At 43.2% G+C, this 72,089-nt stretch overlaps 1 protein-coding gene across 2 annotated transcripts; it reads left to right on the top strand.

Moving 5' to 3' along the window:
* The first annotated feature begins 10,763 nt into the window (after positions 1 to 10,763).
* LOC106578342 (neurogenic differentiation factor 2) lies at positions 10,764 to 20,661 on the top strand. Of its 2 annotated transcripts, none has more exons than XM_014157037.2 (2): positions 10,764 to 10,837; positions 18,899 to 20,661. In XM_014157037.2, exon 2 carries the CDS (start codon positions 18,906 to 18,908, stop codon positions 19,980 to 19,982), a length of 1,077 nt encoding a protein of 358 aa, XP_014012512.1. In that variant the 5' UTR covers positions 10,764 to 10,837; positions 18,899 to 18,905; the 3' UTR covers positions 19,983 to 20,661. The 2 variants fall into 2 exon arrangements, with proteins under 2 accessions (XP_014012512.1, XP_014012511.1); XM_014157036.2 differs by lacking the exon at positions 10,764 to 10,837 and adding an exon at positions 16,289 to 16,556.
* The last annotated feature ends 51,428 nt before the right edge of the window (positions 20,662 to 72,089 follow it).

A 72,089-nucleotide genomic window follows, 5' to 3' on the forward strand; every position in this document is an offset into this window, starting at 1 on the left:
GACCCTATCTGCTCAAATCAAATCATTTTGTATTGCTCACATACACATATAAAATCCAACTGAATTGGTCACATACATATTTAGCAGATGTGGGTGAAGCGAAATGCTTGTGTGAGCTATCTCCAACAGTGTAGTAGTATATAACAATTCACAACAATACACACGAATCTCGAAATAAAATATTGGAATTAAGAAATAAATATTAGGATGAACATTGTCGGATTGGCATTGACTAGAATACAGTAGAATACAGTATATACATACAGTACCAGTCAAAAGTTTGGACACGCCTACTCATTCCAGAGTTGTTATATTTACTATTTTGTACACTGTAGAATAATAGTAAAGACATCAAAACTATGAAATAACACATATGGAATCATGTAGTCTCCCAAAAAGTGTTAAATAAACATATATTTGAAATTCTTCAAAGTAGCCACCCTTTTCCTTGATGACAGCTTTGGACATTCTTGGCATTCTCTCAACCAGCTTCATGAAATAGTCACCTGGAATGCATTTCAAATAACAGGTGTGCCATATTGCCATATTACATTTCTTTCATTCATAATGTGTTTGAGCCAATCAGTTGTGTTGTGACAATGTATGGGGTAGTATACAGAAGATAGCCCTATTTGGTAAAAGACTAAAGAAGAAACTTTAAAAGTTATTGAAATATTCCGTATTGACTGACCTTCGTGTCATAAAGTAATGATGGACTGTCATTTATCTTTGCTTATTTGAGCTGTTCTTACCATAATATGGACTTGGTCTTTTACCTAAAGGGCTATCTTCTGTATACTACCTGTCACGACTTCCGCCGAGGTCGGTCCCTCTCCTCGTTCTGTCGGCGTTCAGCGGTCGACGTCACCAGTCTTCTAGCCAACGCCGATCCACCTTTTATTTTCCATTTGTTTTGTCTTGTATTTCCGCACACCTGGTTTGCATTCCCTCATTACTCGTCTTGCATATAACCCCTGTTTCCCCCCATGTCTGTGTATGGAATTGTTATGTGTAAATGTATGTGTACTCCAGGCTGGTTTGCGCTGAGTTATTTTAACCCATGTGTGGTTAGTTTTCTGAGTGCCGTGTTTTGTTCGCCTCAATAAAGGGCTTCATTTGCTACGCATTTCTGCTCTCCTGCACCTGACTTCCCTGCAGCCAGTTACGCACTCCATTACACTACCCCTACATTGTCACAACACAACTGATTGGCTCAAATGCATCAAGAAGGAAAGAAATGTAATATGGCAATATTCCAGGTGAAGCTGGTTGAGAGAATGCAAAGATTGTGCAAAGCTGTCATCAAGGCAAAGGGTGGCTACTTTGAAGAAACTCCCCAAAATATATATATGTTGATTTGTTTAACTCTTTTTTTGGTTATTTCAATAGTTTAGGTGTCTTCACTATTATTCTACAATGTAGAAAATAGTAAAAATAAAGAAAAACCCTTGAATGGGTCGGTTATGTCCAATTTTTGACTGGTACTGTACATATCTACCTCAATTTCCTCGTACCGCTGCACATCGACCCAGTACTGGTATCACATGTACAGTTGAAGTCGGAAGTTTACATACACTTAGGTTGGAGTCATTAAAACTCGTTTTTCAACCACTCCATACATTTCTTGTTAACAAGCGATAGTTTTGCATGACACAAGTAATTTTTCCAACAATTGTTTACAGACAGATTACTTCACTTATAATTCCAGTGGGTCAGAAGTTTACATACACTAAGTTGACTGTGCCTTTAAACAGCATGGAAAATTCCAGAAAACTATGTCGTGGCTTTAGAATCTTCTGATAGGCTAATTGACATCATTTGAGTCAATTGGAGGTGTACCTGAGAATGTACTTCAAGGCCTACCTTCAAACTCAGTGCCTCTTTGCTTGACATCATGGGAAAATCAAAAGAAATCAGCCAAGACCTCAGAAGAAAAATTGTAGACCTCCACTAGTCTGGTTCATCCTTGGGAGCAATTTCCAAACCCCTGAAGGTACCACGTTCATCTGTATAAACAATAGTACGCAAGTTTAAACACCATGGGACCACGCAGCCGTCATACCGCTCAGGAAGGAGACGCGTTCTGTCTCCTAGAGATGAACGTACTTTGGTGTGAAAAGTGCAAATCAATCCCAGAACAACAGCAAATGACCTTGTGAAGATAATGGAGGAAACCGGTACAAAAGTATCAATACCCACAGTTAAACGAGTCCTATATCGACGAAAACTAAAAGGCCGCTCAGCAAGAAAGAAGCCACTGCTCCAAAACCGCCATAAAAAAGCCAGACTATGGTTTGCAACTGCACATGGGGACAAAGATCGTACTTTTTGGAGAAATGTCCTCTGGTCTGATTAAAATAGAACTGTTTGACCATAATGACCATCGTTATGTTTGGAGGAAAAAAAGGGGCGGCTTGCAAGCCGAAGAACAACATCCCAACCGTGAAGCCCGGGGGTGGCAGCATCATGTTGTGGGGGTGCTTTGCTGCAGGAGGGACTGGTGCACTTCACAAAATAGATGGCTTCATGAGGGAGGAAAATGATGTGGATATATTGAAGCAACATCTCAAGACATCAGTCAGGGAGTTAAAGCTTGGCTGGTCTTCCAAATGGACAATGACCCCAAGCATACTTCCAAAGTTGTGGCAAAATGGCTAAAGGACAACAAAGTCAAGGTATTGGAGTGGCAATCACAAAGCCCTGACCTCAATCCCATAGAAAATGTGTGGGCAGAACTGAAAAATTGTGTGTGAGCAAGGAGGCCTACAAACCTGACTAAGTTACACCAGCTCTGTCAGGAGGAATGGGCCAAAATTCACCCAACTTATTGTGGGAAGCTTGTGGAAGGCTACCTGAAATGTTTGACCCAAGTTAAACAATTTAAAGGCAATGCTACCAAATACTAATTGAGTGTATGTAAACTTCTGACCCACTGGGAATGTGATGAAAGAAATAAAAGCTGAAATGAATCATTCTCTCTACTATTATTCTGACATTTCACATTCTTAAAATAAAGTGGTGATCCTAACTGACCTAATACAGGGAATTTTTACTAGGATTAAATGTCAGGAAAACTGAGTTTAAATGTATTTGGCTAAGGTGTATTTAATCTTCCGACTTCAAACCTGCCATAATTAAAAATAAATAAATTCACATATAAATAGATAAATAAATACATCCACACAAATAAATAAATGAACAAGGAAATACAAAAATACTGACCAAAATGTATTTATTTTTCTCTTCATATCTGTACAGTCGTGACCAAAAGTTTTGAGAATGACACAAATATTAATTTTCACAAAGTCTGCTTCCTCAGTTTGTATGATGGCAATTTGCATATACTCCAGAATGTTATGAAGAGTGATCAGATGAATTGCAATTAATTGCAATGTCCCTCTTTGCCATGCAAATGAACTGAATCCCCAAAAACATCTCCACTGCATTTCAGCCCTGCCACAACAAAAACAAACTGACATCATGTCAGTGATTCTTTCGTTAACACAGGTGTGAGTGTTGACGAGGACAAGGCTGGAGATCACTCTGTCATGCTGATTGAGTTCGAATAACAGACTGGAAGCTTCAAAAGGAGGGTGGTGCTTGGAATCATTGTTCTTCCTCTGTCAACCATGGTTACCTGCAAGGAAACATGTGTCGTCATCTTTGCTTTGCACAAAAAGGGCTTCACATGCAAGGATATTGCTGCCAGTAAGATTGCACCTAAATCAACCATTTATCTGATCATCAAGAACTTCAAGGAGAGAGGTTCAGTTGTTGTGAAGAAGGCTTCAGGGCGCCCAAGAAAGTCCAGGAAGCGCCAGGACCGTCTCCTAAAGTTGATTCAGCTGCCGGATCGGGGCACCACCAGCACAGAGCTTACTGCAGCAGGCAGGTGTGAGTGCATCTGCACGCACAGTGAGGTGAAGACTTTTGGAGGATGGCCTGGTGTCAAGAAGGGCAGCAAAGAAGCCACTTCTCTCCAGGAAAAACATCAGGGACAGACTGATATTCTGCAAAAGGTACAGGGATTGGACTGCTGAGGACCTGGGTAAAGTCATTTTCTCTGATGAATCCCCTTTCTGATTGTTTGGGGCATCCGGAAAAAGCTTGTCCGGAGAAGACAAGGTGAGCGCTACCATCAGTCTTGTGTCATGCCAACAGTAAAGCATCCTGAGACCATTCATGTGTGGGGTTGCTTCTCAGCCAAGGGAGTGGGCTCACTCACAATTTTGCCTAAGAACACAGCCATGAATAAAGAATGGTACCAACACATCCTCCGAGAGCAACTTCTCCCAACCATCCAGGAACAGTTTGGTGACCAACAATGCCTTTTCCAGCATGATGGAGCACCTTGCCATAAGGCAAAAGTGATAACTAAGTGTCTCGGGGAACAAAACATCGATATTTTCGGTCCATGGCCAGGAAACTCCCCAGACCTTAATCCCATTGAGAACTCCAAGCATTGATTTTGCAAGAATGGCCTGCCATCAGTCAGGATGTGGCCCAGAAGTTAATTGACAGCATGCCAGGGCAGATTGCAGAGGTCTTGAAAAAGAAGGGTCAACACTGCAAATATTGACTCTTTGCATCAACTTCATGTAATTGTCAATAGAAGCCTTTGACACTTATGAAATGCTTGTAATTATACTTCAGTATTCCATAGTAACATCTGACAAAAATATCTAAAGACACTGAGGCAGCAGACTTTGTGAAAAAATTAATATTTGTGTCATTCTCAAAACTTTTGGCCACGACTGTATGTATTCAATTATTTATCTAATTATTCACACTTTCGTCCATTTTATTCATTTATATACACTGAACAAAAATATAAATGCAACATACAACAATTTCAGAGATTTTACTGAGTAGCAGTTCATATAAGGAAATCAGTCAATTGAAATAAATTCATTAGGCCATAATCTATGGATTTCACATGACTGGGAATACAGAAATGCGTATGTTGGTCAAAAAAAAAGTTATGGGCGTGGATCAGAAAACCAGTCAGTATCTGGTGTGACCACCATTTGCCTCATGCTGCACAACACATCTCCTTCATACAGAGTTGATTTGGCTGATGATTGTGGCCTCTGAAATGTTTTCCCACTCCTCTTCAATGGCTGTGCGAACTTCCTGGATATTGGCGGGAACTGGAACACGGTGTCGTACACGTTGTAAACGTGCTCAATGGGTGACATGTCTGGTGAGTATGCAGGCCATGGAAGAACTGGGCTATTTTCAGCTTCCAAAATGGTGTACAGATCCTTGCGACATGGGGCTATGAATTATCATGCTGAAACGAGGTGATGCCGGCAGATTAATGGCACAACAATGGGCCTCGGGATCTTGTCATGGTAGCTCTGTGCATTTAAACTGTCTTTGATAAAATGCATTGTGTTCGTTGTCCATTGCTTATGCCTGCCCATACCATAACCCTACCGCTACCCTAGGGCACTCTGTTAACAGTGTTGACACCAGTATCTGCTCACCCACACAACGCCATACACACTATCTGCCATCTGCCCGGTACAGTTAAAACTGGGATTCATTTGTGAAGAGCACACTTCTCCAGCGAGCCAGTGGCCATAGAAGGTGAGCATTTGCCCACTGAAGTCGGTTACGACGTCGAACTGCAGTCAGGTCAAGACCCTGGTTAGGATCACAAGCACGCAGATGAGCTTCCCTGAGACAGTTTCTGACAGTTTGTGCAGAACTTCTTCGGTTGTGTAAACCCACAGTTTCATCAGCTGTCCAGGTGGCTGGTCTCAGACGATCCCACAGGTGAAGAAAGCGGATGTGGAGGTCCTGGGCTGGCGTGGTTACATGTGGTCTGCAGTTGTGAGGCCGGTAGAACGTACCGCCAAATTCTCTAAAATGATGTTGGAGGCGGCTTATGGTAGAGAAATTAACATTCAATTCTCTCACAACAGCTCTGGTGGACATTCCTGCAGTCAGCATGCTAACTGCACGCTCCTTCAAAACTTGAGACATCTGTGGTATTGTGTTGTGTGACAAAACTGCACATTTTAGAGTGGCCTTTTATTGTCCCCAGTTTAATGATCATGCTGTTTAATCAGCTTCTTGATATGCCACACCTGTCAGGTGGATGGATTATCTTGGCAAAGGAGAAATACTAACTAACAGGGACGTAATCAAATTTGTGCACAACATGTTTGAGAAGTCAGCTTTTTGTGGCAGCCTAGTTGTTAAAAGCGTTGGGCAGGTAACCAAAAGGTCGCTGTTTCGAATCCTCAAGCCGACTAGCCTGTTAGGGCTAGGGGGCAGTATTGACACGGCTGGATAAAAAACGTACCCGATTTAAGCTGGTTACTACTCCTGCCCAGTAACTAGAATATGCATCTAATTATTGGCTTTGGATAGAAAACACCCTAAAGTTTCTAAAACTGTTTGAATGGTGTCTTTGAGTATAACAGAACTCATATGGCAGGCCAAAACCTGAGAAGATTCCATGCAGGAAGTGGCCTGTCTGACAATTTCTTGCCCTTCTTGATTATCTCTATCCATTACAGAGGATCTATGCTGTTACGTGACACTTCCTACGGCTCCCATGGGCTCTCAGAAGGCGGCAAAAAGCTGAATTGTGGCTTTGCAGGCTCTGGCTGAAAAAAAGTAGCGCGTTTGGGTAGTGGCTGATTACAGTACTGTGAGACTCAGGCTCGTGCCCGCGTCGACAGAATGCTTTGTTTTCTTTCGTCTGTTTACCTAAACGCAGATTCCCGGTCGGAATATTATCGCTTTTTTACGAGAAAAATGGCATAAAAATGGATTTTAAACAGCGGTTGACATGCTTCGAAGTACGGTAATGGAATATTTAGACATTTTTTGTCACGAATTGCGCCATGCTCGTGACCCTTATTTACACTTCGGATAGTGTCTTGAACGCACGAACAAAACGCCTCTATTTGGATATAACAATGGATTATTTTGGACCAAAGCAACATTTGTTATTGAAGTAGCAGTCCTGGGAGTGCATTCTGACGAAGAACACCAAAGGTAATCAAACTTTTGTAATAGTAAATCGGAGTTTGGTCAGGGCTAAACTTGGTGGGTGTCTAAATAGCTAGCCGTGATGGCTGGGCTATGTACTCAGAATATTGCAAAATGTGCTTTCACCGAAAAGCTATTTTAAAATCGGACACCTCGATTGCACAAAGGAGTTCTGTATCTATAATTCTTAAAATAATTCTTATGTTTTTTGTGAACGTTTATCGTGAGTAATTTAGTAAATTCACCGGAGGTTTGCGGGGGGTATGCTAGTTCTGAACGTCACATGCTAATGTAAAAAGCTGGTTTTTGATATAAATATGAACTTGATAGAACAAAACATGCATGTATTGTATAACATAATGTCCTAGGTGTGTCATCTGATGAAAATCATCAAAGGTTAGTGCTGCATTTAGCTGTCTTCAGGGTTTTTGTGACATTATATGCTAGCTTGAAAAATGGGTGTCTATTTCTGGCTGGGTACTCTGCTGACATAATCTAATGTTTTGCTTTCGTTTTAAAGCCTTTTTGAAATCGGGCAGTGTGGTTAGATTAACGAGAGTCTTGTCTTTAAAATGGTGTAAAATAGTCATATGTTTGAGAAATTGAAGTAATAGCATTTCTAAGGTATTTGAAAATCGCGCCACGGGATTACACTGGCTGTTGCGTAGGTGGGACGATTTCGTCCCACCTAGCCCAGAGAGTTTAACTGTACAGCACAAGCAGAGAAGAAGTCTAAGAAAATTTGAATCATTGTGAATGCAGCTGAAAGTTATTTGGGGTCTTTGTGATTTCACAGCTTAGGACGTGCAAGAAATCCTGTCTGTGAATGTCCCGCCATCACAGCCCCCTGAGCCTGTGTAGGGATATATTTTGGAGTGGACTGTGATTGAAGAATTGGGATGGGTTTTGTTAGTTGACGTGTCTTATTTTGTATCATGTTTTTTATTTTCTCATTCAATACCTTGTCCAGCTGGCGGCGGTAATGCACCATAAACATTGGATGCCAACCTCTGTAAAACCCCATCAAAAAAGAAGAATGCTGTTTTGAGAAAATGCAAGTTATGCAGTGACGGACTCTCACATGCTGTTTTTCTATCTTGAAGTGTTGTGCATCCATCGAACATGTAAGTGTTGTGAAATGTGCATATTGGTGTGGGCAACATCTAGCAGGATTAGGCCGAGTTTACAAGCATTTCGCTACACCCGCAATAACATCGGCTAAACACGTGTATGTGACAAATAAAATTAGATTTGATTTGATGTGAGTTGTTAGGTTTAAAGGGGAACCGCACCCGCTTATTTGGCCTTGTTTTTTGGCTTGCTCCTCAACAAATGCTGGATGCCATGACAGAAGCAAAACATGAGTTGGCTTGGGGGTGTGGTTTGACGTGGGAGTTTTTTGGGTGTGTCCTTGCCACCACCAAGACACACCCATTTGTCAGAACCTTTCCCTCAGCTGTTTCCCACCACTCAATAAAAATAAACTAACCACTTGCAGGTTTTCAATAACTACAGGCAGATGTATAGTGAGATGATGGAGGAAGCTTTTAATAGGTCAGTAGCCTACAGAGTATTATAAGTAGAATGCAATTGCTGAATTTATGTCAATATTCTAAACAAGGGTTTTGATAACTTTCAAATGTAGTAACAGGTCCACGTAGAATAAACAGCCTTTTACATACAGTGGCTTGCGAAAGTATTCACCCCCTTGGCATTTTTCCTATATTGTTGCCTTACAACCTGGAATTAAAATTGATTTTTGGGGGTTTGTATCATTTGATTTACACAACATGCCTACCACTTTGAAGATGCAAAATATTTTGGGGGGTGAAACAAACAAGAAACAAGACCAAAAAAATTAACTTCAGCGTGCGTAACTATTCACCCCCCCAAATTCAATACTTTGTAGAGCCACCTTTTGCAGCAATTACAGATGCAAGTCTCTTGGGGTATGTCTCTATAAACTTGGCACATCTAGCCACTGGGACATTTTTGCCCATTCTTCAAGGCAAAACTTCTCCAGCTCCTTCAAGTTGGATTGGTTCCGCTGGTGTACAGCAATCTTTAAGTAATACCACAGATTCTCAATTGGATTGAGGTCTGGGCTTTGACTAGGCCATTCGAAGACATTTAAATGTTTCCCCTTAAACCACTCAAGTGTTGCTTTAGCAGTATGGTTAGGGTCACTGTCCTGCTGGAAGGTGAACCTCCATCCCAGTCTCAAATCTCTGGAAGACTGAAACAGGATTCCCTCAAGAATTTCCCTGTATTTAGCACCATCCATCATTTCTTCAAATCTGATCAGTTTCCCAGTTCCTGCCGATGAAAAACATCCCCACAGCATGATGCTGCCACCACAAAGTCTGATGTTCTCAGGGTGATGAGAGGTGTTGGGTTTGTGCCAGACATAGCCTTTTCCTTGATGGCCAAAAGCTCAATTTTAGTCTCATCTGACCAGAGTACCTTCTTCCATATGTTTGGGGAGACTCCCACATGCCTTTTGGCGAAAACCGAACGCGTTTGCTTATTTTCTTCTTTAAGCGATGGCTTTTTTTCTGGCCACTCTTCCGTAAAGCCCAGCTCTGTGGAGTTTGCGGCTTAAAGTGGTCCTATGGACAGATACTCCAATCTCCGTTGTGGAGCTTTGCAGCTCCTTCAGGGTTATCTTTGGTCTCTTTGTTGCCTCTCTGATTAATGCCCTCCTTGCCTGGTTCGTGAGTTTTGGTGGGCAGCCCTTTGTTGGCAGGTTTGTTGTGGTGCCATATTCTTTCCATTTTTTATAATGGATTTAATGGTGCTCCGTGGGATGTTCAAGGTATCAGATATTTTTTTAGAACCCAACCCTGATCTGTACTTCTCCACAACTTTGTCCCTGATCTGTTTGGAGAGCTCCTTGGTCTTCATGGTGCCACTTGCTTAGTGGTGTTGCAGACTCTGGGGCCTTTCAGAACAGGTGTATATATACTGACAGATCATGTGACACTTAGATTGCACGCAGGTGGACTCTATTTAACTAATTGTGTGACTTCTGAAGGTAATTGGCTGCACCAGATCTTATTTAGGGGCTTCATAGCAAAGGGGGTGAATACATATGCATGCACCACTTTTCCGTTTTTGCATTTCACCTCACCAATTTGGACTATTTTGTGTATGTCCATTACATGAAATCCAAATAAAAGTCAATTTAAATTACAGGTTGTAATGCAACAAAATAGGAAAAACGCCAAGGGGATGAATACTTTTGCAAGGCACTGTAATACCATAGAAGCACTGTTCTGCTAATATGTAGCCCACCATCTCTTTTCAGTCTTATTATCAAGGCACAAGGCAAGACCCAAATGCAGACACAGGAGGCAGATAATTGAAGTCTTACAATGTTTATTAATCCAAAGGGTTAGGGAAGAGAATGGTCGTGGACAGGCAAAAAGGTCAAAACCAGATCAGAGTCCAGGAAGTACAGAGTGGCAGACAGGCTCGTGGTCAAGGCAGCCAGAATGGTCAGTCAGGCAGGAACAGGGTCCAGAAACATGCAAGGGTCAAAATCAGGATGACTAGAAAAAGGAGAATGCAAAAATCAGGAGAACGGGAAAACCACTGGTTGACTTGGACACATACAAGACGAACTGGCACAGAGAGACAGGAAACACAGGGATAAATACACTGGGGAAAATAAGCGACACCTGGAGGGGGTGGAGACAATCACAAGGACAGGTGTAAAAGATCAGGGCGTGACCCAGACATATCAGCAATGTTTTTTAAAAAGGCAGTAAGGCTGAATGATCTGTTTCACTGCCAGAGGAGGCTCCGCCGATAGCCAGGTGTAGCAGTGGTAAGTATTCACTCCATGGTGCTGAAAGGAAAATGCCGCTGTCGGGAGAGCTTTATGGAGGCCCTAACTGTTTGTGGACACCGTTTGTCGCCGTTATATTGCATTTAATGTATTGTTTAGATGCATGCATTTAAAAAAACATTGGTTGAATTTGCCCCACCAAGATTTATAAGTTAAAATTGCCAATGGTGGTCATATCAACCAGTCTTATTGCCATTGAAAAAGAGACTTGGAATGATTTAGGTGTAGGCATACTACTACAGTACCTGTTCACGACCACTAGAGGTCAGCCATGCATCATATACAGAGTTGTGCTCAAAGGTGCTGATTGGTAGACTCACTGGTACATTCCACTTTGTAAAACACACTTTAATGCATTTAACCAACTTCAACCCCTTATGAGGGAACAGAAACAGGGTCATACGCTATAAGGGCACATAGGCCAACATATCTTAATTTAGGGTTGCTGATAATGGGGTAGCAGGTAAGGTTCTCAACCAGGGGAGCTAGGACCCCAGGAGGGCCTCAGAGAGCTTTTAGGGGGGAGAAAACATACAAATAGAAAATAGCTGCAGTAAGGACAAAATATCTTACATTTAATAGGAGAGTACTGTTTATATGGAATTGTTTTAAATATTTAAATGTTCATTTTCATATTTTGAGTGTTGACAATGAATATCAATCACAATTTGCATATACATTTTATCTCTGACGTAGGAGGTCCCCAGATTTTCTGAAAGCATTTTAGAAGGGCCTTGGAAAAGAAAAGGTTGAGAACCAGTTGCCAAGAGGTTCAGAAGGCAGACTAGTAGATGGAATGTTGCTGTTTCAAGCCCGAGCAGGGCATAAAAACTGAAATGTGGGAACTGTGGGAACCTGATGGCTGCTGGTCTCTGATCCCAGGTACCTCCTGTCATGGCCTAGAGCAAGACACTTAAGCCCTAAAACTGCTCTCCGTCCTGTGGCACTGTGCTCCATGGCTGACCCTTTGCCATTCCATGTGTGTATATGAGTTAGGCAGAAAACACATTTCTGTTCCTCAAATGGACAATGAAGTATCTATTCGATTCTATGAAAAAGTATCCTATAGCCAGCAGCCGCAGAGTAATCCGCTTTTGGGCAGCCACTTTTCCCCCGCAACAACAACCAGCAGAAATGGCCTGGATGGGAATTGAACCCACAACTTTGTTAATGCTAGTACCTTAGCCACTAATTTATCTGAAATGCTTCCATCTTGCCTGTAACGTATAACAAATATAATTTCATAATAATGCCAAAACCAGCAACTGGATCTAGACACACTGCTGTGCACAGGTTTTTCTCTTCCTTTTTTGCGTGCAAGCCTTGTGGTCTGCGATACTGCTGGTTTTCTTTATTGATTGAATGTCATTCATTGGCCAGGAGAGCACACTCACCTGAGGTGCGTTCAGTTCGCTTGAACATTTGCTAAGTTGCAGCACGGTTTGTACTGAACAACACGTTTCCCCAAAAAGTTATTGAACAGACTTTGAGGTACGTTTGCCACCGTTTGGTGGGTGTGCGAGGTGTTTCTTGAAGCAATGAGTGACATATTTAAAGGGCAGTGGCCATGCTGACAGCGTTCCACAACCCAACCCCTCCCTGTTTTTCAACTGGTCGTTCAGTAACGCACCGTTTCCATTCAATTAAAGGTTCCAGAACGTAAAAATGTACTGAACGCAGCCCAGGATTCCCCATTCAGCCCTGTATTAGTCCCAGAATAGAGAAGATTGAAAACCAGCAGTGTTGTGGACCTCAAGCCCTGTATCTGAGACTCTGTCAATAGCTTTAGGCCAGATAGTTTTGGCATTCTTATTATTTCCTTTGAAAAGGTTTAATGTCAATCAATATAAGCATACCTGAGTGTCCTGCATTGACGCTTCTTCTGTTTCATGCTCTGTATCATGCTATCATCAAAAGTATATAGGCCATGGCTATTACCAGATGGTATAGCCAATATTATAGAATTTAAAGGAATATGGCTATTGTTGCATTCAGTTCAGGGGCAGAGCTTAGCTTTCACCCCCATGGGTGCGAAGCATAGTCTGGGGACCCCTCCTGTGCGTAAAATCTTACTCAGTAAGGGCAATTGCTAACAGATTTCCCAAGTCGAACATGTACAAAGTATATTGCTTTTTAATATAATTTACTAATGATTTAAGCAAGTTGTATCTACCATGATGAACACAAGCTTATATTAGGCTACAGAAATGTGTACCCGCAGTTACAAGGTCCCAGATCTCTTTTTAGCTAGCTAGTTGGCGAGATCTGACGCTAACGCCTAGACAGTCACAGATTGGTTGGATCCAAAAATGCATTATGCAAATCCATGGCAACGGACTAATGCGCCAATGATATGGGTCTTAATATCTTAAACAAATGCATATATAAATCACTTATCAATTTCAAAATACTTATTTTCTAAACTAATATAGGGCGATAGGTAGCCCTAGTTGGCTGAAAGGTTGCTAGATCGAATCCCCGAGCTGACAAGGTAAAAATCTGTCGTTCTGCCCCTGAACAAGGCAGTAAACCCACTGTTCCTAGGCCGCCATTGAAAATAAGAATTTGTTCTTAATTGACTTGCCTAATTAAATAAAGGTTAAATAAAAAAATAAAATTAACAACATTCAAAACATAATTTTATTCATCTTGTGACAATTATATTCAATGACATGACAAACTCATGAGCCATATGCATGCTGGAACATATTGGGCACCTGGGTCCATAGGCCCCTCTCACCATTCCCAGATGGATATCCTGCTGAAATTCAGGGTTTGGACAATTATTAAGAATGTGGCTATTGAAGCTTATTCTCAATACATATCCCTTAACATGTGCCTCTCTATCTCTTCGTTTGCCCCTCTTTGATTCCACATTGTCCCACCACCCATCAGTATCCTGCCCACTAGCACTGCCAGGAATGTGGGCATCTCTAAGCTAGGAGGCTCTCTCAGAGCACAGCCCTGATTATCTCTGTTCAAATGACTCATTTAGCCAAATGTACCTTGGTGGTCTTTGTGGTTAGCTTTGTGGTTTGGTGTGGAATTCACTGGTTTGGTGTGGAATTCACATTGATGATATATTTTCTCTAATTGCAAGAAACAGTGATATACACTATATATACAAAAGTATGTGGACACCCCTTCAAATTAGTGGATTCAGCTATTTCAGCCACACCCGTTGCTGACAACTGTATAAAATCGAGCACACAGCCATGTAATCTCCATAGATAGACATTGGCAGTAGAATGGCCTTACTGAAGAGCTTAGTGACTTTCAACGTGGCACAATCATACGATGCCACCTTTCCAACAAGTCAGTTCGTCAGATTCGGTCAACTCTAAGTGCTATTATTTTGAAATGGAAACGTCTAGGAGCAACAACGGCTCAGCCGCAAAGTGGTAGGCCACACAAGCTCACAGAACGGGACTGTTGAGTGCTGAAGCTCGTAGTGCGTAAAAATAATCTGTCTTCGAATGCAACACTCACTTCCGAGTTCCAAACTGCTTCTGGAAGCAATGTCAGCACAATAACTGTTCGTCAGGAGCTTCGTGAAATGGGTTTCCATGGCAGAGCAGCCACACACAAGCCTAAGATCAACTTGTGCAATGTCAAGCATCGGCTGGAGTGATGTAAAGCTCGCCTCCATTGGACTCTGGAGCAGTGGAAACGCGTTCTCTGGAGTGAAGAATCATGCTTCACCTTCTGGCATTCTGAAGAACTAATCTGGGTTTGGCGGATGCCAGGAGAAAGCTACCTGCCCCAATGCATAGTGCCAACTGTAAAGTTTGGTGTAGGAGGAATAATGTTCTGGGGCTGTTTTTCATGGTTTGGGCTAGGCCTCTCCAGTGAAGGGAAATCTTAACACAACAGAGTACAATGACATTCTAGACGATTCTGTGCTTCCAACTTTGTGGCAACAGTTTGGGGAAGGCCTTTCCTGTTTCAGCATGACAATGCCCCCGTGCACAAAGCGAAGTCCATACAGAAATGGTTTGTCGAGATCGGTGTGGAAGAACTTGACTGGCCTGCACAGAGCCCTGACCCCAACCCCATCGAACACCTTTTGGATGAATTGGAATGCCGACTGTGAGCCAGGCCTAATCGCCCAACATCAGTGCCCGACCTCACTAATGCTCTTGTGCCTGAACGGAAGCAAGTGCCCGCAGCAATGTTCCAACATCTAGTGTATAGCCTTCCCAGAAGAGTGGAGGTTGTTATAGCAGTAAAGGGGGACCAACCCATATTAATTTTAATGATTTTGGAATGAGATGTTCGACGATGTCCACATACTTTGGGTCATGTAGTGTATAACATCCCTGTTAATATAGCCTAAATGCATAGCTGGGCCATTCTTATAATGATGTGAATTTTCTGTCCCCAGGAAACATCACTTCTTATTTAGTGTTAAATAGCAAATTAGGCTTTCATTATAAGGTCAGGTGTCCTTAAAACCACCAAAATATGGATATTAAAAGGGAATTCAATGCATTTTCAAAAAAGATTCACTGGATGTAGGTGTTTTTGCCATGTCCCCAGATGTTATTCATCAACTTCCATGAGAAATATAAGCCATAATACAATATTTAAAATCTGTCTTCATTATTTTATAGTCCTAGTTGAATTCTCTCTCATCAGTGACGTGTTTTTCACGATTATTGTATTTATTATTATTTTATTTTACATGTTCTGTGTGCCCCTGATATAACTTTCCACCAATGTCTTTTGTTGTAATTCTCCTTTAAGAAAACAACACGTCCTGCAATGACACCACATTCAGGAAGTGTCATTATTTCTTTGGTGGGAAAACAACGGTACAAAGCAACATAAATATATGCACTCAGTTGTATCTATTTTACAATGTTTCATGATAGTCTGTGTGCTCCTCTCATACATGTCCACCCTGTTAGGCTAAATTATGAAGAAAATTAACCCAATTACTAAATGGTAACATATGTTTGCTAGAGAAGTTAAAATCCTGTTCAATTGTTCCCCATTATTATAGCTCATCTGGCTCACTCACAGAGCTATGGCTAATTTAGGCTCCAAATGTCCACCCTGTTAGAAGTATACACTAACAGGTTGGAAAATGCACTTGAGCTTGACTAATATGTTTTGGGGGAAATCAAACGTTCTTTTTCTGATAGAATACAAAAACAAAAAACATACTTTCTTTTTCAAAAGTTATGAGGTCCAAAAGGCACCAGACAGTAGGAATGACCTTGCTAGGCCTAAGTAGATTCATAAATGGGTGTCCATTGTTAGGCCTATGCTCTGATAGGAGTGAAATCTGTCTTAAAAACGACATCAAACGAGAACATTTCCTTCTCTCTCCGTTTTTGTTACATTCTTTCTCTCTCTTACTGGCTGTGACAGATGGCGAGTCCCTCTTCCCTCCGGAAGGCGCTCTCTGTGAATGCGGGAGCATGTCAATCACCCGCGCTCATGTCATGACTCTTGCCAATGATGTGTCAGCCATATGGCCTTGCATCATAGCTTGTATGTAACCCACCCAGCCCTGGTAGAGTATACCACACTACTGTATTTGGGGTAGGGATAGCACAGCGAAAAAGCAGCGAGCTTGGCTTCAGCCGCACCTATTGAAGTGTCCATGCAGGAGCGGTGTGGACTTGGACTGGCCACCCGGAGATGGTGAAAACAAACGCGCTTTCGCCTCTCACCCAGCTCCAAGACCGCGGTAGGTTTAAAAATTTTTGGATGGCCCTCAACGAATTATGGAACTAACACCAACGAGAGAATTTATACAAAGGTTGAATGGAACATTTGTTATTTCATAAGATTTCTCTTTAGAGAAACTAGGCTACTGCGTATCTTGCGCATGAATGAAATGATATTATTCAACCCTCGTTGTTTTATCTCAAAGCAAGTGTGACAGAGTCAAAGACATAATTTAATCCTGCTCCACGCTCTTTATCCGAGCTATCATGTAACGCGAACACGGGAAGGGATTGATTCCATGCACAGCGCGGACAACTACATTTAATAACAAAGCCTTTGCCGATCAATTTGACATGCATATAGGCCCACTAAAGATCTACATGCATTATTCTATTCATATCGGAGGCTTATCGATGGCGCTTTGTCCTTTCGATTGAGAGGGGGTTGGGACTTTATTTTAAAAGTCCCTGAAATCGTATCTCCGTTTGAAATGGGGCCATTTCGGGACAAACTTGATTTGACAGAACCTAAAATCAAATGAAAAGGAAATCATGCTAAGCAGCAAATGGGATATGGTAAATGTGTGTCTGTGTGTCAGAGCATTATGGCCTGTTCTTACTACAAGATATGAAGGAGAGTGTGAGGAGCATGGTAGCGGAAAGAATTCTACTTTTCAATTCACATTACATCCTTGCCTTACCTTCGTTGTGGCTGGCAACGCGACATTCTTGGTCCTCAGCTCAAATTGACCATGAATATGACAGTAAAAACCACTAGCCAGTAAGCACAAACTATTCAACAATGACAGAAACGTTTCTTATAAACATATTTAACTCTTGTATAATGCAACCGAACCATATTACACTCTTGAATAATGCAACAATTCCCAAGCAGACAATTATAGGTTTTATATTCTTGTTTGTAGGCTACACGCATTACATTTTAGCTTCAAGACCAAATACAGACTTGCTTTATCAGCATGTCATTAAGTAACGTTAGCCTATCAAAAATGAAAGATTAACCCTGTCATACAGTATAAACGGAAGCTACAGTAGGCCTACCTTACAACACTACAGCAAACCAGGTTTAATTTTGAACAATATCATGCAAATCATTACATGTTGTAATTGCGACTGAAAACGTGGGTAGGCTGTAACACCGGGAGTAACTGTTTATATGGAAGTAAATCAAATGCCTCAACTAGGGTCCAGAGTTGGTTAGGTAAGCTACCAGATCAGGAAAGACTCTGGGCCCCAGGAAAACAACACCGCCATATAAAGTCCAAAGAAGAAGCCTGAAGGAGGAGAGATTACTAGAAACAAACTCTGTTTACCCTTTTATCTGTGGATTAATTGTCGGAGTAGAGGACCTTGTGTATTTCAGAACAAATAAAAACCCAATGTTTCTATCCCAGGACAAATTAGCTAACTAAATTTCCATAAATGTATGCTTATTGACCTGTCCCCAAATGAATATAGTTGGTTCAGAGTTCGTTTTGATATTTAAACCTGTGTGTCCTGGTCGTGTCTGGTGTAGGGGGACAAAATCAACATGCGCACGCGGACGCACGCGCGAGAGCGGTCTGGTCAGCATGTTACTGTAAGCATAGCTGTCCAGAGCTGATTTGATCCTCTTTTTCCAAATCCAGATAACCTACAAAACTATAGACTGAAGACTTAGTTCTGCTGTGGCAGCCTGCTAAGTTTTGAAGGGGAAAGGGAAGAAAAGAAAGCTAAGGCTATTTTACAGCAAATCTGTCATGTCAGATTGGCATAACCATTTAGGCCATTCACACATGCGTAGAATCGGTTCTTATTCGATGTAAATAACAATTAAGTAAATTGTGAATATTATCAGAAATTTGTTTTAATTTGTGGGTAGGGTATATTCTAAAATTAGTCCACAATGTATTATGCCTGTGCTGGAATGTGGCCAGAAATAGTGTGAGTGTGGGGGGGGTGTCTACTCGCTGCACAATGTGACCCATGGGACCTGATGAGCACCGAAAAACCTGCTGTGAGACTGCACGCCAAGGCACGTGCACGGAGAATTGGGGAAGAGCTTAGTTGGTCTCGTGTGTCGCCCCTCTGTAGCAACCCCCTACTAAGATAAAAAATATTTAATAATAGCCTGTTATTTTTGACGAATAGCCTAATCAATGTCATTTTAGACTCATGAATTAACACGATGTCTAAAGTTCTTATAAGAACATTAGCCTATTCTATTAGAGGCCTATGGAACTTGGCTCAAGTGCACACATAAGCTATGTCTTATCCGAATATAGATGTATACCTATCACCAAGACCATGCACTGTCTGAAACTGCTTATAGTTCTCATCTGTCTTGTGATGTGTTTTCCAGTGCCACCATGATGACAAGGCTATTCAGCGAGGTTCTGCCGGATGTCCAGAAGCTCTCGGGTTGGGTGGAGAACAGCGAGGTCGAGGATTCCAAAGCCATTGAGGAAGACCTGGGTCCCTTGCAAGATGACGACTTGGATGATGGCGATGCCAGAGAGGGACGCAGCCGGGATCAGTCCGAGATGGCTGGGGATGACGACGATGACGTCGACGATGAGGACTGTGGGGATGAGAACGAGGGGGGAGACACAGCCGAAAAGCGCGGGCCAAAGAAACGCAAGATGACGCCAGCACGAATTGAGCGCTCCAAGGTGCGGCGTCAAAAAGCCAACGCACGAGAGAGAACGCGTATGCACGATTTGAACTCTGCGCTGGACAATTTGCGCAAAGTAGTCCCCTGTTATTCCAAAACGCAAAAACTCTCAAAGATAGAGACGCTGAGACTGGCCAAGAATTACATTTGGGCGCTCGGGGAGATCTTGCGCAATGGGAAAAGGCCAGATGTAGTATCCTACGTGCAGACACTATGCAAGGGCCTGTCCCAGCCCACCACAAATCTAGTAGCTGGTTGTCTGCAGCTCAACTCTCGGAAATTCTTGACAGAGCAGTGTCCTGACGGGGCCCGGTTTCATGTCCCCAACTCCTCTTTCTCCGTGCACCCTTACTCCTACCAGTGTTCCCGTCTGTCTAGCCCTCAGTGCCAACCCGGCTCCAGTCGGCATATGAGGGCCCATAACTACGGCTACGGCGATGCAGTCTACCCAGGAGCAATCTCCCCGGAGTACAACAGCCCAGACTATGGGGGCCATCACAGCTCGCCTGTGTGCGTCAACGGCAACTTTTCCGTGAGTCAACAGGAGTGTGGGTCGTCGGACACAGACAGGAACTATCACTATGCTATGCACTACTCCGGACTGTCTGCCTCGCGCGCCACTGCTGTCCACGGACTAGCGTTCGGCACATCGGGAGCGCGCAGCGGTTCCGCGCACTCTGAAAACGTGCCGCCGCCATTTCATGACGTGCACTTATTACACCATGACAGGACCCCGGTCTACGAGGAACTGAACGCCCTTTTCCACAACTGAATTCACCAAAACCCTAACAAACCCGCCGGACCCCTAAATACCCAACTAACAATCGTAATGTTAGGCTATAGTAGCCTACCCATTTTGACACTGGATGAGGTTTTTAGAAGACGGAAGGTGGGGTGGCAGGAATTGAGAGAGAAATACCAATTTTCTCAATGTTGGTTCTCTGTTTTATTGATGTCATTCCTGAATTGTCATTATGTACATTTTAAGGTATGTCAGAAATCAATATTTCCAATCAAATGTCGCCGTGTATGCGTAATGCGAGTGCACTCAAAATAAATTGTTACATGAAAGAAACATGTTATAAAACAAAAAAGAAAACAATATTTTATAATTATCTGACATGAGGTGATTGACCAAATATTAGTTATTTCTGACTTGAGAAATTGGGTCAAAATCTCACTGTATGCTGAAGGGCAAGAGTTCCACTATGGAATCACAAATGCATTATTTGAGTACATAACTGAGTTAATTAAACTATTATTTAAGTGACAACAACCACTTTCTGCATTAGGTTCGTTTCCAAATCCAGTATTGAAACGAAAGACAATTCATCATTCAACTGACCAAACGATTAATCCGCGTTTTAGGAATAGGCCTATAGCCTAGTATACTGTCCACTGTAAAAAAAAAAAAAAAACGTTTCCAGGAGGATCCTTCGGGGTAATTTAAAGTAATGAACCTTTAGATTCCTGTAGGATCCTTTAGGATAATTAAGGTTAAAAAGGTGAACCTTACATTTAATTTAAGAACCCATACTCTGCTATCAGTTCGTTTTTTAACCGTTGTAGACATAAGGGATGCCTTGAATAACCCTTTTCAAAAGAGGGGTTCGTTTTGGAACCAGCAGTACGCTCCTGAGTAAATGGCGCTAGTGCGTATCATTTGAATGATGGAACTGGTTGTTTGGATCCTGGATGCTGATTGGTTGATATGCGGGAGTTGACGTGTTATTGTCATATTTCCACAGGCAGGGAATTCATAAACTTAATCTCCCTCGGAAAAAGCGTCTACACATAATTTTCCATTGCTACCATTTGGTTTGCAACAGTTGGGGGTTGTATAAACATACCTGTCTGCCTCTACAACCTGAGCAACAATTTATCATTTTACAAATGTGATCTCTCCAATGCCAGCAAAGAAGACGCGAGCACAACCAGAGCCAGGACCATGGACAGTTCTTCCACTCATGTGCCATCAACGGAAACGTCACTATTAACATTTTTTTTAATGTACTTATCCTTTATATAACTACGCATCACCAACTACCTTGGTTAGCTCGGACTCGCCAACCATAATAGTTTATGTCTATGTAGGCCTATTGGATATTTATTCAATCATTATTTATTGAAGTTATTGTCTCATCATTGCATCTCTGCTAGCTAGCTACCTGCCACTTTTTTGTTTAGCATAGTAACGTTGAATGATATGTTTAGAAGGAAAGACTGGGTCAATCCTGCCCCTGTCCAGTTAAGTTGTAGATAGTTTGGGTGCTGTGAGAAACTCAGCCTCCACAAACAAGGTAAGACACACACACACACACACAGAGAGAGATATGACGCAATCTAAGTTATGTTAAACTTGCAAAAATGAAAACATTCAGATGTTACGTCTGATATCAACTACTCATGTTGAATGCGTCTAATTTATGTATTTCAGGCTGATGTGTTGGGGCGGACTGCTTTGATAGAGAAAATTAACCTCAGCTAAAACACACACAGAAGACTTAATCTAGGTTATGTTAAAACCCAGGAAACTGGGTTGTAAACTTGACAAAAATATTTCAACCCATGATACTCTTTCAACATCTCTTTCCATCTTCCTCCCTTTAGTCCCTGTCTTATCCTGCCCTGTCCAGTTAAGTGGTGGAGAGTTCGGGTACTGTGAGCTGTGATAGAGAAATGTAGCAACCTCCACAAACAGGTAAACAGCGAGAGAGAGAGATGACCAAATGTCAGTTATGTTAAACTTGACCAAAAAATTTACAGATCAGATTTGTAAGATGCATTTGATATCTTATACACATGTTATACACGTTTATGTTGTGTTTATGTATTTAAGGCTGGTATATTGGGGCAGCCTGTTCTGTCCTCTGTATTTCAGACAATGTTTAAGGCTCTCTATGGATCTACAGAAAGGTTAGCCTCTAAAGTCTTTGGATGTATTTGCAGTGTGATTATAGTGTTCTGTCCCATTTCTTTGTCTTTCCAATACTAACTGAATAGTGAGTGAATTTACAGTGGGATTATTGTGTGTTCTGTTATCCTGTCTTTGTCCTCCATACTTTCCCTCTCCATACTGTCTTGTAATGTAACGATCGTCGTGCAGGAAGGAAGAAGTGGACCAAGGCGCAGCTGGGAGCGAACACGTTATTTATTACAGATTGAAATAACACGGTCAAAACAGAGATTACACGTATCGCTACTGCTCCAACAAAAGAGACAACCCACAAACATCGTGGGGGGAAAAGGAACTTAAATATGATTCCCCAATCAGAGGCAACTAGCGACAGCTGTCTCTGATTGGGAATCTACAGAACCCAACATAGAAATACGCCCCAAAGCAAGGCTATACCAAAACATAGAAAATAAACTATAGAAATGCCACACCCTGACCAAAATAGAAGAGTTGAATATGAATATTTCTAAGTAACAACCAACAACTTAAAAATATATTCAAATTATCATTATTATGTTGGACTGACATGCAAGTGTAACCAGTGGGAAATGGCTAGCTAGTTAGCAGGGTGCACACTAATAGCCTTTCTCTGAGCCCTTGAAGTAGTTGCCTTGCTAATAGCCTTGCCCTGAGCCCTTGAAGTAGTTGTTTCCCTTGCTCTGCAAGGACGGTGGCTTTTGTTGAGCGATGGGTAACGATGCTTCGAGGGTGTCAGTTGTTGACGTGTGCAGAGGGTCCCTTGTTCGAGCCCAGGTAGGGGCAAGGAGAGGGACAGAAGCAAAACTGTTACATTGATGCTGTTGACACTGATCACTGATTGCTGCGGAAAAGGAGGACTCAAACAAGGTTCAGAATGTACAGTCACTGGGCCGACACATTGCACACCCTTTAGTTTGTCCATTTTCATCTCACATGATTTTACATGAATTTTTCAAAATTTTGAAATGACTTCAAACAAGGTGCAGAATGTCCATGGACTAGCCTTATGTATTGCACAGCCTTGTTTGTGTACTGTAAAATCACGCAGTGTAACGTACATTTTTCATAGTTTTACATTTCAACAGCTCCTTGGTCATGTCAATTACACACCTAAGAAGCATGCAGTGGATATACACCCATATTGCATAACCTCTAGTCATGTGTCTTCTATATTGTTGTACATTAATATTAGTTTGACAATTTAGGGGGTTCAGTCCAGTGTTGTGTTTACCCTTTTCTTTAATATTCATCGATAGTAATTGGTAGTTCTAAGTACTTATTTTCCCTGTTTTTTATTTTGCCACGTTATTTAACAGCGGTACACAATAGGAGAGAGACAGATGATATCTCCTTTCGTCGTTAATATCAACCATAAAGGAAAAGGGTAAAGTACGAGAGTCATGCTGTTAATTGTCCAAAGCAGGGATGGAGAGTGAGCTAGTGAGGTAGGCTGCAGTGGGTTTGCTGGTCAATACATATACTGAACATGAAACCACAATAATGGTGACCAGATAATCAATGAATAAAAATTGAATATTGACAAATTAAACAGAAATTGTAGACCTTTAATTTTTTCCAACATCTTAACAGACACTTAACTTCAATTAAGTATGAAACATTTCAGTGTTAACTTCCTCTTTATCCCTGGTTGATGTACATTTCAGAGCCTCTTCAGTGTGGATGGGGTATAGCATACATTTTCAACAACAAAGACTGCACTTCCAGTTTGTGTTCTTTACTCTGAACTCTTTTGTCTTCATTCCTAGGCACAGCACATAGAACCACCGTTGACATGCAAAACATTCAATCTAAAGCAAAACAAAGCTTAGCACGTTATTAAATAATATCAAATATCAATTCAGTATGACGAATTAGCCATCCATTGTCTTACATGCCGTCACTGGTGTCAAAAGATTATAAACATGTTAAATAAAGTTACTAACCCAGTCAGTCTTTGGGCCACATCCAGGTTCTTTATCAGTGACACAAATTAAGCAGTTGTTGGCTTTGTTGAACTCTGAAATCATAGGCATGAACTGAACATATGGCTGTCCCACACAACTACATAAAAATAACGAATTTACATTTACTTTGAATTAAATGTCATTATATACCAGACATTTTTAGTATATCTTCAGACATTTCTTTTGGCAGTTGCTCCATGTGTTTTTGAAGGTTCCATATCAATTTGGGAGGGGATGTTGGTGAAGTTCTGTGCAACTTCCTTGGCCATCTACACCAAAAGATAAAATTGAGTTTTTGACCTAATTGTCACATAACAGCTAACCATTCATTATTGAAAATATAACTATCAAACCTGCATTACAAAGACCCAACAGCTGAAGGTGTCCTGCTGCATGGTGTGAGTTATTTCCCCTCCTTTCCACTTTATGTCCACCCAGTCGTATTTTCCATGGCAGGATCTTCTCATTTTGAAGTATTCTCTTTTTTATGTAAACATAATGGAATTCTGATTAGTTATAGGCAAATTAATACACAGGCCAAAACTGTATTCTGATTTCCTTATCACTATAATCTAGTAGAGGTAATTTCCTTTATGCCCCATTCTACACACAGCCTAAATTATAGGCACAGAACCATTTACAGGACAATAATAAAAGTAGCATATAGGATCCAACCCTATCACAGAGTGAATAAATGTAGAGCGTTTGTAGACTTTAAGAAAATAATATTAAGTGACAGTTTCATCAGTACGTGCTTAAAGAAAGTCATATCACAAAGATCACAGATGACAGTGCCCATCAAACCTATGACAATAGAGAATGAATTGTAAGCACAAAAGTGTGTTAAAGTGTGTTTGTCAAAATAATATCTGAAAATGTCAGTTGTTGAACATAATACTTCTATTTGCAATAGCAATTTATGATATATGCAGCTGAGGAATATTCCATGTACCACCACTACATGTAGGAAGGACATAAGACATTCCCACATACAGTAGCCACATACATAGAGGCATTTTTCAGCTGTGATTTTACCACTCAGAATCCATAATGGATATGACAATGGGGCCAGCACAGGACGTAATACACCCTTACAACAATCTACTTTTTGATCTTCTTGACTTCTTATCTGGTCAACTGCTACTATGTGTCAAGAAAAGTGCCCCAATTAGGGGTTAGTGTACTCCAGTAAAAAAGGGCTGGTTTAGATTAAAAACTATTGCCCTGTGTCCCCGTTCATAGGGGCATGAGAGACTAGTCAGTGGTAGAATTGAGTTGAGGTTGAGATTACTCATAGACAGTAATTCATACTTTTTTTTTGTTGCATTGACGCATTGTGTCTTCTAACTGTCCAAGAATAGGCTCCAAAGTGTTAGGAAATATTTGTTCCCATAAATACAAAGGAGGATGTCTCTCCTCATACCTCTGGCACGTTAGTCAGACTGTAAAAACTTTATGATGGGGCCGGGAACGGAGTTCCCATTGACTAAGCACCACGGAGACCAATCAAGAGAGAATACCAATACCAGGGTGCCAATTGAAAGTCAAGGGGTGTGTCTGTGCCTTTTGGATTACTCTCTCTTTACAGAGAACCCCTGTAGTTCAAGTCAAGAGCTACCCTTCCCCTTTCAGTCTGCTCTGTGCATGTCTGAAAGTGACAGAGCCAGCAGCCAAGAGAGTTTTTCACACTATGTCATAAGAAATTATTACACTTATGAATGTATGTGAAATGCTAATATGTATTACATCCAGTACAATGGAATAACTATAGTCCACTGACTATATAAGGGTAGTCAGTGGACATTCTGAATCTTGTTTGTAGTCAGTAGGTCATATGACCAAAGAGCTACGGAAAAATTCAAAAATGTAAATAAATAATTTAAAATAGTGCCAGATGTAAATCACCCCAAAAAAGTGTGTGCAATGTGTGTCTATGCCATCGGGTTAGCTACAACCAGTTTTGAACGTTTTAGGAGTAATAGTTAAAGAGCTATTGAAATTAGAAACATTTGATTTGTCACTATGTTGACGGTCCCTAACTGCTGTTGGTGGACGTATGGAAAACTACAGGCGAATATTCGTTGAATATCCAACCTGAAACTGACTTTACCTCGGTCTACAGTAGCTAGTAAGTTAGCAGTGCATTTTCTCGTCTCTGCACTGTTTCTAACCTTTGTCATTTTTGTGTAAGTTTTATTTTAACCGAAATATCTATGTAACATATTAGCTACCTAGGTTATCAAAAAATGCATTGTCAGCGAACATTACAGTAGAACTGAACATGTGCCCCTGCAATTTAATACTTGCCTGCTAGGCAAGCCAGCCAGGCAGAGACAGGAACGAGCAATACTTACGTTACCTAGCTATCTAGCAGCTACACCTAGCAGCTACACCTAGCAGGTACACCTGTCCTTGCAGAAACCTTTGTGTTATTCACAACGTCACAACAAGGCAACACTGCAAACGTTGACCTTGTGCAGTAGTTACAGTATCTAGTCAATAATCTAACAGCCAAGCTAGCTAAATGAAATAACTGGGCTGCTAGTAAGATAGATAACAAGCAGCTCTTCAAAGTCAGCTAGGATTGCGATGTTTCCATTTTTACTCAAAGCTGAAATCATTTGAGTTTTATTTTCTTGACATTGTCATAGATTTTAATATAACTCCTCTTCTTTAGGTATTCACGTATCCAGACATTTCTGAGTACTGATACAGAGCTTATTCTTGAGGCAGCCAATGAAGCACACATAAAGGGATGGAACACTAAGCAATCTGTGTATGAAATCAGACATCCTGGAAAAACTTTCTGAAAGGATCTTCCAGTTTACAGCCTATATGTCAACTCTACAAATTTGGCAAGTTGCTGAAGCTTTGGTAAAAAAAAGTACCCATGCCTTAAAAGAGCCTGGTCCTACCCAGGCCTGTACGGATGGCAAACCAGCCTGATGTACAAGATGGCAATTACAGATCGAAACTGAGAGGAATTGGTTGCCCAGAACTGGAAGTGAACTCTGTCAAGAGAAAATCACCAGAGGACAGGCCTGTTGTCAATAACATAAAAAACCAAAGGCGGACGTAAATTACCTCCCACCCCACCCTGCTGGAGAAACAGATGAGACCCTGGAGAGGGAGCGAGTGGAGCTAGTGGGAGAAGTACAAATACGCGACAACCACAACATTGTGAGTGTCAAAATGGCAAAGACTTTCTCATATCAAAGACGAGATGTTGTTCAGGCCCTTCCTGTGAAGGACTTCAAAGAAAGATGGCCAGCCCTGTTTGAGCCCACTCAGGTACAAAATACAGCTGAATGAAAATAGTCAATGTAGGTAAAACATGTATATTGATTTAAATATTTTGTGTTATCTTGACCTAATATTCTAATCTACAAGTATATATGTATTAAAGATTAGTCTGAACATTCTCACTCTGCTTTGTGAGGGGTTTCCCTATAGCATTATGGCTCTCAGATCATCTTTTGTCCTTATCTGTTCAGAAGATGTTTCCTTCTCCTCGCTCTCTCAGATTAAGGAAGAGTTTTAAAGAATTACAACTGTTGCTCGTGAGTCCACCTTTATGCAGAAGCTGGATGAATATACACCAAAACTATTGGACTTGTTTAAGTCAAAAGGAGGTGCTGTAAAGGCGGACATGCAGAAAATCCTTGAAGTTCTGTACAGGGTATGCACAGTAACACCTTCACAATAGTATATAGATTATACTATATGTATTTAGTTGCCGGTATTAAATGCAATTATTTGTATAACATCATATTACAGTGCAACACCATCTAGGAGAGAAGAGACAGAGTGATCCGTGGCCTGATCATATACCTCGGCGAGAGGGTTGAAGACCTGATCACTGAATACAAGGTAAAGGTTTTCATTTTTGTATCCTTATTTATCTCTAAATGAGGTATCTTCCTTTCTTTCCCTCTCCCTCCTCTCAAATTGTACAGTTAATGTAATAGCTTAGTCTGTTATTTCTTCATTTTTTCACTCAGGATGCTGACAACACCATGATCCGAGAGGACCTCGTTCAGCATGTGATGAAAGTGTTCACTGTGAAGGATCTGCACCAGAATATAGAGCATGGGATCTGCATCGAAGGAGCAGAGGTCCTGGCTGGTATTCGCAGTGTTACACAGTCATGTACCTTGCTTATGGGCCTCATCTATGGTTTAAATCTAAGGTACCTCAAAGAACTGAAATATACCTTTTAGGTGTTCCAACTTGATGATCTCAGGACCTCTCCACGGGTCCAAGCTCTGAAGATGAAGTTACTTGTTACAAAGGGCCACTCAAACTGTGGTCTAAACCCTACTCAGTAAGCTGAAAAGCTAGTTGCTAGGTGGTATAGGAGCTACAGTTTACATTATGCTCTTTGTCAGGTGAAGTCATAAGAGACATTGTCAATTCCTGTTTAAAAAACAGCTTTGTTTTAAAACTTACTCCATATGCACTAGTGGATATCTGAGATTATTTGTCAGGTGCAAGCTATCTGGATGTAACTTTACCTAAGGAGGCAAGGTAGAGTTATACCAAGAATGCTTAGACCTGTCAAAATAATATACGAGTCAAGTTTAAGGGACAATTAGGCATATACACTACCGTTCAAAAGTTTGGGGCCACTTATAAATGTCCTTGTTTTTGAAAGAAAAGCAATTTTTTTTGTCCATTAAAATAACATCAAATTGATCAGAAATACAGTGTATACATTGTTAATGTTGTAAATTAATATTGTAGCTGGAAACGGCAGATTTTTTATGGAATATCTACATAGGTGTACAGAGGCCCATTATCAGCAACCATCACTCCTGTGTTCCAATGGCACGTTGTGTTAGCTAATCCAAGTTTATCATTTTAAAAGACCAATTGATCATTAGAAAACCCTTTTGCAATTATGTTAGCACAGCTGAAAACTGTCGTTCTGATTAAAGAATCAAAACTGGCCTTCTTTTGACTATTTGAGTATCTGGAGCATCTTAATTTGTGGGTTTGATTACAGGCTCAAAATGTCCAGAAACAAAGACCTTTCTTCTGAAACTCGTCAGTCTATTCATGTTCTGAGAAATGAAGGCTATTCCATGTGAGAAATTGCCAAGAAACTGAAGATCTCGTACTACGCTGTATACTACTCCCTTCACAGAACAGCTCAAACTGTCTCTAACCAGAATAGAAAGAGGAGTGGGAGGCCCCGGTGCACAACTGAGCAAGAGGACAAGTACATTAGAGTGTCTAGTTTGAGAAACAGAAGCCTCACAAGTCCTCAACTGACAACTCCATTAAATGGTACCCACAAAAGACCAGTCTCAACGTCAACAGTGAAGAGGCCACTCCGGGATGCTGGCCTTCTAGGCAGAGTTCCTCTGTCCAGTGTCTGTGTTATTTTTCCTATCTTAATCTTTTCTTTTTATTGGCCAGTCTGAGATATGGCTTTTCGTTGCAACTCTGCCTAGAAGGCCAGCATCCCGGAGCCGCCTCTTCACTGGGAAAGTCTCCTGGAGGCACCTTAAGGGGTTCCGCCAGGGTTGCGCTCTGAGGAACATCTAAAGGTGTCTCCAGAAATGTTTTATTTTTAGAGCTATAGCCCTGTTTTCATCTTGTTTTGTTGTTTTTCATCTGCGTTTCCCCCCTCAAGTTTAATGAACGAGAGATTCGACCCAACCCTTCAAATTAAATCAAATTGTATTTGTCACATGCTTCGTAAACAACAGAAGCAGACTATCAGTGAAATGCCTACTTACAGGCCCTTCCCAACAATGCAGAGAAAAAAAGAGATATAATAGAAAAATAATAACACAAGAAATCAATACACAATGAGTAATGATTACTTGACTATATACACGGGGTACCAGTACCGGGTCGATGTGCAGTGGTACGAGGTAATTGAGGTAGATGTGTACATATACTGTAGGTAGGGATAAAGTGACTAGCCAATGGGATAGACAATAAACAGTAACATAAAGGGGTCAATGCAGATAGTCAGGGTAGCTATTGGGTAACTATTGAACTAACTATTTAGCAATCACATGGCTTGGGGTTGAAGTTGTTCAGGGTCCTGCCGGTTCCAGACTTGGTGCATCAGTACCTCTTGTCATGTGGTAGAAGAGAGAACAGTCTATGACTTGGGTGGCTGGAGTGTATAGAGGTCCATCCAGGAACTATATACATCGCCTGGTATAGAGGTCTTGGATGGCAGGGAGCTTGGCCACAGTGATGTACTGGGCCATACGCATTACCCTCTGTAGCACCTTTCAGGAACACAGAGGAACTTGAAGCTCTCGAACCTGCTTCACTACAGCCCCGTTGATATGGATGGGGGTGTGCTCGGCTCTCCGTTTGTTGTAGTCTACGATCAGCTCCTTTGTCTTGCTGACGTTGAGGGAGAGGCTATTTTCCTGACCTCCTCCCTGTAGACTGTCTCATCATCATCGGTGGTCAGGCCTACCACCGTTGTGTCGTGCGCGGTCACTCAGTCGTGGGTGAACAGGGAGTACAAGAGGGGATTAAGTACGCACACCTGAGGGGCCCCCGTGTTAAGGGTCACCGTGGGGGATATGTTTACATTTACATTTAAGTCATTTAGCAGACGCTCTTATCCAGAGCGACTTACAAATTGGTGCATTCACCTTATGATATCTAGTGGAACAACCACTTTACAATAGTGCATCAAATCTTTTAAGGGGGGGGGTTAGAAGGATTACTTTATCCTATCCTAGGTATTCCTTAAAGAGGTGGGGTTTCAGGTGTCTCCGGAAGGTGGTGACTGACTCCGCTGTCCTGGCGTCGTGTTGTTGTTGCCTACCCTCACCACCTGGGGAGGCCCAGTCCAGGATCCAGTTGCAGAGGGAGGTGTAGTAGTCCGATGAAGTAGATGCTAACCTACAGGACTGTTTCGCTAGCTCAGACTGGAATATACCCCAGGATTAATCCGATGGCATTGAGGAGTTTATCATATCAGTCACCGGCTTCATGAATAAGTGCATTGACAACGTTGTCCCTACAATGACCTATCACTGGTACTTCCTGTTTGAGTTTTTGCTTGTAAGAAGGAATCAGGAGGATAGAGTTATTGTCAGAGTTGCCAAATGGACGGTGAGGGAGAGCTTTATATGCATCTCTGTGTGTGGAGTAAAGGTGATCTAGAGTTTTTTTCGCCTCTAGTTGCACCGATGACATGCTGGTAGAAATTAGGTAAAATGGATTTCAGTTTTCCTGCATTAAAGTCACTGGCCACTATTCAGTTACTACATTTTTTTTGTGTCTGTGACTTAATCTTTTGGACATTAATTTGATCACTTCCAAGTAATTAAGATTAACATAACTTTATTTGTCAATTGTACACAAGGTCCAACCGAATTTTGACTTCCGCTTTGTCCCAACTCCCGAAAGACACACAGACAGTTTGGATAGGGACAGGGTGCTCAGGCTGCCACACTGGGCGCCCATGGAGCAGTTGTTGTGGGGGATTAAGTGCCTTGCTCAAGGGCACAACGGCAGGCAACGGCATCTAGGATTTGAAACTAGCAACCCTTCAAACATTCAACCTCCAGCTGCGTACCCCCTCTAGCACCAGGGTCAGCGCAATCTCAAATGTTTTTTTGCAATCATTGTAAGCCTGCCACACACATACGATACATTTATTAAACATAAGAATGAGTGTGAGTTTTTGTCACAACCCGGCTCGTGGGAAGTGACAAAGTGCTCTTATAGGACATGGGGCACAAATAATAATATAATAATAATCAATCGTTTTGCTCTTTATTTATCCATCTTACATATAAAACCTAATTTGTTCATTTAAAATGGTGAATAACTCACCACAGGTTAATGAGAAGGGTGTGCTTGAAAGGACGCACATAACTCTGCAATGTTGGGTTGTATTGGAGAGAGTCTCAGTCTTAAATAATTTTCCACACACAGTCTGTGCCTGTATTTAGTTTTCATGCTAGTGTGGGCCGAGAATCCACTCTCACATAGGTACGTGGTTGCAAAGGGCATCAGTGTCTTAACAGCGAGATTTGCCAAGGCAGGATACTCTGTGCGCAGCCCAATCCAGAAATCTGGCAGTGGCTTCTGATTTAAATTCAATTTTAACAGAACCGCATGTTGCAATTTCGATGAGGCTCTCTTGTTCAGATATGGGTAAGTGGACTGGAGGCAGGGCATGAAAGGGTTATATAATGAATCCAGTTGTTTGTGTCATCTGTTTCGGGAAAGTACCTGCGTAACTGCACACCCCACTCACTCAGGTGCTTCGCTATATCACATTTGACATTGTCCGTAAGCTTGAGTTCATTTGCACACAAAAAATCATACAATGATGGAAAGACCTGTGTGTTGTCCTTGTTAATGCAGACAGAGAAGAGCTCCAACTTCTTAATTGCAGCCTCAATTTTGTCCCACACATTGAATATAGTTGCGGAGTGTCCCTGTAATCATAGATTCAGATCATTCAGGCGAGAAAAAACATCACCCAGATAGGCCAGTCGTGTGAGAAACTCGTCATCATGCAAGCGGTCAGACAAGTGAAAATTATGGTCAGTAAAGAAAACTTTAAGCTCGTCTCTCAATTTAAAAAAAGGGCGCTGCCCATATCATTGCATAGTGCAGAAAATACAGGAGAGTTCAGGGGCCTTGCTTTAACAAAGTTAACCGTTTTCACTGTATTGTCCAAAATGCCTTTTAAGCTGTCAGGCATGCCCTTGGCAGCAAGAGCCTCTCGGTGGATGCTGCAGTGTACCCAAGTGGCGTCGGGAGCAACTACTTGCACGTGCGTTACCACTCCACTACAGTATGTCTCCCTGTCATGGCTTTTGGCCATCAACTACGTTTGGCTACATACAGACCGTGGAATTCTCGCAAGAGCGTAACGGTTAATGTGACTAGATGTTAATTATTTGACTAGGCTACCTGTATTTGACATTGTGTTGTTATTTCTCTGAACGCCAGATGGTTTAATTTTATTTTTGGCAGTGAAACGAGGCTACTCAGGCGAGAAAAAAACCTCCCCCAAATGTATAGCCCCGTTGGAAAATATCAATGGACTGTTTGAAAATGTGAAGGAAAAAAATGTAAAAAAGAAAAAAAAAACGTTTTATTTTTTTTTAAAAGGTGAATCACATTTGTATTTGGTGTACCCCCGACGGCATTGTGCTTACCCCAGTTTGGGAATACCTGCTCTAGAGAAATGATACAGGCTACTCATATGTTGACAGATGGAAATGTGATATATGCTAATTTAGGCTTTGAGCGCCAGCCACCGTGATTATTTTAGAATTCATATGGTAAATGTGATATGATATGCGATAGAAATTATGGCCTATAAAAAAAACGAACGACACACATTTATGATGAAAACAAAATACAACAATAACATGTTTTGGCTCATTTATGAAGATGAAGGTTAATAGAAAACCGATTGAGTTGAGCAAGAAACATGTCTGATTGGCCTATAGAAAGTGGCGGTTCTAGCTTCTATGGCTCCCTGGGCGAATCCCCCCCTTAGCACCCCCCCATCAACAACAAAAAAGCACCATTCTGCATTAACTGTCATTTGTATTCAGACATTTGGAACAACACAAATACATAATCATTACGTTTAAAACTATATAAATATATATACAAAAATAAGACTCATAAATATCAACAAGAAGTAACAAAGACAAATAGAAACAAATTGTAGTATATAAATACAAATAAAAAAAGAGAATTGAATTACCCTATTACACTATTACCCTATTGCTAACAAAAAACACAAATACATTTCCCAAATCCTATATCACACAAGTATTTGTGTGATATAACACACTTATAAAGAGAACTTGATTATTAAACTATTGCACTTCAAACAAGAAACACACAAACTACTAATTGCATTAGTACTGTACAAAGTTAGAGGTGCTCTATTTGATAGATTCTCCCGCTCCCCCAATCTCGTACTTCTGAGTGGGAGACCTTCCCAGGCAGTAGCCTGCCTAGCTCACAAATTGATGGACTGACAATCTATCGGCGATGTTGGCTCCATTAAAAGAAGGGAATGATGCAGGAATCAAGTTATAAGCTAAATGTCATACTGTAATTACAGTGAAGCGTGGACATTGTTACAACTGGTATAGGCCTAGCTGTTACACTGATAAATTCTAGCATACTGCAAAACAAACTCAACCCAATATTTATTTCTAAATGGTGAGTCAATCTTTTAAATGGGGCATGCCGAAAATAGCCTATTTGTTCGTAGGCTAACAATGTCAACAGTATGCTTAATACTCGGTAATGAGGTTTTGGCTCCACTTCATTTATTGGACAACAATTATATTATTAGCATACTTTATCAGCTGCTTAATACCTGCGAATTGAGGATAACTGACCTTTTCACATTTTATCATTTCATTATGGGACATATAGGCCTATCGCAAATTGCTTTAAGCATATAGATGTAGAAAATGTACACCAGAGTTTATGACACATTTGGATATGCCTTTCCGCTACTATTTTTGTTTAAGGGTATTTTTTTTACATAGCCCATACGTCAAATGTTTAATATATTTGAAACAAACGTATTTGAAACTGTCTCACCTGTTATCCACTATGTATGTTAAAACCAGATGCAGCGAATCATTTCATTTGAACAAAATTAACCACCATGCATTGACCAATGTAACAGATTCTAATAACATTGCATTCTCGCCGAGATAGCTTTTGCAAATAACAAGTGCAAGATACACTCATAACCACATGTATATCTTTAGAAATCTGGCCAATGTGAATTATATAATATTGCTTCCAATATTCTCATTTTATAGCATATAACCATACGTGTTTGTAGAGTGTTAATATTTTATAAGCATGATGGATTTAATATTGTCAGTGGTTGCTTAATGAAAGGACTCCCCACTTTGGACCGCTGCCCCGGGACCCATATGACCCACCGTCTGTCCAGGGTATGAGCAGCAGTGGGCACTGGGGTGCACGAAGAGGGGTCTGGCCAATCAAGGCCTGTCCCTTAACAAAAATTGAATAATTAGCCTAATATATTGTGCTGCACAGATATATTCTTACTCATGTATTTTCTGTTCAGAAGTTAACGCCTAATGGTTTTCATATGGTATCAAATACAATGGTCAGATGGCTCAGAATATGCATAAAAACTGTGGTGATTTATGCTAAAAGAATGGTCCTAAAATAACACGCATATGTGGGTGTATTCAGACAATAGTCAGTGGCCAATAAATGATAACAGCCTAGCCTATTTGTGAGACTTAATAGCATAGCCTATGTGTGACACGGTCTTCGGTCTACCTTTATTGGTGGTTCCGATTCAAAATTATATTTGCCTGATAAAAAAAAAATGTATCGTGCCATATAGGCCTTACTTATATTTAAGTGTTTTAACATCAAAGGGGTCATGGGCTCTTTGGCGAGGCAATAGGCCCACCACATTAAGATAACGGCTTGCTAGGCTACACCTTGGCAGGTCCTCAAATGTAGGCCTAAACGTGTCTGAACCAAAAACAGATATCAATATGAATTAAATTAGATTAATTAATAGTTACTTCATGGGACAAATAACCCTATTTACAGACTTCGTCGTGGATTTGCTATACACCTTTCACAATTTTTCCCTTTCCCTTTAGGGAAGCGATCTGTTAATATCTGTGCTCCTTGGTGTTCTTGTTCTTTGTAGCGCCAGCTGTGTACTTTATGTCAGTTGCCCTGTCGAGTAGTGGCACGTTTTTTTCTAGACGATTTGGTTTTTATTTTAATTTTATGCACTTTAAGATTATTCCGTATAATGAAAAGCGCTTTATAAATGTAATACATGAATAGGCTTATTATTATAGTTATTTGAAAGAATTGATTGAAAGTCAACAGTGAGAAAGAGCGCGCGGCAGGCCACAGTTTACACGAGACAGCCGATAACATCGCGATTCGCGAATGCGTGTGTATGATTTCAATATCTAAAATAAAGTTTGGTGTTATCTTTATAAATTCCCCAACGTGCAGTTGTAGCCTATGAAGTAAAAAAAAAAAAAAAAAAAAAAAAACAGTGATGAATTACAACAACATTAGAGCCCAATGACCTGGGCCCGGTTTCCCAAAAGCAATGAGAAAATGTCAAATAAAAACCCTACGTCATCATGCACAGCATTTTATCTGCAACAAGTCAGTTTGATGCAAACACAGCTCTGGTGGGAAAAAAACGCATATTGTTTTTATGCGGTTTTAGAATATTTGCATGAAAATCTTTCGCAAATTGGATGGAAACCTAGCTATTGAGGCACAAAATGACAGTAGCCTAGTCGCAAAAAACATCGCAACTGGGATCTGCCCAATTTTTGTCTAAACTTGAGGTCTATGGGCTAATGCTGAACTAAAATAGAATTTCGATAGCCAAATAACCTATAGTCCTAGGGCTAGCCTCTAACAAATATAGGCTATAGTATTTTCTTTATTTGGAATTCGGCGATTTTTAGGCTCTAATAAAAAATATCTTTCCACAGTCGAGGGTGAAGGACAGGCCATAAAAGACACGAGGAAAGTGTTATAATGTTATTTGAAAGACTTCAATTCTATCGGCTAATTTCATAGCTGATTTATCCCCCCCAAGACAAAACGTTAAATAACGTACAGTTTACTTTGGGTGGTGGGCGACCGCTGCCAAAACGCTAAATGTCTCAGCACGAGTAGGCCTGAGCACTAGAAGAGCAGCCCGTCATCCCGCTGCCAGCTGCACCACTTGCCAGCCAACGTACCGGCCAAACTGGTACTTTGGGAGGGGAGAGTATTTATTTCCTAATTCAGTGGCATCTGTTCATTATTCTCCTCCGTTATAGGCCGAAGAAGGGCTTGTGAGCGCGTTCCCAAACAAAAGCGAGCATTTTAACATTTCTTTTACAGTGAACTGCAGAGCGTTGTCTGGACATTTCTGGAAGGGAGAAAGAGATAACCCTAACCCATAGCCGTAGGGGGCCTGATGAAAATACAACCCATTTTGCTGTGGATAGCTTTAATGTTAAACATAAAACGTTTATTTTCACATCAATTAGGGCTAGATTCACTGAAATGAACGTAAAAGAGAAAAGACAATGGAAGTCGAAAGTTTTGCAGAGAAACAGCTTATATCATATTAATGGGATAATAATAATAATACATTCATACTGACATCTATAATGTAATTAGATTATTCACTTTGATATTAGCTATTGATTTTGGTGTAGATAGGCCGAACAATAAAATGTATATGGTTGTTATAAAATCATTCATTTGTTTTTAACCAACTCTTGTTGGCAACAAATTATGTTTCAATTACTTTCAAAATTTCCCATAAAAAAACTGGTTTGCTATTATTTTCCATACCTTTAGTATAAGATAAAAATGATAAGATAAACTTTTGAGAGGAGATAAATAGGAAAATGTGAGTGGGCATACTATAAGGTAAATGAGTCGACTTACTTTATTCTAGTTCCAGAAAATATTGATGATTAATGAAACAACAAATCTCGAGTAACCTAATCCTCTTGCTAAATACAAGTGTTTCGCTTCACACCCCGATGAAGCAGATGTCAGCAAAATAGGCCTATACAGTCCATGATCCAGGAGGTCGCTTGGGCCCACTTGGGCTTACGATGTCTCATAGTGATTGTCTTTAAGGAATATGTCCCTAGAAAAAAATTATATATTTAATCCCTCCATCCCATTCATTTTTCCCATAGGGACTTTACTCTATGACAAATAATGTCAGTATACAACACGTTATTGCTCATGTATACCCGTTAAATTAGCGATTCAGACATCTTTTGGGGCACAATCTTACCAAAATTCTGTGAATAATTTAATATATTTATATCTGGCCCACCTAGCTCATTTGGTTGTGTATTCTACATCACTATGAACGTTTTCAGATATTATTGGGCATACTATAGTTATATTTCACACAGGTATGGAGACTTATATCTCCCTCACTAACTTTAAGCATCAGCTGTCAGAGCAGCTTACAGATCACTGCACCTGTACACAGCCGATCTGTAAATAGCCCACCCAACTACCTCATCCCCATATTGTTATTTATTTTTGCTCTTTTGCACCCCAGTATCCCTACTTGCACATCATCATCTGCACATCTATTACTTCAATGTTAATGCTAAATTGTAATTTTTTTCGCCACTATGGCCTATTAATTGCCTAACCTCCCTAATCTTACTACATTTGCACACACTGTATATAGATTGTTCTATTGTGTTATTGACTGTACATTTGTTTATTCCATGTGTAACTCTGTGTTGTTATTTTTGTCGCACTGCTTTGCTTTATCTTGGCCAGGTCGCAAGTGTAAATGAGAACTTGTTATATATATATATATATATATATATATATTTTAAGTATGGTCATGCGAAATTGATCCAATATGACACCTTGAGTTGTTTGGCGGCCATATTGGATACATGCTTATGCGGGGTTAAGACATGAATCATGTAATGGCCCTGTATCTACAAATATATTTTTAACACTGTTATACCAGTGTGTGAAATGTGGTGCCTCTATTAGCAAAGGTACAATCGAAAAACATAGCTGCCCCCACTACTTGGAATTATTTGGCTAAGCTTCCAACATTCTAATGAAAATGTCACAATATGGGCTATTTTTAACCAATACTTGTAGCTGGTGCTTTCAAAGTTGTTTTTATTATATATAATTTGAAAGGTAGGCTTCCTCTCCTATGCTGGGCAGCTGACATCGTCGGAAGACTGTTGCTGCAAAACAGCAAATGAGAGACACAAGGGGTGAGATGACATATACATACTCCCCGAGATTTATGCCCATTGGTTGAAAGAACGGAAAGTGATCATTCAGGAAGCTTGCCTTAGTGTGCCATGCTCATAGGCTGAAGTTAATAGGTGAGTGACATTCTGCACGCTTGCTAATAGTGAAGGAGGAGAGATGTGGCGCTAAACTGACGAGGTCACATTAATAACACTACCATGTAAATACCTGTTAAGCTGAGGAGGTCACATTAATAACGCTACCATGTAAATACCAGTTTAGCTGATGAGGTCACATTAATAACACTACCATGTAAATACCTGTTAAGCTGAGGAGGTCACATTAATAACGCTACCATGTAAATACCAGTTTAGCTGATGAGGTCACATTAATAACACTACCATGTAAATACCTGTTAAGCTGATGAGGTCGCATTAATAACACTACCATGTAAATACCTGTTAAGCTGATGAGGTCACATTAATAACACTACCATGTAAATACCTGTTAAGGTGATGAGGTCACATTAATAACACTACCATGTAAATAAAATACCTGTTAAGCTGACGAGGTCACATTATAACACTACCATGTAAATACCTGTTAAGCTGATGAGGTAGCATTATAAACACTACCATGTAAATACCTGTTAAGCTGATGAGGTCACATTAATAACACTACCATGTAAATACCTGTTATGCTGATGAGGTCACATTAATAACACTACCATGTAAATACCTGTTATGCTGATGAGGTAGCATTATAAACACTACCAAATAAATACCTGCTATTCTTAAGAGGTAGTGTTAGACACTACCATATAAATATAAATACCTGTATGTTATGCTGATGAGGTAGCATTATAAACGATACCATGTAAATACCTGCTATTCTTAAGAGGTAGTGTTAGACACTACCATATAAATATAAATACCTGTTAAGCTGATGAGGTCACATTAATAACACTACCATGTAAATACCTGTTAAGTTGATGAGGTAGCATTATAAACACTACCAAGTAAATACCTGCTATTCTTAAGAGGTAGTGTTAGACACTACCATATAAATATAAATACCTGTATGTTATGCTGATGAGGTAACCTTATAAACACTACCAAATAAATACCTGCTATTCTTAAGAGGTAGTATAAATATAAATACCTGTATGTTATGCTGATGAGGTAACATTAATAACACTACCAAATAAATACCTGCTATTCTTAAAAGGTAGTGTTAGACACTACCATATAAATATAAATACCTGTATGTTAAGCTGATGAGGTAGCATTATAAACACTACCAGCTATGATCCCTTATTGATGTAATTTGTTAAAGCCACTTCAATCAGTGTAGATGAAGGGGAGGAGAGAGGTTAAATCATTATTTTTAGGCATTGAGACAATTGAGACATGGAGTGTGTGTGTGTGCCATCATGAGGGTGAATGGGCAAGACAAAATATTTAAGTACCTTTGAACAGGGTATGGCTGCTGGGTTTTTCACGCACAACAGTTTCCCATATGTATCAAGAATGGTCCCCCACCCAAAGGACATACAGCAAACATGACACAACTGTGGGAAGCATTGGAGTCAACATGGGCCAACGTCCCTGTGGAACGCTTTCGACACCTTGTGGAGTCCATGTCCTGACGAATTGAGGCTGTTCTGATGATATCCAGAAATAAAATGCAATAATTTCAGCAAATAGATCTATTTGGCAACTACGACCAATTTTCCCTAATCGGTCACTATATACAAGATCCACTGAAATTATGCCATGTGAGGATTGGACACTGTGTTCCAAATTGGATTTAAAATGTTCAACTAGCCATCTGTGTAGTTTTTTTTCAAATGATCAGATTACAGATTTTCTCTGATAAATACCTGCATCTAACCCTAGGAAGCTCTTTGCCACCTTCTCCTCCCTCGTGAATCCTCCTCCCCCCCCTCCCTCTCTGCAGATGACTTTGTCAACCATTTTGAAAAGAAGGTTGATGACATCCGATCCTCGTTTGTTAAGTCAAACGACACCGCTGGTCCTGCTTACATTGCCTTACCCTATGCTTTGAATCTTTCTCCCCTCTCTCTCCAGATGAAATCTTGCGACTTGTGACGGCCGGCCGCCCAACAACCTGCCCGCTTGACCCTATCCCCTCCTCTCTTCTCCAGACCATTTCCGGAGACCTTCTCCCTTACCTCACCTAACTCATCAACTCATCCTTGACGGCTGGCTACGTCCCTTCTGTCTTCAAGAGAGCGAGAGTTGCACCCCTTCTCAAAAAACCTACACTCGATCCCTCCGATGTCAACAACTACAGACCAGTATCCCTTCTTTCTTTCCTCTCCAAAACTCTGGAGCGTGCCGTCCTTGGCCAGCTCTCTTGCTATCTCTCTCAGAATGACCTTCTTGATCCAAATCAGTCAGGTTTCAAGACTGGTCATTCAACTGAGACTGCTCTTCTCTGTGTTACGGAGGCTCTCCGCACTGCTAAAGCTAACTCTCTCTCTTCTGCTCTCATCCTTCTGGACTTATCTGCTGCCTTTGATACTGTGAACCATCAGATCCTCCTCTCCACCCTCTCCGAGTTGGGCATCTCCGGCGCGGCTCACTCTTGGATTGCGTCCTACCTGACAGGTCGCTCCTACCAGGTGGCGTGGCGAGAATCCGTCTCTGCACCACGTGCTCTCACCACTGGTGTCCCCCAGGGCTCTGTTCTAGGCCCTCTCCTATTCTCGCTATACACCAAGTCACTTGGCTCTGTCATATCCTCACATGGTCTCTCCTATCATTGCTATGCAGACGACACACAATTAATCTTCTCCTTTCCCCCTTCTGATAACCAGGCGGCGAATCGCATCTCTGCATGTCTGTCAGACATATCAGTGTGGATGACGGATCACCACCTCAAGCTGAACCTCGGCAAGACGGAGCTGCTCTTCCTCCCGGGGAAGGACTGCCCGTTCCATGATCTCGCCATCACGGTTGACAACTCCCTTGTGTCCTCCTCCCAGAGTGCTAAGAACCTTGGCGTGATCCTGGACAACACCCTGTCGTTCTCCACTAACATCAAGGCGGTGACCCGATCCTGTAGGTTCATGCTCTACAACATTCGCAGAGTACGACCCTGCCTCACACAGGAAGCGGCGCAGGTCCTAATCCAGGCACTTGTCATCTCCCGTCTGGATTACTGCAACTCGCTGTTGGCTGGGCTCCCTGCCTGTGCCATTAAACCCCTACAACTCATCCAGAACGCCGCAGCCCGTCTGGTGTTCAACCTTACCAAGTTCTCTCACGTCACCCCGCTCATCCGTTCTCTCCACTGGCTTCCAGTTGAAGCTCGCATCCGCTACAAGACCATGGTGATTGCCTATGGAGCTGTGAAGGGAACGACACCTCCATACCTTCAGGCTCTGATCAGGCCCTACACCCAAACAAGGGCACTGCGTTCATCCACCTCTGGCCTGCTGGCCCCCCTACCTCTGAGGAAGCACAGTTCCCGCTCAGCCCAGTCAAAACTGTTCGCTGCTCTGGCACCCCAATGGTGGAACAAGCTCCCTCACGACGCCAGGACAGCGGAGTCAGTCACCACCTTCCGGAGACACCTGAAACCCCACCTCTTTAAGGAATACCTAGGATAGGATAAAGTAATCCTTCTAACCCCCCCCTTAAAAGATTTAGATGCACTATTGTAAAGTGGTTGTTCCACTGGATATCATAAGGTGAATGCACCAATTTCTAAGTCGCTCTGGATAAGAGCGTCTGCTAAATGACTTAAATGTAAATGTAATATCCTCACATGGTCTCTCCTATCATTGCTACGCAGACGACACACAATTCATCTTCTCCTTTCCCCCTTCTGATAACCAGGTGGCGAATCGCATCTTTGCATGACTGGCAGACATATCAGTGTGGTTGACGGATCACCACCTCAAGCTGAACCTCGGCAAGACGGAGCTGCTCTTCCTCCCGGGGAAGGACTGCCCGTTCCATGATCTCGCCATCACGGTTGACAACTCCATTGTGTCCTCCTCCCAGAGTGCTAAGAGCCTTGGCGTGACCCTGGACAACACCCTGTCGTTCTCCGCTAACATCAAGGCGGTGACCCGATCCTGTAGGTTCATGCTCTACAACATTCACAGAGTACGACCCTGCCTCACACAGGAAGCGGCGCAGGTCCTAATCCAGGCACTTGTCATCTCCCGTCTGGGTTACTGCAACTCGCTGTTGGCGGGGCTCCCTGCCTGTGCCATTAAACCCCTACAACTCATCCAGAATGTCGCAGCCCGTCTGGTGTTCAACCTTCCCAAGTTCTCTCACGTCACCCCGCTCCTCCGCACACTCCACTGGCTTCCAGTTGAAGCTCGCATCTGCTACAAGACCATGGTGCTTGCCTATGGAGCTGTGAGGGGAACGGCACCTCCGTACTTTCAGGCTCTGATCAGTCCCTACACCCAAAGAAGGGCACTGCGTTCATCCACCTCTGGCCTGCTCGCCTCCCTACCTCTGCGGAAGCACAGTTCCCACTCAGCCCAGTCAAAACTGTTCGCTGCTCTGGCACCCCAATGGTGGAACAAGCTCCCTCACGACGCCAGGACAGCGGAGTCAATCACCACCTTCCGGAGACACCTGAAACCCCACCTCTTTAATGAATACCTGGGATAGGATAAAGTAATTCCTCTACCCCCCCCCCCACCATCCCCCCCAAAAAAGATATAGATGTACTATTGTAAAGTGGTTGTTCCACTGGATATCATAAGGTGAATGCACCAATTTGTAAGTCGCTCTGGATAAGAGCGTCTGCTAAATGACGTAAATGTAAATAATCTCTCACTATGGTTAATCATTTTCATAGTACCATATCAGCAGAAAAAATATTGCCCACTTTTAGCTTGCTATGTGAAAAACCCATTATCATAATGAAGAGGCATAAACTAGGCTCAAGCACATGCCCCTGACTTCTAAATAACTATTTAAATATTTAAAGGTGAGTGACAACATCATCTAGTGAGGTCATCATCACTCGAGCAATGCCTCCTGTGGATACTCCAGCCCCCATGTGTGCACTCCTGAGTGACACACACACACACACACACACACACACACACACACACACACACACACACACACACACACACACACACACACACACACACACACACACACACACACACACACACACACAAACAAATTGTATAAAGTTATTACAAAGTATTAAGCCTATGAAAAACATTGGCACCACATTGTGAATGGCTACACTTACAGAGGTCAGTTCCTCCGCAGTGGGCACTGGCTCCCACCTCAGCCCTGCCCATCCACCTGCCTGGCCTCAGTCTCAGTCTGCCAGCCGAGGAACAGAACTGACACAGGCGTGGCGGGTGTGGGTGACTCTGAAATCCTCACAGGAGACAAATTGGGGAGTTTTATTTTTTGTGTGTTGTCCTGTATAGTACAGTATACCATGTATAGTTAAACATTAGTGTGCCACTTCACCCTAGTCTGTACGTCTCAAATTCCCAATTCAGTCCAACTACACTGTTACTGTTGTAGACCTATGCAGTTGATTCTGCCAAGTGACCTTGTATTACCATATCACAGGTGCGTGTGTGTACCTGCAATATATATGTGTGTGTTTATACATCAGGAGTGTGTGATTACAGTATTATGTGCATGAAAGGGTGTAGAGATTGTTGCTGGTCTGCACAGATGGTGGGGTGGGGGGTGAGGGTGGGGGCGGGGCATGTGATTTTGAATGGGCAGCTCATATGATCCCATGCCACGGTGGTCACACGGACAGCTAGTAATTGGCACCCATATTGACCAGTTTGCGGAGCTGTAGGGTGGGTAGCCTGCCAACTGGATCTGTCAGATGGCATTGCATCCAGCTCATTGCCCTCTCCTCTCTCTCTCTATCTCTCTCCCTCTCTTTTGTCTCTTTTTCTCTTTTTTGTCTTGGTATATCTCACATGTGCACATACAGTATGCTCTCTCGCTCTCTCTCTCACACACACACACACACACACACACACACACACACACACACACACACACACACACACACACACACACACACACACACACACACACACACACACACACACACACACACACACACACACACACACACACACACACACACACACACACACACACACACACACACACTCTCCTGTCTCTCTCTCTTTTGCTCTAAACTTGATCATTAGCCTATTGTCGTGTCTTTGGCTATGCCGGATTAAGTGATATGACATGCTAACTTATAAAATGATTTCTCTGTAATTAATATTACCTGATTAAGCTAATCATGTAAATGTAATTAACTAGAAAGTCGGGGCACCACGGAAGAACGTTTATAGAGCCGTTATCTTCCGAATAAACTCTTAAAATACTTTGTAATATTTTACATCGATAGCAGTCAATATTAACCCTTGTTTTATTTTCAGTCTCATAATGAAAGTTGTAAATTCTTGGTTATCTTCACGAACCCTGGCTAACAAGTTGAATCAGCACTACAAAATTGGGTTTAATTATTTATTTACTAAATACCTAACTAATCACACAGAATTACAAATACACAGAATACAATGATGTCATACAGAAAACGTCCCGGTAGACGGAACAGATATGACGGCTGGTTACACAAAGGAAAGGGGGTTGGGCTTGAATGAAAGAGCGGGAAGATTTAGGAACAGAGAAACAGCAGCTATGCTATCGTAAATACATTATCTTATGCATTCTAAATTACCGCCCATTTGGAAAAGGAAAATGCAATAAATATTTACTCTGAGCTGCGCTTCGGTAGATTGGTCGTAGATGCTGGCCGGGTTGGCCAACAGATCTCCCTGTTTTCGGAAGAATGTCAATGGTGGTCGATTGGATACGTGGTGGTATCTTCGTCTGGTTGTTAGACTGGATCCGTCGTCCGTCCTTTCCTAGCCCACGTAAGCAGCGGCCGCTGCTAACTCAACGGCTAGGAAGTAGCACTTCTGTAGTGAATAAGCTCAAAGTTCATACCAGTTCATACCAGAGCTCACGCCGAGGTTGGCTTAGTTCTGTACTTGACATGTGTGTCCTTCTAACGTAGAGGCTGCAGACCTCCCGCACTGGAACAACCTGGTTATCTTTTCGTCAAAGGATTATATAGTGGAGAGGGGGAGGGAGGTGTTTCATCGTTTATAACCCCTGTCTCTTCACAGGGTTGGGTTACTGATCGAGCAGGGCACTTTCCTTATGAAAACCCAAATCTCTCATTCGGAAGCTAAAATTACATTTCATCTCCTAACAAACATTTTCAATATCAAACATTTCAATTGCATAACAATTCCATGTGACTCTGATAACTAGAGGGTGTATACTTTCTCAGATACAGTTTATGTCGTCCGTCATCAGTCATAATGTCTCAGATGACAACCGAACTGACATACATACTCATTACGTTCCCAAGCATATTTCCAACTGGTTTTATTAACGAAATATGTGGTACCTTTCCCCATTTGTTTGATGTTCCCAGACTCTCTATATTTAACACAGGCTATTCAGGTCCTTCAGTAGATTCAGAGAGGGGAAGAGAGAAAGGTATTTATGGGGGGGGGGGTCATAAACCTTACCCACAGGCCAACGTCATGACACTATGACATGAATATGTTTTCCACACTACAGTATGTCCTCAGATTTTTTTTTTTGGGGGGTGGTTCTATTTTAAGGTGGTCATACCATGGATTATTTAGCTGTTTGATTTAGAATTTTAGGACCTCTTTAGGTATTCCCCCAAATTTAAAATTTGGCCTTTATTACTATAGCCCATTGAAAAGCATCGAATAACACATTCATAAAAGACAGTAAAAAAAAGAAACTGTCGACAAAGGGCTGTAAGACATGGGTTTACATCTAGACACGTGAAAAGTTGGAAGTATACAGAGGGTCAGGGCAACAGAGGATGAAGAGCAGAGGGGCTAATGATTTTGGAGCAGGGTGGAAAGTCTCGGCTTCTGGGGGTGTAGCCGTGGCGTGCCAACGCATCCGGCTTAACATTCTTGGGTACCGGTCAATGTTATGGAAGTGAAGTGGCCCGGGCCTTACTGAACCCCTCCCGGAGGTCCTGGTACTCCGTGGGAATGGCGGAGAGGTTCGGGGCTATTTCAAAGCCCCCAGGATGACGTCCCGGGGCAGGCAGAGCTGATTTCAGGCAATGAGCATGGCAGAACGGGCTCCAGCCCACGATGGCACCAGTAGACCAGTCAATCAAGGGATTGTGTCGCTGGAGCCAAGAAAATCCCAATACCACAGGAACCTGCGGAGACTCAATTAGCAGGAACTGGATCGTCTCGCTGTGGTTCTCTGACACTCGTAGGTTGATGGGGGTGGTATGGTGGGTGACCCGGCCTATAGAGCGCCCGTCCAGCATTCTAACATTCATGGGAATGGAGAGGGGTTGAGTGGGATGCCAGGTCAGATGTCAGGGTAATGTCCATAAGACTCATATCGGCCCCCGAGTTGATGAGTATCTGGAGAGACTTGGACTGGTCGCCCCACAGCAGGGTGGCATGGAGAGGGGGGCGAGTAGGGGGAGAAGCAACATTGTCCTTCATAAGACCAACCATCATTCCTACCAGTGAGCTAGGTCTCATGAAGGGACAGATAGACACATAATGACCGGCAGTATCACAATACAGACAACTCTGGGTGTTAAGTCTGCGTACGCGTTTGGCTGGAGACAGCCTAGCCCTGCCGAGCTGCATCGGCTCGGGATGAGGTAAATCGTCAGACTTCGGAGGCTCTTGGAGGAACTCGGGTAAGCTTGGATTCTCTCGGGGGTGTAGATGCTGGGGACTTCAAGAGTTCATCAGATGCAAGGTGTGATCCTTGAGTGAGTGATTTGGACTGCAATCAGACCTCTTCTCCCTCCTACGTTCCCATAGCCATCCATCGATCCGGATGGTCAAAGCAATGAGTGAGTCGAGATCCGTCGGTAGTTCACGGGCTGCAAGCTCGTCCTTTACTTCCTCCGATAATCGGTGCAGGAACGTGTCGAACAGCGCTTCCGGGTTCAAGGCACTCTCTGCTGCCAGCATGCAGAAATCCACCGCATAGTCTGTCACACTGAGGGAGTCCTTCCGAAGCTGGAGTAACTTCCGGGCAGGCTCTCTCCCAGACACTGGAGCCTCGAAAACATTTCTCACCTCCGCCACGAACAACTCCAGACTGAGGCAGACGGCGGATTGTTGCTCCCACACCGCCGTGGCCCAGGCGACTGCCCCCCCGGACAGCAGCGTATTAATGTATGCTATCCTCGAGCGGTCCGAGGGGAACGAAGAAGGCTGCAGATCGAAAATGAGGGAGCACTGGGAGAGAAAGGTCTGGCAGGTTCAGGAATCTCCATCGTAGCGCTCCGGGGGTGGTAAGCGGGGTTCTCGGGAAACCGGGGGGACGGCGCTGCTACCAGTTGGGTTACTGAGGGGCTTTGAGGTTACCGTTGTGGTAGGCTGCCTACGGAATTGCTCCCGCAATGCGTCCAATGCTAGGTCGTGACGTTCAGCCATGTCCCTTCCATCAGACCGCGAAGCAACTCCTCGTGCCTACCGATGGTGGCTCCTTGGGAGGAGATGGCGTTGCAGAGCTGGGCCAAGTCTGCTGGGTCAGTCATGGCCAGTTCGTAATGTCACGTTTCAGGGGCAGGCAAACGACAGGTCAAGGCAGGCAGGGATCGGTAATCCAGAGTAGGGACAAAGGTACAGGATGGCAGGCAGCCTCAGGGGCAGGCAGATTGGTCAGGCAGGCAGGCTCAGAGTCCGGACAGGCAAGGGTCAAAACCAGGAAGGCGAGAAAAAGAGAGACTAGGGAAAAGCAAGAGCTGAGTCAAAATGCTGGTTGACTTGACAAACAAGACGAACTGGCAACAGACAAACCGAGAACACAGGTATAAGTACCCAGGGGATAATGGGGAAGATGGGCGACACCTGGAGGGGGGTGGAGACAAGCACAAGGACAGATGAAACAGATCAGGGCGTGACAGGCGGATGCAATGGATTGAGATGCATCCAATGCAAAAATTTACAGTTGAAGTCGGAAGTTTACATATGCCTTAGCCAAATACATTTAAACTCTGTTTTTCACAATTCCTGACATTTAATCCTAGTAAAAATTCCCTGTATTAGGTCAGTTAGGATCACCACTTTATTTTAAGAATGTGAAATGTCAGAATAATAGTAGAGAGAATGATTTATTTCAGCTTTTATTTCTTTCATCACATTCCCAGTGGGTCAGAAGTTTACATATACTCAATTAGTATTTGGTAGCATTGCCTTTAAATTGTTTAACTTGGGTCAAACATTTTGGGTAGCCTTCCACAAGCTTCCCACAATAAGTTTGGTGAATTTTGTCCCATTTCTCCTGACAGAGCTGGTCTAACTGAGTCAAGTTTGTAGGTCTCCTTGCTCGCACACGCTTTTTCAGTTCTGTCCACAAATTTTCTATAGGATTGAGGTCAGGTCTTTGTGATAGCCACTCCAATACCTTGACTTTGTTGTCCTTAGCCATTTTGCCACAACTTTGGAAGTATGCTTGGGTCATTGTCCATTTGGAAGACCCATTTGTGACCAAGCTTTAACTTCCCGACAGATGGCTTGAGATGTTTCTTCAATATATCCACATAATTTTCCTTTCCTCATGATGCCATCTATTTTGTGAAGTGCACCAGTCCCTCCTGCAGCAAAGCACCCCCACAACATGATGCTGCCACTCCTGTGCTTCACGGTTGGGACGGTGATCTTCGGCTTGCAAGCCTCCCCCTTTTTCCTCCAAACATAATGATGGTCATTATGGCCAAACAGTTATATTTTTGTTTCATCAGACCAGAGGACATTTCTCCAAAAAGTACAATCTTTGTCCCCATGTGCAGTTGCAAACAGTAGTCTGGATTTTTTATGCCGGTTTTGGAGCAGTGGCTTCTTCCTTGCTGAGCGGCCTTTCAAGTTATGTCGATATAGGACTCGTTTTACTGTGGATACTGATACTTTTGTACCTGTTTCCTCCAGCATCTTCACATGGTCTTTTACTGTTGTTCTGGGATTGATTTGCACTTCTCACACCAAAGTACGTTCATCTCTAGGAGACAGAACGCTTCTCCTTCCTGAACGGTATGACGGCTGTGTGGTCCCATGGTGTTTATACTTGCCTAATATTGTTTATACAGATGAACGTGGTACCTTCAGGCGTTTGGAAATTGCTCCCAAGGATGAACCAGACTTGTGGAGGTCAACAAGTCTTTTCTGAGGTCTTGGCTGATTTCTTTTGATTTTCCCATGATGTCAAGCAAAGAGGCACTGAGTTTGAAGGTAGGCCTTGAAAAACATCCACAGGTACACTTCCAATTGACTTCAAATTATGTCAATTAGCCAATCAGAAGCCGCTAAAGCCATGACATCATTTTCTGGAATTTTCCAAGCTGTTTAAAGGCAGAGTCAACTTAGTGTATGTAAACTTCTGACCCACTGGAATTGTGATACAGTGAAATAATCTGTCTGTAAACCATTGTTGTAAAAATTACTTGTGTCATGCACAAAGTAGATGTCCTAACCGACTTGCCAAAACTATAGTTTGTTAAGAAGAGATTTGTGGAGTGGTTGAAAAATGAGTTTTAATGACTCCAAACTAAGTGTATGTAACCTTCCGACTTCAACTGTATGTCAACAATTTTGCCTGTTATTACTGCAAGGTATCAATACAAATCACAGCACAGATCCCCTAACTGAGAGTATTTTAATAACTTTATTGATTTAACCTTTAATTAAACTTGTAAGTCAATTAAGATATTCTTTATTTGAAATAATGACCTGTCAGAGTAGCATATCCATATGCGCATATCCCTCTTTTTGTTCGTTAAGGGGAATTACAAATGTCAGCCAGGAAACAATCCGACCTGGCAACGTGTGGCTCCTAGGAGGAATATTGGGAGACAACATCAGAGGAACGTTGCTGCAATGAATAAATTAGATAGACAGAGGTTAGATAGAGCAGGAGGTTGAAAATTCAGGGTTCAGCCAAACAGTCTCAGGAATGAATGTATGTGTGTGTGTGCATGTGTGTATCCGTGTGTGCATGTGTGTGTGTGACAGCTGTTCATTAGTACATTACAACCACTCTGGTTATTTCCAAAACAGGCAGCACCACTGGGTATGATGGAATGGCCTGTTTCCTCAATGAATGAAATGAGGAAACAATGGACAAAAAAGAGGAAGACTGTCACTGTCCACCATCCTTGGGTGCTGAATGTCAAGTATGAGATTTTTTGTTTTACTTCATAATTGAACCTTTTACTACTGTGACAAAGTCTACTCAAGTATGCCCAGGCCAAAACTAGCACACCTAATTCAACAAATAAAGGGCTTAATGAATCAGGTGCGCTAGTTCTGGGTACTCAAGTAATGGATTAGGTCTACTGAACTGACATATAGCCTAAACAATAATGTCTACTAAATTACCATTTATAAGTCCCTGTCCGAGTCAGAATGGCCCATAGGGTAGGATCTTCTGTTTCTGTAGCGTGAGGCAGCTTGATGTACAAGTACACCCTCTGGACAGGACACTAGTCTATCGCAGGGCCCTAGTCTATTTTATTACCATACAACAACATAATATACATTTTATTTTTATGCTTGAATAAGAAATAAAAGACGATGGAAGAGCATTTAGGACAATGTCCACACAGTATGACTGACGTAGCTACATCTATAATGCTTGAATGTGCATACCGGGTTTCTCGAACATATGACCGATGGACACTTCTATTTCTATGAGCTGTAAATTAAACTTAAAAACACCTGGCTGTACCTGCAGTTTAACTAGCACTTCTCTGCAGTATGCTAGTTTCTGCAGTACAAAGTGTCATTGGTGGCAAGGGTTTGCCTCCCGAGTTGACTGTGGGATGTCAAATTGACACATATTCCCTACCTCCCCTTCCTGTCTCTCCCTATGGCTCACCCTCACTCTCTGCATCTCACTTAGCCTCTCACCTGTCTTTAGTGCTCTTCCTCTCTATCTCTCCCCGTTACTGCCTGTTGTCTTCTCTCGCTCTCTCTCCATCTCTCTCATGACACCGCAAGAGAAGCAAACACATCCATGTGTGTGTCCCTGCCTTCCTCTTTCTCTTCACCCATCACCCCCATTTCTCTCTCCCTCCGGTCTCTGTCTTCTCTGACTTCTCTCTCCTCCATAAGAGGGGTAAACACATCTGTGTGTGTCCTGATGCGAGGCTTGAGATGCTCGAATTAGAGTGTTAACACAGCAGGCTCTGTCACCTCTCTCTGTCGCCCCCCAGATTAAAAGAGATTATAGGACGGGAACAAGATAGCAGTCTCACACCAGGAGAGAATTGTGGGTCATGTTTAGCACAAAATTGAAGAAAATGGTCCGAAACAGGGAGGTATTATCTGAACAAGAAATGCTTGTTTTTCGCGTTCCGTTGCACAAGTCTTTAAGAAAAGTCTCACTTATATGGCTTGAGAAAACTAGGCCTTTAAACTATCAACAGTTTCCTAGGGAGATTCTCAATTAGATTTGCTCAACTCCTGCATCCTCTCTCCTCCGTCCTCTATTGCCTCCTTTTGAAAAAGGTAAATAGTAATCAAGTAGAGGCGGCGAGGAGAGGGAAAGTGCACGAAAATACGCTTGTATGAAATTAGACTCTCCTTCTCCAATGGCACGTCATCAGGCAAATGACATTCACAGGATGAAATCCCCAAATTAATGTATAAAGTGATACAAATTAATTTAACTAGTTGGCAAAACATTTTATAGATAAAATGATAAGTAGCATATCATTTTTAAATGTTTACATGCTTTTCTCCTTCGAGAAAACAATAGCTGATTCAAAGGGGGTGTGGCAGATTTTCTAACTCTTGCGAAAGACTCAGGTGATTCCTCGCCAAAAGGAGGCTATAAAGAAGGGGTCTTCCATTTGCCTACTAACGAATTGACACTCTCCTCGACCACTTATACACTAACGTTCAAAAGTTTGGGTCACTTAGAAATGTCCTTGTTTTTGAAAGAAAAGCACATTTTTGTCCATTAAAATAACATCAAATTGATCAGAAATACAGTGTAGATATTGTTGATGTTGTAAATGACTATTGTAGCTGGAAACACCAGATTTTTTATGGAATATCTACATAGGCGTACAGAGACCCATTATCAGCAACCATCACTCCTGTGTTCCAATGGCACGTTGTGTTAGCTAATCCAAGTTTATCATTTTAAAAGGCTAATTGACTATTACAAAACCCCTTTGAAATTATGTTAGCACAGCTGAAAACTGTTGTCCTGATTAAAGAATCAATAAAACTGGCCTTCTTTAGACTAGTTGAGTATCTGGAGCATCATAATTTGTGGGTTTGATTACAGGCTCGAAATGGCCAGAAACAAGTCTCACTTGTATGGAAATTCTTTGGTTGTGCAAACCTACAGTTTCATCAGCTGCCTGGGTGGCTGGTCTCAAACTATCACGAAGGTGAAGAAGCCAGATGTGGAGGTCCTGGGCTGGCATGGTTACATATGGTCTGCGGTTGTGGTTAAAATGGCACCGGAAGAAATGGCAGCAGTTTTACGGCGCCCAACCAATTATGCTATTATGTGGGGTTTTTTCGCATTATTTGTAACTTATTATGTACATAATGTTTCTGTAACCGTATCTTACAGCAAAGTCTGTGCATATTTGTAAACTACAGCTGGTGCACGAAATCTAAGGAAGTCTCTAGATTTTGCTCGCCTGAAGTAGAGTATATTGTGATAAATTGCAGACCACACTATTTGCCTAGAGAGTTTTCAACTATACTTTTCGTGGCTGTTTGTTTACCACCACAGACAGATGCTGGCACTAAGACCGCAATCAGTCAGCTGTATAAGGAAATAAGCAAACAGGAAACCACTCACCCAGAGGCGGCGCTCCTGGTGGCCGGAGACTTTAATGCAGGGAAACTTAAATCAGTCCTACGAAATTTTTCCCTCTGGTTGCACATTGTTAAATGTGCAACCAGAGGGGAAAAAAAATCTAGATCACCCTGTACTCCACACACAGAGACGCGTACAAAGCTCTCCCTTGCACCCCATTTGGTAAATCCGACCACAACTCTATCCTCCTGATTCCTGCTTACAAGCAAAAATGAAAGCAGGAAGCACCAGTGACTCGGTGTATAAAAAAGTGGTCAGATGAAGCAGATGCTAAACTAGAGGACTGTTTTGCTATCACAGACTGGAACATATTCCGGGATTCTTCCGATGGCATTGAGGAGTACACCACATCAGTCACTGGCTTTATCAATAAGTGTATCGAGACTGTACGTACATACCCCAACCAGAAGCCATGGATTACAGGCAACATTCGCACTGAGCTAAAGGGTAGAGCTGCCGGTTTCAAGGTGCGGGACTCTAACCCGGAATCTTACAAGAAGTCCTGCTATGCCCTGCGACGAACCTGCAGACGACACAACAGTGGTAGGCCTGATCACCGACAATGACGAGACAGCCTATAGGGAGGAGGTCAGAGACCTGGCCGTGTGGTGCCAGAATAACAACCTATCCCTCAACGTGATCAAGACAAAGGAGATGATTGTGGACTACAGGAAAAGGAGGACATTCTCATCGACAGGGCTGTAGTGGAGTAGGTTGAGAGCTTCAAGTTCCTTGGTGTCCACATCACCAACAAACTAGAATGGTCCAAACACACCAAGACAGTCGTGAAGAGGGCACGACAAAGCCTATTCCCCCTCAGAAAACTAAGAGATTTGGCATGGGTCCTCAGATCCTCAAAAGGTTCTACAGCTGCAACATCGAGAGCATCCTGACTGGTTGCATCACTGCCTGGTATGGCAATTGCTCGGCCTCTGACTGCAAGGCACTACAAAGGGTAGTGCGTACGGCCCAGTACATCACTGGGGCTAAGCTGCCTGCCATCCAGGACCTCTACACCAGGCGGTGTCAGAGGAAGGCCCTAAAAACTGTCAAAGACCCCAGCCACCCCAGTCATACTGTTCTCTCTACTACCGCATGGCAAGCGGTACCAAGAGTGCCAAGTCTAGGAGGAAAAGGCTTCTCAACAGTTTTTACCCCCAAGCCATAAGACTCCTGAACAGGTAATCAAATGGCTACCCGGACTATTTGCATTGTGTGACCACCCCACCCCAACCCCTCTTTTTATGCTGCTGCTACTCTCTGTTTATCATATATGCATAGTCACTTTAACTATACATTCATGTACATACTACCTCAATTGGGCTGACCAACCAGTGCTCCCGCACATTGGCTAACCGGGCTATCTGCATTGTGTCCCACCACCCGCCAACCCCTCTTTTACGCTAGTGCTACTCTCTGTTCATCATATATGCATAGTCACTTTAACCATATCTACATGTACATACTACCTCAATTAGCTTGACTAACCGGTGTCTGTATGTAGCCTCGCTACTTTTATAGCCTCGCTACTGTATATAGCCTGTCTTTTTACTGTTGTTTTATTTCTTTACCTACCTATTGTTCACCCAACACCTTTTTTGCACTATTGGTTAGAGCCTGTAAGGTCTACACCTGTTGTATTCGGCGTACGTGACAAATAAACTTTGATTTGATTTGAGGCCGGTTGGACGTACTGCCAAATTCTCTAAAACGACGTTGGAGGTGGCTAATGTCAGAGAAATTAACATTAAATTCTCTCTCAACAGCTCTGGTGGACATTCCAGCAAGTCAGCATGCCAATTGCACGTGCCCTAAAAACTTGAGACATCTGTGCCATTGTGTTGTGTGACAAAACTGCACATTTTAGAGTGACCTATTATTGCCCACAGCACAAGGTGCACCTGTGTCATGATCATGCTGTTTAATCAGCTTCTTGATATTCCTCACCTGTCAGGTGGATGGACTATCTTGGCAAAGGAGAAATGCTCAGGGAAAATGCTCAGTTGTGCACAATATTTGAATGAAATAAGCTTTGTGTGCATATGGAACATTTCCGGGATCTTTAAATTTAGCTCATGAAACATATGACCAACACTTGACATGTTGCGTTTATATTTTGGTTCAGTATAGTTACACTGCAAATGTACACTGCAAATAGGTTTGAGCATTTCTGCAATATGCAGTTGGTACCTCCATTTTTAGACTTTTAAATGAATAATGTGATTACTGAAGAATATAACTCTGGGCTCTCCACGTTAGATTAGGGTAGGAGAGGCCTCATGAGCTTAGTTTAACTGTCATACATTCCCCATCAGAACCCAAAATATAAATGTAAGCAAACACTGTATAGCCTCCAAACATGGTTAAAAGCTATAATTTTTACATCATCTGCGGTGGAAAGTGGCAGAGCTACAGTGCTGTTTGTCAGAGGAGACATCCGGAAAATCGATCTTCTCTCGAAAACGTCTGTAGCGTTTGGGCTACAAACTAATATGACAGCCCCTGTGGAAAGGGGGAGGCAATCACAAATGTTCTCCATTTGGTCTACTACCTCCACAACTGTCACAGGACTTGTCTGAAGGTAACCCGGTGCCAGTTTAAAAAATAAATGGAAGTAAGGAAGTAGTTTTGTGCCAACAGAAAAGGGGTTAAATATGTGTCCAAAAAACAAAAGTATTTCCTGAGCTTTCTGACATCTCCTAGATATAGGACAGGCACTTCAAAACATTATTCCTTATCCTATTAAACATTCATGAATGTGTTATTCAATGCGTTTCTATGGGCTATAGTAGTAAAGGCAAAATTCTATATTTGATCAATTAATAATAATAATTTTAAAAAACTATACCTACAATGGTCCTAAATTCTAAATCAAATAGCTAAATGATCTGTGGTTTAACCATGTTAAAACAATTCCATATGTAAGTTTGGTAGAGGTTAAGTTTGGATTTCATTACAAATGAGCTTGGGTATCTCCATGGTAACAGGAACTTTACGAGCATTCCCAAGTACATTGGCAACTCACTACAGACGGTCGGTGTGACATGCACTGCCACACCAACCCTCAAAGTATGTGTGTGACACACACAGGCACGCAAGCACACTACACACACATGACACACAAACCCGTAGGTCATATCAACAGTGACTTGTATCTTCCGTACAGACAATATAATATGGAAATTATTTTGTTAACTGTTCATTTGCTGCTTCACAGTATGACAGCATTCCATGTACCCAAATTGTGATGTACAGTACACACACTTTACACACTTCACACACACACACACACACACACACACACACACACACACACACACACACACACACACACACACACACACACACACACACACACACTCACCCACTTAACACAAATAGGTAGACCTACAACACAATATACAGTACCGAGGTCTGGGTATTCCTGGTTTTCCCGATTCCTGCATGCTTTTCAAATCTGCAGCTTCCAGACGTGACAGAGTTGGCACAGTCTGAGTGGCGGTGCCAGGGGAAATGGACTGGCACATGGCACACCCGTGGCCAGGCCAACTCTGGGGGGAGAGATAGAATTGGGGGACTGAGCGGAAGAGGGGGGAACTTTTGCATCTTAAATTCCACAACATCTGTTTGGTAGGCACAGGCAACACAGTATAGTGAGGATGCTGGTGGGTTTGCAGGCGAGCACTTTAATTGGGGAGTTGGTATGTGTGTGTGTGTGTGTGTGTGTGTGCATAAGGTGGGGGGTATGGAGGGATGGGATGTGTGTGTGTGTGTGTGTGTGTGTGCATAAGGTGGGGGTATGGAGGGATGGGAGTGTGTGTGTGTGTGTGTGTGTGTGTCTGCATAAGGTGGGGGGTGTGGAGGGATGGGAGTGTGTGTGTGTGCATAAGGTGGGGGGTATTGAGGGATGGGTGTGTGTGTGTGTGTGTGTGTGTGTGTGTGTGTGTGTGTGTGTGTGTGTGTGTGTGTGTGTGTGTGTGTGTGTGTGTGTGTGTGTGTGTGCATAAGGTGGGGGGTATGGAGGGATGGGAGTGTGTGTGTGTGTGTGTGTGTGTGCATAAGGTGGGGGGTATGGAGGGATGGGAGTGTGTGTGTGTGTGCATAAGGTGGGGGGTATGGAGGGATGGGAGTGTGTGTGTGTGTGTGTGTGTGCATAAGGTGGGGGTATGGAGGGATGGGAGTGTGTGTGTGCTCAGGTGTGTGTGTGTGTGTGCATAAGGTGGGGGTATGGAGGGATGGGAGTGTGTGTTTGTGTGTGTGCATAAGGTGGGGGGGTATGGAGGGATGGGAGTGTGTGTGTGTGTGTGTGTGCATAAGGTGGGGGGTATGGAGGGATGGGGTGTGTGTGTGTGTGTGTGTGTGTGTGTGTGTGTGTGTGTGTGTGTGTGTGCGCGTGCATAAGGTGGGGGGTATGGAGGGATGGGAGTGTGTGTGTGTGTGTGTGCATCAGGTGGGGGTATGGAGGGATGGGAGTCTGTGTGTGTGTGTGTGTGTGTGTGTGTGTGTGTGTGTGTGTGTGTGTGTGTGTGTGTGTGTGTGTGTGTGTGTGTGTGTGTGGGGGGGGTATGGAGGGATGGGAGTGTGTGTGAGGAGGGGTGGGTTGATGATGTAAGGCTCATTTTTATTTTGCCGTTTTTGGTTAGGCAATGTTTAGTGTGTTAAAAATGGTCTTGAACAAATGGAAGAACATCTCTGCATCAGATGTTTTGCATGGAAGGCATGGCCATTTCTACAGGAATAGGCTTACCCAGTCTGACAACGACATCACAATTGGTAATATAACAACTGTGATGAGAGTGATTTAAAAAGCTGTAGTTGAAAAAGGCTACATTCTTGTATTATGGTTATAAGGGGTCATGGTTTTCATGTCGTACACTATCCTTATTCTGATACCGTCAAAAGCCTACACACTCTTCTTGACTTTAATTTTGGGAGGGCAGGGCAGGAGGGCAATGAAGCTTCACCCTTCTCATGGGTTTCCAACACACACATGCACACACCCCCTTCCCCCTCTTCTCATGCCTGTTGGCACTATGGGGAAAAGTACCTCTCCATTTATCTGTCCCCCCCACTCCCCGATGCCAGCCGACGGGCCTCGTGGCGTGCCATCTGCTGAGACCCCCTCCCCAAACTTCTCAGCATCCTACCCATAAACTATCTCTCGAGCCCGGTTCTGGGCATCACCAAGCAGGATGCTTTAGCGCGGGTCACTTCATCCTTAATGCTCCTGCCAGCCAGCACACAGGAGCAAGGAGGGAGAATACCAAATACACACATATGTCTACAATACAACAAAATACATATCACACGTATCAACACACATCTATACAATCGGATGTAGCCTCCAGTTTACACAAACCGATATCCAAAAACGAAGACATAATACAAGAACGTGTATGTAGTGCACAATGTAAACGGCTAGATGCACATGAATGCACTCGCGTGCGCACGCATGCACGCACGCACACACGCACACACACACACACACACACACACACACACACACACACACACACACACACACACACACACACACACACACACACACACACACACACACACACACACACACACAGGACACACAGGACACACACACATAGCACTGTGTACATTGCAACTAAAATGTGTATACTTTATATTTTGAGCGTCTAGCCCTCGGTCTTTGCACACCAGCCTAAAGCCTTTAAAATCTAGATCTGTAATATATTACCAACCCAGATCCATACTAGAGTAAAACATGCAAGTGGTGATGGATGTTAATCAGTCTCATGAATGTTTCATCTTCTAAACTCTGCTCTTTCAAATCCCCCAACCCCCAACACCTTGGGGGTAAAAGTGAAGCCATGCCAAAAGGGTAATTAAATGTTTATAAACCTGTCCCCTTGGAGGACACAGAATGGTGCGGGAGAAATTAATGAGAGAGACCTACAGCTATTGTAAGCGTAAGGGGATGTTTTATGTACAAGGGTTGGGTTTAAATGTCGTTTTCAATCCAGTCAATTCAGGTGAATTGAATTAAATTCAGTTATTGAACATTATTTAATCATGGGGTGATTTTCAATTCATTTATTGAAATTCAGGAATAATGTGAAAACTAATCAGGGCATTCACTCGATATGTGAGAAATAATCTGAATATCTCCTCATGTGGTTTAATGAGATTAAGCACAAATTGCTTTACCAGAACATTGGGTATATAGCTTGCTTTGTACGTGGTGTGGACGGCCTGGCAAAGTTTGTAAGGGTCATATTCATTGGCAGCAGCAGCCTTGCTCCTTTTTCCAGTATTCTACTAATCATGAATTTACAGGCTACAGTATGTGGATGGACTGCTCTGCTGCCTGTACCGTGATATTCATATGGTCACATGACTGAAGGGAACGAGGGAAGGAAGTGATGCAAGACTATTGGGATGGAGCTTCGGTTGCCGTGGCACCCAGCATGAAGTCAGGCTTGCTGTGTGGGATGGGGGGGTTAGCGAGAGAGAGAGAGCAAAAGGGAGAGAGAGCGAGTGAGAGGGAGAGAAAGAGAGAGAGAGAAAAAGAGAATGAGAAAGAGGGGAGGGGGCAGCCCTACAGGATAATTGTGATGAGGCTCATTTGCACAACTGCACTTAATTGGCTACAACAATTAATTAATGTGTTGTCAAGTTGGCACAAAAAGTTAATTTAAAAGGGTTTTAATTAGCACTTAGGGGGATATAAAGTTAAGTATTATTTGTATTTTTAGGGAATATTTATTTGGATGATATTGTAAATATTAAGTAACTTTGACATTAATTAGCATCACTATCTATCCCCTACTTTTCCAATCTTCCCCTTCCCAGACCCCCCCCCTCCCCCACACTCTCCCAAATTGCATTGTCTCTTAGTTTGTCCCCTTTACACTCTCCCTCTTTTCTCTCTCCCTCTCTCTATTTCTCGCTCTCGGTCTCTCTCTCTCCCTCTCTCTTTCAATCTCTCCCTTCGTATGAAATATTGCATGAATAATGAGCAGAGCAGGTTGCAATCCTGGGGAAGATGTCCTTGGAGATGAATGCATTTTCAGCAGAATAATTAAGTTAATTAACAAATTCACATGCATATTCATCAGCCTTTTAATGTCTTCTCCGCAAGGCTTGATGAGCAGTGGGGTAATAACCATCTCATTTGCATACGGCGTTCACAGAACTCTTCGTTAAAAAGAGTGGGAGAGAGGAAAATGCCGGAAAGGAAAAAACAACAACAAACAAAAGCAAACCATGAGGAGACGTGAGAGGAAAGCAGCGACACAATGCCGTTGAGTTGAGGGGGTGGTGGCAGTGACACCGTGTGACACGGACCGGTGTAAGGCGCCACGGCGATGACGGATGGGTGGCATTAGGAGGGACGGTCCACATGAGTCCCCCACCCCTTCTGTCATCTTCTCTCTCCCTCCATGCTTCTGTCTGTCTCTCTTTTCTCTCTCCTTCTTTCCCCTCCTAAACATCCCAACCACTCTGATATGAATATCGGATGAAAACAATGTAATGCTCGCCGGAGGGCAGTGCTGATACTGTCTGCACACAACCTGGCTCTGCTTGCAACACCACCTCTCTTTCACACTCCCCTCCTGAACCCCCGACACACACATGCATTTTCTCAAACGTCCTCCCTTGAACTTTTTTTTTGCTCTCTCTATGTCATACACCCCCCCCACACCCCAACCTCCCTCCTTTTCTCACCTGTGCCAGACATGGGCTTTGGCCACCTGTCAGCACTACTAACTTCACCTCACAATGACCTTTCCTGAAATTCTCACAGACTGACACCCACTGCAACATGATGTCACTACAATTCATTTTTATACTGGCGTTTACACGTCACTTACGTGACACATTATTACGGGAAATGGACCAGTGCCACTTGCTTCACTGTTTCAATCTAGCTTTTTACAGCACCTGTGTACTAACATTTAGTCAAATACTGTACGTGATAATGAGTTATGACTAATACATGTTTGACACACTTATGACATGATAGTATACGCAAAATCCATATGTTATGATATGGCGGGAAGATTGGTGTTATGCTCCTTTGATTCTTTTTCCCCAACGCACTAGACGACCAGTTTTGATAGCCTTTAGCCGTACCCTTATCCTACCCCTCCTCTGTTCCTCGGGTTATGTGGAGGTTAATCCAGGCTCTGTGTGTCCCCAGGTGCTCTCATTTGTTGACTTCTGTAACTGTAAAAGCCTTGGGTTCATGCATGTTAACATTAGAAGCCACCTCCCTAAGTTTCTTCTGAAAAAACCTACACTCGATCCCTCCGATGTCAACAACTACAGACCAGTATCCCTTCTCTCTTTTCTCTCCAAAACTCTTGAACGTGCCGTCCTTGGCCAGCTCTCCTGCTATCTCTCTCAGAATGACCTTCTTGATCCTAATCAGTCAGGTTTCAAGACTGGGCATTCAACTGAGACTGCTCTTCTCTGTGTCACGGAGGCTCTCCGCACTGCTAAAGCTAACTCTCTCTCCTCTGCTCTCATCCTTCTAGACCTATCTGCTGCCTTTGATACTGTGAACCATCAGATCCTCCTCTCCACCCTCTCCGAGTTGGGCATTTCCGGCGCGGCCCACGCTTGGATTGCGTCCTACCTGACAGGTCGCTCCTACCAGGTGGCGTGGCGAGAATCTGTCTCCGCACCATTCGCTCTCACCACTGGTGTCCCCCAGGGCTCAGTTCTAGGCCCTCTCTTATTCTCGCTATACACCAAGTCACTTGGCTCTGTCATATCCTCACATGGTCTCTCCTATCATTGCTATGCAGACGACACACAATTAATCTTCTCCTTTCCCCTTCTGATAACCAGGCGGCGAATCGCATCTCTGCATGTCTGTCAGACATATCAGTGTGGATGACGGATCACCAGCTCAAGCTGAACCTCGGCAAGACGGAGCTGCTCTTCCTCCCGGGGAAGGACTGCCCGTTCCATGATCTCGCCATCACGGTTGACAACTCCCTTGTGTCCTCCTCCCAGAGTGCTAAGAACCTTGGCGTGACCCTGGACAACACCCTGTCGTTCTCCACTAACATCAAGGCGGTGACCCGATCCTGTAGGTTCATGCTCTACAACATTCGCAGAGTACGACCCTGCCTCACACAGGAAGCGGCGCAGGTCCTAATCCATGCACTTGTCATCTCCCGTCTGGATTACTGCAACTCGCTGTTGGCTGGGCTCCCTGCCTGTGCCATTAAACCCCTACAACTCATCCAGAACGCCGCAGCCCGTCTGGTGTTCAACCTTCCCAAGTTCTCTCACGTCACCCCACTCCTCCGCTCTCTCCACTGGCTTCCAGTTGAAGCTCGCATCCGCTACAAGACCATGGTGATCGCCTACGGAGCTGTGAAGGGAACGGCACCTCCATAACTTCAGGCTCTGATCAGGCCCTACACCCAAACAAGGGCACTGCGTTCATCCACCTCTGGCCTTCTGGCCCCCCTACCTCTGAGGAAGCACAGTTCCCGCTCAGCCCAGTCAAAACTGTTCGCTGCTCTGGCACCCCAATGGTGGAACAAGCTCCCTCACGACGCCAGGACAGCGGAGTCAATCACCACCTTCCGGAGACACCTGAAACCCCACCTCTTTAAGGAATACCTAGGATAGGATAAAGTAAAGTAGGATCCTTCTAACCCCCCCCCTTAAAAGATTTAGATGCACTATTGTAAAGTGGTTGTTCCACTGGATATCATAAGGTGAATGCACCAATTTGTAAGTCGCTCTGGATAAGAGCGTCTGCTAAATGACTTAAATGTATGTAAATGTTTGTTTTACTCACTGCTTTAGCACACTCCGCCAACCCTGATGTCCTTGCTGTGTCTGAATCCTGGCTTAAGAAGGCCACCAAAAATTTGGAGATTTCCATCCCCAACTACAACATTTTCCATCAAGATAGAACTGCCAAAGGGGGAGGAGTTGCAATCTACTGTAGAGATGGCCTGCAGAGATCTGTCACACCTTCCAGGTCCATGCCCAAACAGTTCGAGCTTATAATTTAAAAAATGAATCTCTCCAGAAATAAGTCTCTCACTGTTGCCGCCTGTTAGAGACCCCCCTCAGCTCCCAGCTGTGCCCTGGACACCATATGTGAATTGATTGCCCCCCATCTATCTTCAGAGTTCGTTAGGTGACCTAAACTGGGATATGCTTAACACCCCAGCAGTCTAAGCTAGATGCCCTCATTCTCACACAAATTATCAAGGAACCCACCAGGTACAACCCTAAATCCATAAACATGGGCACCCTCATAGATATTATCCTGACCAACTTGCCCTCCAAAGACACCTCTGCTGTTTTCAATCAGGATCGCAGCGATCACTGCCTCATTGCCTGCATCCGCTATGGGTCTGCGGTCAAACGACCTCCCCTCATCACTGTCAAACGCTCCCTAAAACGCCTTTCTAATTGACCTGGCCCGGGTATCCTGGAAGGATATTGACCTCAACCCGTCAGTAGAGGATGCCTGGTCATTCTTTAAAAAGTAATTTCCTCACCATCTTAAATAAGCATGCCCCTTTCAAAAAATGTTGAACTAAGAACAGATATCGCCCTTGGTTCACTGCAGACTTGACTGCCCTCAACCAGCACAAAAACATCCTGTGGCGGACTGCACTAGCATCAAACTTTACAACTTTCCAGGGAAGTTAGGAACCAATACATGCAGTCAGTCAGGAAAGCAAAGGCTAGCCTTTTCAAACAGAAATTTGCATACTGTAGCGCTAACTCCAAAAGTTTTGGGACACTGTAAAGTCCATGGAGAATAAGAGCACCTCCTCCCAGCTACCCACTGCACTGAGGCTAGGAAACACTGTCACCACCGATAAATCCACGATAATCGAGAATTTCGATAAGCTTTTCTCTACGGCTGGCCATGCTTTCCTCCTGGCTACCCCAGCCCCGGCCAACAGCTCCGCACCCCCCGCAGCTACTTGCCCAAGCCTCCCCAGCTTCTCCTTCACCCGAATCCAGATAGAAGATGTTCTGAAAGAGCTGCAAAACCTGGACCCATACAAATCAGCTGGGCTACACAATCTGGACCCTGTCTTACTAAAATTATCCGGCGCCATTGTTGCAAACCCTATTACCATGCTGTTCAACCTCTCTTTTGTATCGTCCGAGATCCCTAAAGATTGGAAAGCTGCCGCGGTCATACCCCTCTTTAAAGCGGGTGACACTCTAGACCCAAACTGTTACAGACCTATATCCATCCTGCCCTGCCTTTCTAAAGTCTTCGAAAGCCAAGTTAATAAACAGATCATTGACCATTTCGAATCCCATCGTACCTTCTCCGCTGTGCAATCTGGTTTCCGAGCTGGTCATGGGTGCACCTCAGTCACGCTCAAGGTATTAAACGATATCATAACCGCCATTGATAAAAGACAGTACAGTGCAGCCGTCTTCATCAACCTGGCCAAGGCTTTCGACTCTGTCAATCACCATATTCTTATCAGCAGATTCAACAGCCTTGGTTTCTCAAATGACTGCCTTGCCTGGTTTACAACTACTTCTCAGATAGAGTTCAGTGCGTCAAATCAGAGGCCCTGTTGTCTGGACCTCTGGCAGGCTCTAAGGGGGTACCACAGGGTTAAATTATTTTCGACTCTTTTCTCTGTATATATCAACGATGTCGCTCTTGCTGCGGGTGATTCCCTGATACACTTCTACGCAGACGACACCCTTCTGTATACATCTGGCCCTTCTTTGGAGACTGTGTTAACAAACCTCCAAACGAGCTTCAATGCCATACAACACTCCTTCCGTGGCCTCCAACTGCTCTTAAATGCTAGTAAAACTAAATGCATGCTTTCAACCGATCGCTGTTCACACCCGACAAGCATCACTACTCTGGACGGTTCTGACTTAGAATATGTGGACAACTACAAATACCTAGGTGTCTGGCTACACTGTAAACTCTCCTTCCAGACTCATTTTAAACATCTCCAATGCAAAATTAAATCTAGAATTGGCTTCCTATTTTGCAACAAAGCCTCCTTCCTTCACGTCACCAAACATACCCTTGTAAAACTGACTATCCTACCAATCCTTGACTTCAGCGATGTAATTTACAAAATTGCCTCCGACACTCTACTCAGCAAACTGGATGCAGTCTATCACAGTGCCATCCGTTTGTCACCAAAGCCCCATATACCCCCCACCACTGGGACCTGTATGCTCTCGTCGGCTGGCCCTTGCTACATATTCGTCGCAAGACCCACTGGCTCCAGGTCATCTATGAGTCTTTGCTAGGTAAAGCTCCGTCTTATCTCAGCTCACTGGTAACGATAACAACACCCACCCATAGCACGCGCTCCAGAAGGTATATCTCACTGGTCATCCCCAAACCAACAACTCCTTTGGCTGCCTTCCCTTCCAGTTTTCTGCTGCCAATGACTGGAACGAATTGCAAAAATCGCTGAAGTTGGAGACTTATATCTCCCTCACTAACTTTAACCTGTTAGGGCTAGGGGGCAGTATTGACACGGCTGGATAAAAAACGTACCCGATTTAATCTGGTTACTACTCCTGCCCAGTAACTAGAATATGCATATAATTATTGGCTTTGGATAGAAAACACCCTAAAGTTTCTAAAACTGTTTGAATGGTGTCTGTGAGTATAACAGAACTCATATGGCAGGCCAAAACCTGAGAAGATTCCATGCAGGAAGTGGCCTGTCTGACAAGTTGTGTGGGCTCTTTTTATTGAAGATTTAGGATCTTTGCAATAACGTGACACTTCCTACGGCTCCCATAGGCTCTCAGAGCCCGGGAAAAAGCTGAAGGATATCGAGGCAGGCTCTGGCTGAAACACATTATCGCATTTGACAAGTGGCCGCTCAGAGTACTGTGGGCTTAGGCGCGTGCCCGAGTCGACCGAATGCTTTATTTTCTTTCCTCTGTTTACCTAAATGCAGATTCCCGGTCGGAATATTATCGCTTTTTTACGAGAAAAATGGCATAAAAATGGATTTTAAACAGCGGCTGACATGCTTCGAAGTACGGTAATGGAATATTTCGAATTTTTGTGTCACGAATTGCGCCATGCTCGTCACCCTTATTTACCCTTTCGGATAGTGTCTTGAACGCACGAACAAAACGCCGCTGTTTGGATATAACTATGGATTATTTTGAACCAAACCAGATAAAAGAGGAGGTGGAGAGAAAGTGAATGAAAGAGCTTGAGATAAAAGAGGAGACATCGTCTGATTCACTCTTAGAAGAAAAGAGTCAACACACACAGGTAAATAGAGAGGAGGTGGAGAGAAAGTGAATGAAAGAGCTTGAGATAAAAGAGGAGGTGGATAGAGTGGGGAGGGAGAGAGAAAGTGAATGAAAGAGCATGAGATAAAAGAGAAGGTGGAGAGAGTGGGGAGGTGGAGAGAGTGGGGAGGGAGAGAGAAAGTGAATGAAAGAGCTTGAGATAAAAGAGGAGGTGGAGAGAGTGGGGAGTGAGAGAGAAAGTGAATGAAAGAGCGTGAGATAAAAGAGGAGGTGGAGAGAGTGGGGATGGAGAGAGAAAGTGAATGAAAGAGCTTGAGATAAAAGAGGAGGTGGAGAGAGTGGGGAGGGAGAGAGAAAGTGAATGAAAGAGCTTGAGATAAAAGAGGAGGAGGTGGAGAGAGTGGGGAGGGAGAGAGAAAGTGAATGAAAGAGCGTGAGATAAAAGAGGAGGTGGAGAGAGTGGGGAGGTGGAGAGAGTGGGGAGGGAGAGAGAAAGTGAATGAAAGAGCTTGAGATAAAAGAGGAGGTGGAGAGAGTGGGGAGGGAGAGAGAAAGTGAATGAAAGAGCTTGAGATAAAAGAGGAGGTGGAGAGAGTGGGGAGGGAGAGAGAGTGGGGAGGGAGAGAGAAAGTGAATGAAAGAGCTTGAGATAAAAGAGGAGGTGGAGAGAGTGGGGAGGGAGAGAGAAAGTGAATGAAAGAGTGTGAGATAAAAGAGGAGGTGGAGAGAGTGGGGAGGTGGAGAGAGTGGGGAGGGAGAGAGAAAGTGAATGAAAGAGCGTGAGATAAAAGAGGAGGTGGAGAGAGTGGGGAGGGAGAGAGAAAGAGAATGAAAGAGCGTGAGATAAAAGAGGAGGTGGAGAGAGTGGGGAGGTGGAGAGAGTGGAGAGGGAGAGAGAAAGTGAATGAAAGAGCTTGAGATAAAAGAGGAGGTGGAGAGAGTGGGGAGGGAGAGAGAAAGTGAATGAAAGAGCGTGAGATAAAAGAGGAGACAGGGTGAGTGAAGATAAGAAAAGAGTCAACACACACTGGTAAATAGAGAGGAGGTGGAGAGAGTGGGGAGGGGAAGAGAAAGTGAATGAAAGAGAATGAGTTAAAAGAGGAGACATCGTCTGATTCACTCTTAGAAGAAAAGAGTCAACACACACATGTAAATAGAGACGAGGTGGAGAGTAAGTGAATGAAAGAGCTTGAGATAAAAGAGGAGACAGGTTGAGTGAAGAAAAGAAAAGAGTCAACACACACTGGTAAATAGAGAGGAGGTGGAGAGAGTGGGGAGGGAGAGACAAAGTGAATGAAAGAGCTTGCGATAAAAGAGGAGACATTGTCTGATTCACTCTTAGAAGAAAAGAGTCAACACACACCGGTAAATAGAGAGGAGGTGGAGAGAAAGTGAATGAAAGAGCTTGAGATAAAAGAGGAGGTGGAGAGAGTGGGGAGGGAGAGAGAAAGTGAATGAAAGAGCTTGAGATAAAAGAGGAGGTGGAGAGAGTGGGGAGGGAGAGAGAAAGTGAATGAATGAAAGAGCTTGAGATAAAAGAGGAGGTGGAGAGAAAGTGAATGAAAGAGCTTGAGATAAAAGAGGAGGTGGAGAGAGTGGGGAGGGAGAGAGAAAGTGAATGAAAGAGCTTGAGATAAAAGAGGAGGTGGATAGAGTGGGGAGGGAGAGAGAAAGTGAATGAAAGAGCGTGAGATAAAAGAGGAGGTGGAGAGAGTGGGGAGGGAGAGAGAGTGGGGAGGGAGAGAGAAAGTGAATGAAAGAGCGTGAGATAAAAGAGGAGGTGGAGAGAGTGGGGAGGTGGAGAGAGTGGGGAGGGAGAGAGAAAGTGAATGAAAGAGCGTGAGATAAAAGAGGAGGTGGAGAGAGTGGGGAGGTGGAGAGAGTGGGGAGGGAGAGACAAAGTGAATGAAAGAGCTTGAGATAAAAGAGGAGGTGGAGAGAGTGGGGAGGGAGAGAGAAAGTGAATGAAAAGCGTGAGATAAAAGAGGAGGTGGAGAGAGTGGGGAGGTGGAGAGAGTGGGGAGGGAGAGAGAAAGTGAATGAAAGAGCGTGAGATAAAAGAGGAGGTGGAGAGAGTGGGGAGGTGGAGAGAGTGGGGAGGGAGAGAGAAAGAGAATGAAAGAGCGTGAGATAAAAGAGGAGGTGGAGAGAGTGGGGAGGTGGAGAGAGTGGAGAGGGAGAGAGAAAGTGAATGAAAGAGCGTGAGATAAAAGAGGAGACAGGGTGAGTGAAGATAAGAAAAGAGTCAACACACACTGGTAAATAGAGAGGAGGTGGAGAGAGTGGGGAGGGGAAGAGAAAGTGAATGGAAGAGAATGAGTTAAAAGAGGAGACATCGTCTGATTCACTCTTAGAAGAAAAGAGTCAACACACACATGTAAATAGAGAGGAGGTGGAGAGAAAGTGAATGAAAGAGCTTGAGATAAAAGAGGAGGTGGAGAGAGTGGGGAGGGAGAGAGAAAGTGAATGAAAGAGCGTGAGATAAAAGAGGAGACAGGTTGAGTGAAGAAAAGAAAAGAGTCAACACACACTGGTAAATAGAGAGGAGGTGGAGAGAGTGGGGAGGGAGAGACAAAGTGAATGAAAGAGCTTGAGATAAAAGAGGAGACATCGTCTGATTCACTCTTAGAAGAAAAGAGTCAACACACACCGGTAAATAGAGAGGAGGTGGAGAGAAAGTGAATGAAAGAGCTTGAGATAAAAGAGGAGGTGGAGAGAGTGGGGAGGGAGAGAGAAAGTGAATGAAAGAGCTTGAGATAAAAGAGGAGGTGGAGAGAGTGGGGAGGGAGAGAGAAAGTGAATGAATGAAAGAGCTTGAGATAAAAGAGGAGGTGGAGAGAAAGTGAATGAAAGAGCTTGAGATAAAAGAGGAGGTGGAGAGAGTGGGTAGGAAGAGAGAAAGTGAATGAAAGAGCTTGAGATAAAAGAGGAGGTGGAGAGAGTGGGGAGGTGGAGAGAAAGTGAATGAAAGAGCTTGAGATAAAAGAGGAGGTGGAGAGAGTGGGGAGGTGGAGAGAAAGTGAATGAAAGAGCTTGAGATAAAAGAGGAGGTGGAGAGAGTGGGGAGGGAGAGAGAAAGTGAATGAAAGAGCTAGAGATAAAAGAGGAGGTGGAGAGAGTGGGGAGGGAGAGAGAAAGTGAATGAAAGAGCGTGAGATAAAAGAGGAGGTGGAGAGAGTGGGGAGGTGGAGAGAGTGGGGAGGGAGAGAGAAAGTGAATGAAAGAGCGTGAGATAAAAGAGGAGGTGGAGAGAGTGGGGAGGTGGAGAGAGTGGGGAGGGAGAGAGAAAGTGAATGAAAGAGCTTGAGATAAAAGAGGAGGTGGAGAGAGTGGGGAGGGAGAGAGAAAGTGAATGAATGAAAGAGCTTGAGATAAAAGAGGAGGTGGAGAGAAAGTGAATGAAAGAGCTTGAGATAAAAGAGGAGACATCGTCTGATTCACTCTTAGAAGAAAAGAGTCAACACACACAGGTAAATAGAGAGGAGGTGGAGAGAAAGTGAATGAAAGAGCTTGAGATAAAAGAGGAGGTGGATAGAGTGGGGAGGGAGAGAGAAAGTGAATGAAAGAGTGTGAGATAAAAGAGGAGGTGGAGAGAGTGGGGAGGGAGAGAGAGTGGGGAGGTGGAGAGAGTGGGGAGGGAGAGAGAAAGTGAATGAAAGAGCTTGAGATAAAAGAGGAGGTGGAGAGAGTGGGGAGTGAGAGAGAAAGTGAATGAAAGAGCGTGAGATAAAAGAGGAGGTGGAGAGAGTGGGGATGGAGAGAGAAAGTGAATGAAAGAGCTTGAGATAAAAGAGGAGGTGGAGAGAGTGGGGAGGGAGAGAGAAAGTGAATGAAAGAGCTTGAGATAAAAGAGGAGACATCGTCTGATTCACTCTTAGAAGAAAAGAGACAACAGTCACAGGTAAATAGAGAGGAGGTGGAGAGAAAGTCAATGAAAGAGCTTGAGATAAAAGAGGAGGTGGAGGGAGAGAGTGGGGAGAGAGAGTGGGGATGGAGAGAGAAAGTGAATGAAAGAGCTTGAGATAAAAGAGGAGGCGGAGAGAGTGGAGAGGGAGAGAGAAAGTGAATGAAAGAGCTTGAGATAAAAGAGGAGGAGGTGGAGAGAGTGGGGAGGGAGAGAGAAAGTGAATGAAAGAGCGTGAGATAAAAGAGGAGGTGGAGAGAGTGGGGAGGTGGAGAGAGTGGGGAGGGAGAGAGAAAGTGAATGAAAGAGCTTGAGATAAAAGAGGAGGTGGAGAGAGTGGGGAGGGAGAGAGAAAGTGAATGAAAGAGCGTGAGATAAAAGAGGAGGTGGAGAGAGTGGGAGGGTGAGAGAGAGTGGAGAGGGAGAGAGAAAGTGAATGAAAAAGCGTGAGATAAAAGAGGAGGTGGAGAGAGTGGTGGAGAGGGAGAGAGAAAGTGAATGAAAGAGCGTGAGATAAAAGAGGAGGTGGAGAGAGTGGGGAGGAGAGAGTGGGGATGGAGAGAGAAAGTGAATGAAAGAGCTTGAGATAAAAGAGGAGGTGGAGAGAGTGGGGAGGGAGAGAGAAAGTGAATGAAAGAGCGTGAGATAAAAGAGGAGGTGGAGAGAGTGGGGAGGGAGAGAGAAAGTGAATGAAAGAGCGTGAGATAAAAGAGGAGACATCGTCTGATTCACTCTTAGAAGAAAAGAGTCAACACACACCGGTAAATAGAGAGGAGGTGGAGAGAAAGTGAATGAAAGAGCTTGAGATAAAAGAGGAGGTGGAGAGAGTGGGGAGGGAGAGAGAAAGTGAATGAAAGAGCTTGAGATAAAAGAGGAGGTGGAGAGAGTGGGGAGGGAGAGAGAAAGTGAATGAATGAAAGAGCTTGAGATAAAAGAGGAGGTGAGGAGAGAAAGTGAATGAAAGAGCTTGAGATAAAAGAGGAGGTGGAGAGAGTGGGTAGGGGAGAGAGAAAGTGAATGAAAGAGCTTGAGATAAAAGAGGAGGTGGAGAGAGTGGGGAGGTGGAGAGAAAGTGAATGAAAGAGCTTGAGATAAAAGAGGAGGTGGAGAGAGTGGGGAGGGGAGAGAAAGTGAATGA

The sequence above is a fragment of the Salmo salar genome, chromosome ssa19 (assembly GCF_905237065.1).
Source record: "Salmo salar chromosome ssa19, Ssal_v3.1, whole genome shotgun sequence".
Classification (NCBI taxonomy): domain Eukaryota; kingdom Metazoa; phylum Chordata; class Actinopteri; order Salmoniformes; family Salmonidae; genus Salmo; species Salmo salar.

Coding starts and splice junctions, on each gene's coding strand:
- LOC106578342 (XM_014157037.2), top strand. CDS start 18,906: ATGATGACAAGGCTATTCAGCGAGGTTCTGCCGGATGTCCAGAAGCTC.